Here is a 60,948-nt window from a genome sequence, read left to right on the forward strand (position 1 = left end):
TGAGCGCTTTTTAAAACAGAAACCTCAACCTTCGCGGCGCAACATGCCTTTCTTTCCTGATCTCCACAGCGAGCTGTCGAGATCATGGAAAGCTCCGTATTCAGCCCGTGTTCATACCCCTCACGCCACCATGTATTCCAACATTGTGGGGATGGGTGAGCACGGATATTTAACGATGCCCCGGGTGGAGCAGACGCTTGCGAGCTATCTCTCCCCCGCTGCGGCGTCATCATTAAAATCGCCTTCGCTTCCCACGAAACCGGTTAGGTTAACCTCATCTTTAGTGGGTAAAGCTTATAAATCTGCAGGGCAGGCTGGGGCTTCACTGCATACCCTAGCTGTCTTACAGGCGTACCAAGCAGAACTGCTTAAAGATTTAGATACCGAGGCGGGGGGTACGTCTGATGTATTTAAAGAGCTTTGTCGAGTCACTGATGTGTCACTCAGGGCGATTAAAGAAACTGCGAAAGCCGTGGGTAGATCGATGGGAGCTCTCGTAGCCACGGAACGCCATTTATGGCTTAATCTATCCGAGCTTAAAACCTCAGATAGGGCTTTTCTCTTAGACGCGCCCGTTGCGCCCTCCGGTCTCTTCGGCGATGCCGTTAATACTGTCGTCGAGAGATTTGCGGAGGCTCGTAAGCAGTCGGCGGCGTTCGAACGCTATCTCCCCCGCCGTGCTCTTGATTATAGGGCTGCTGGGCGGGAGCAGCCATCGACATCATATAGAGCATCGCAAAAGCATAGTGTTGCCACTCGTGGTCCCCCTCAAAAAAACTGGGGTTCGGGCGGTCGCGCTCAGACATCATCCAAGCAGAAAACAGACCTGAGGGCTGTTATTATGGCGAGGAAGGCGTCGGCTAAAAAGAGGTCCTGAGGGACGTAGTGTCATATTTCCGAGGGCAGCCCCCAATCGGGGAGAGCCGGCAGTCACCTCACAACACGGTGCCCGGCTCTCCTCGATGCCCTCGGGATGCCAGTGTGTTAACCCCGCCGCAGTGTGTGTTTCGGGGCACAGCGGCTTCATATTCTTGTGTGCCTCGTGCGCGGGGCACGCAACACCTCTCTCCGAGGAGGGAGGCATTAATATCACCCAGGTTGAACCCTGCCAGTTTGGTTCAGGGCACCGGGAAAAGTTTAAGCAGTACACAAAAAGCCAGTCTCGAGAGGCTGGTCCCCCTTATAGAAAATTTGGCAGCGTGGAAACTCCTGCCAAACGTGTCTCAGTGGGTTCTGCAAATAATATAAAAGGGCTACAAAATTCAGTTTTGCAACCAGCCACCCCAATTCAACGGCGTGTTATCTACCATAGTGGGTGCTGGGCAGACTCTAACAATGGAACAAGAAGTAGAAACTCTCTTGTGCAAGGAAGCCATAGAATGTGTTCCTCCTCACAACAGGGAGTCAGGGTTTTACAGCCGCTATTTCATAGTTCCAAAGAAAGACGGGGGGTTACGTCCGATTTTAGATCTACGTCATCTGAACCGGTCTGTTGCAAAACTAAAGTTCAAGATGTTAACTATAAAGCAGATCGTCACACAAATCAGATCCGAGGACTGGTTTGTGACGATAGATCTAAAAGACGCGTATTTTCACATATCTATCCTCCCGCAACACAGGAGATTCCTGAGGTTCGCCTTCGGGGGCGTGGCTTACCAATATCGGGTTCTCCCTTTCGGTCTATCTCTGTCACCCCGTACATTTACAAAGTGCATGGATGCAGCGCTGGCTCCATTATGACTCCGGGGCATCCGTGTCTTAAACTACATAGACGATTGGCTAATTTTAGCCCAATCAGAGAGTATGGCAGCGCAGCATCGAGATGCTGTGCTGACCCACATGAGAGAACTGGGGTTAAGGCTAAATGCAAAGAAAAGCATGCTCTCTCCAGTACAGAGGACAGCTTTTCTTGGCGTTATATGGGATTCAACAACAATGCAGGCACATCTGTCCCCTGCTCGTGTGGAATCCATTCTTTTGGCTGTAGGCAGAGTGAAGTTAGGCCAGTCACACACTGTAAAACAATTTCAGAGGTTGTTGGGGCTCATGGCAGCAGCGTCCAATGTGATACCCCTTGGGCTGCTTCACATGAGACCGCTACAGTGGTGGCTCAAAACCAAAGGGTTTTCCCCGAGGGGCAACCCGTTCCGTCTGATCAAGGTCACGCGCAGATGTCTTCGTGCCTTAGATCTTTGGAAGAGACCATGGTTTCTCTCCCAAGGACTGATGCTGGGGGCTCAGTACCGTCGAGTTACACTGACAACGGATGCTTCCCTCACAGGCTGGGGAGCAACTATGGGGAGCCATCTGGCTCATGGATTATGGGGGGCCAGACAGCTCAGCTGGCACATAAATTGCCTAGAGATGATGGCAGTGTTTTACGCCCTGAGATGTTTCATCCCTCACCTGCGGGGCCATCACGTGTTAGTCCGGACAGACAACACGTCGGTAGTCGCGTACATCAACCACCAGGGGGGTTTGCGTTCACGCCCTTTGTACAAATTGGCGCGGCATATCCTTCTGTGGACACAGGGGAAGTTGCTGTCCCTCAGAGCAGTATACATTCCCGGGTGTCTGAATCAGGGAGCAGACGTCCTGTCGAGACAGGGGCTGAGGCCCGGGGAGTGGAGGCTCCACCCTCAGGTGGTGGAGTCCATCTGGACGAGATTTTACCAGGCGGAAGTGGATCTGTTTGCGTCCAGAGAGACGACACACTGTCCGCTATGGTTTTCTCTCACACATCCAGCACCGCTGGGACTGGATGCCATGGTTCAGCCATGGCCGAGGCTACGGCTGTACGCTTTTCCCCCGATCGCTCTGCTCCCGGGAGTTCTGGAGAGGGTTCGTCGCAACAACGTCCGCTTGTTGTTGGTAGCCCCACTCTGGCCGAACCGAATATGGTTCTCGGACCTGGTGTCCCTCCTCGACGGCTCACCTTGGGAAATACCCGTCAGGAGGGATCTCCTCTCTCTGGCGGGTGGCTCGATTCTTCACCCCCGCCCAGAGTTATGGAAACTGTGGGTCTGGCCTCTGAGGGGGCCAGACTCATAGAATCTGGTCTCTCAGCTGAGGCTGCTGAGACCATTCTTCACTCCAGAGCTCCCTCCACGAGGAAGCTTTATCCCTTTAAATGGAGAGTCTTTACTTCCTGGTGCAGCAAACACCTGCATGACCCTGTGAACTGCCCAATTGGTACAGTCTTGGAGTTTCTGCAGGAAAAGTTCACCGCAGGGTTATCTCCTTCTACACTGAAGGTGTATGTGGCGGCCATCTCGGCTTACCATGTTCCTTTGGTCGGGCAATCCCTTGGGAGAGACCCGCTGGTGGTTCGCTTCCTTCGTGGCACTCGGAGGCTGAGGCCTGTAGTCCGACCCAGGGTCCCAGCTTGGGACCTGGCCGTTGTGCTGGAAGGTCTGTCCATGGCTCCGTTTGAGCCCATTGAGACCGTTCCAGTCAAGTTTGTGGCACTTAAGACAGTACTTCTGTTGGCAGTCACTTTTCTGAGGAGAGTGGGTGACCTTCAGGCCCTGTCGGTTTCCCCTACGTGCCTTGAATTCGCACCGGGGATGGTTAAGGCTTTCTTGTACCCAAGGCCCAGCTATGTGCCTAAGGTACCGACTAATGTGCCACGACCTGTCGTACTTCAGGCCCTCTGTCCTCCCCCATTTAGGGATAGGAATCAGGAAAAGCTTAACTTGGTGTGTCCAGTGCGAGCACTGGATGCCTATGTTCACAGATCTTCTTTGTGGAGGAGGTCTGAGCAACTGTTTGTGTGCTTTGGCTCGCCCAAGAAAGGCCTGCCGGCGACCAAGCAGACACTCAGTAAGTGGATAGTTGAGACTATCTCTCTGGCTTATGAGACCACTGGACGGCCTTCACCTATCGCCGTCAGGGCTCATTCTACCCGGGGTATGGCAGCCTCTAAGGCCTTGTGGCTAGGGGCTTCAATGCAGGATGTCTGTGATGCGGCAGGCTGGTCCTCTCCGCTCACATTCGTTCGGTTTTACGAGTTAGATGTTGGTGCTACGCCTGGAGCCCAGGTGCTCATGTCTTAAGCTGTGCGCGTTTTTACACACAGACAGGCATTTGGTAGTATGGTGTTTTGGTACATCGTTCCCATAGCGTAGCTTCGGCGACGCAGCTCGAGTTCCCTCGAAGGGGAATGTCTCGGGTTACGAATGTAACCATTGTTCCCCGAGAAGGGAACGAGACGCTGCGTCTCCCTGCCATACTCCCTGCATCCCTGTCTCGCCTTGCTTCGGCACAATTTAGCTGAAGTTGGCTTGCTGGGTGCTCTTTTTATAGCTTCCTGGTTCCCACGTCACCCGCCTATGACGTGTCACTTGACCATTGGACTGATTTGACATACGTGCTTCAGACGCAATCACGCAGAGGGCGTTCCCATAGCGTAGCTTCGGCGACGCAGCGTCTCGTTCCCTTCTCGGGGAACAATGGTTACATTCGTAACCCGAGACGTTTTAGGCGTTACCAAGTGAAGTATTTTTTCAAGTTAATCCAACTTTTACATTTTGCATTGTAGGCTTGCATTGTTTTTACCTAACGATAACACAAAACTTTCTGCTTTTTACAATAGAAAAACTTTATTCACTAAATTTTGTCTCGTTTTACCAAATAAGGATACGGGTTTGCTCAGATTTGTCAAGTTTTACTCACTTTTGGGTACAGTTTTAAATTTCAAATTTGTTATAAAGACCAAACCTGTTATTGGGCTTGTGTGCACTAAACTTTTTGAGTAAAATCAACTTGGATTTCAACTTAGATTTTTATCTCGACTAGTGGTGAGTTCCTGTAACTGATAAAATAAAGTAAAAATAACTTAAACTAATTCAACTTTATTTTATAAGTTAGAGCAACTCATCACTAGTCAAGATAAGAAATCAAAATTGAAAATGTAAGCACAATGGTACGAACCATCCTTCGCTTTAAAACGAACCCTTTGTCTGATAGAGCTTATGTAATCGTTCGTGTGATGAATTTTAACAGTGACATTGAAACAGAAAGGTGAGCGTTTGTCTGATGTGAAGCATACGGTTGCCTAGCAGGTGGCACAACTGTGTACACTGAATCTGCAGAAACATCCACGAGCACTTTTACTCTGTAAGACACATGATCCCGAGATTAACGGGTCTAAAATACATGCTACAGAGTTAAGAAAGCATTACTCAGAATCTATGCACATGTCTTCGCTGTAACATGAACTAGGCCAACAACTCAATATCACCGTTTGGTGGATGTTTATTCAATTTAGAATAAACACATGACTATTACTTTGTCACTATGATATTGCTCTGATAGTCTGGTGTGTTGAGCAATGTTGGGTCTGTGTACCGACAAGATAGTTAAGATGTTTGTGAAGAGACGCCTGGGGTTGCCTCACTTATTTTGGACTGAAGGGAAGCAGTTTTATGATGCTTATAGCAGCCAAGAGTTCTTTGGTATGTTTTTGTATGGTGTGGCATGACGTGTAAGCCTGTGTTTATTTCACTAAATCATCACGGCATCTCATCGCAGTTTGAAATCGAACATTTTCTCCACTTTTATTTGTGTATGTATCTTTAGATTGACAGAAAATATATATTTTTGATTAAAGGGATGGTAGAACATAATGTTGACTTTCTTAGTGGATCACAAACATCAGGAAATGATGGCATGAAGGATTGACTTACTTTCATTTGATGGACAACAAAACAAATATTCTCTGAAAGTGTCTCTAATCTGTCTCTAAAAACTAAAACTGTCGTACGTGATCATTTATAGAGAAATATGATCTGAATTTTAAAATATATCTATGTGCTCATACAGTTTATTTAGTTACCAATGTGCACCGATCTGACTGTGTGTGAATTACGGATGTAACCCTCGTTCCCTGAAGGAAGGGAACGGAGACGTCACGTCGTGACCGACGAATTGGGAACTCACTTAGAGGGACCAATCTGCTTCGATAACTACTAAAACGCCAATGAACTTGGCATTGAGATATTTGCATAATGCTGGCGCCGCCCCGCCAACAGGGCCGGATTATCCAATGGGCATTATGGGCATGTGCCCAGGGGCCCACGCGCAGTTTGGGCCCAAGCGATGGGAGGAAATAAAATTAAAATCTAATTGTTAATTATTTAGATTAACTATTAAAGCTCAAAAAACCCCGCGCTGAATCGAGCGGACTGTGGGTGGCAGTAGTCTTTATAGTTTAAGTGCAGAATGAGTGAGAAAAGCAGCAGTGAGTGCACAGTTGATTTATCAGACAGTCCATTACTTTTCTTCATCTATCCTGAATTTGTGAATGTCCTGTAAATGACACGAATCAGTGCTGCTCTGACAGCCTGGTGAAATAATCATTTGTATAAGAAATAATTTGTACTGCGTATGTGTCGAAAGGAGCTGTCCGCACTTGTCCGTGGTTGAGTATGCTTTGGAAGTTTCGCGGAAACGAGCGCGCGAGACAAAGACAGACGCGGAAATTTTGTCGTATTTGCCCTTCCTCCTCTGCATCTGTGCGCAACAGTTTAACACACATCACCAACAGACAGACAGGTAGTCAGGAGCTCTTCACACAGGTCGTATTCCAGCTGTTTTTATTGACTTGTGGGGCGGTCAGTAGAGATCAAATGACTTAACTACCAGTACCTCAGTTTTACAGCTAATTATCCAAAACACAATTTTTGTCTTGCTAACATGACTCATAATACGTTTTCTAGATAAGCCAGTAGTAACAGATTTTAGTTTAAAGTTCAACACTTTTTGAAACAGTTCCAGTTGCTTTATTTTTTTTATTTTGTCAATCTATCTGTAGTGTTTTTTCCCACTATTTTTGCAGCATTTTTCCTGTGAAATTTACAATATAGCAACCCTCCTTTTTTGGTTTAGTGTAAAGATGTGTTATTTTAACACCAAAATAATTAAAAAGATTTACTACCACGTGCAAAATAAACAAACACATTAGTGAAACTGTCTACCCTCTCCTTGGCGCAGTCATTTATTCTAAATATATTTGAAACTAGTAGAACATAAAACATGCACATTGTTGGCAGTATCATTTGCTGTCTTCTGTTCTTGTGATAAACACTTTGTGTGAACTGATTATTTTGTATTTTGTAGAAATCTGTAAAGTATGAAACAGTTGGGTTTGTGTGAAGGAATTAAAATAAACTGGTAAGGAAGTTGTGTCAATATATTTAATCTTTTGTTAAAAAAAAGAATTAGGCCTAAGAGAAGTGCCCTTTTTTCACTTGAGCATCTGCCACTGTGCAGGTCTCTGTGCAGGTCCCTGCTTGCAACAAAAATATCTACATGTATTGATTTTGTCCTACAGGTAGTGATCACAGGCTGTAATGTGTCAGTGTAAATCCTATAAAAGTAGAGGTGTTTCTAAGAAAAAGAAACATATATATATATATATATATATATATATATATATATATATATATATATATATATATATATATATATATATATAATATAAATACAATTTGATTGTGTGCGTGGGGGGGCCTATATACACTGCAAAAAATGACTTTCTTACTTAGCATTTTTGACTTGTTTTCAGTAGAAATATCAAAAAATTCTTAAATCAAGATGTATTTTCTTGATGAGCAAAATGACCTAAGAAAATAATACTACAAAAAATATACAATTTAACTGAATTTGTGCTTAAAACAAGAAAAAATATCTGCCAATGGGGTGAGAAAATTTTGCTTGAATTAAGTGTTTTAGAAAAAAGAAATCTTATTTCACCATTTTTTTTTTCTCACCCCATTGGCAGATAATTTTGCTTGTTTTAAGGACAATTTCACTTTAATTGTATATTATTTGTTTTAAAACTAGAATTCTTTACTTAGGTCATTTTGCTCATCAAGAAAAACCATCTTAATTTAAGAATTTTTAGATATTTCTACAGAAAACAAGACAAAAATACAAAGTAAGAAAGTCATTTTTTGCAGTGTATATATATTTAATATAGAATTTATATATATATATATATATATATATATATACAATTTGATTGTGTGCGTGGGGGGGTCTACAAGACATTGTGCCCAGGGGCCTCCAAATTCTTAAACCGGGCCTGGCCAGGTGCGTATATAAGCAGCAGGTGCAAATATGGAAATTAGCTTAATTTCGCTGAGAAAGCCGGAAAGTGTGACCGGTCGTAAACAGCAGAGAGCAGCCCTGTGGCGACGGGACATGACGTCTCCGTTCCCTTCCTTCAGGGAACGAGGGTTACATCCGTAACTGAGACGTTCCCTTTCAGTCGGTCACTACGACGTCACGTTGTGACCGACGAATTGGGAATCCCTACCAAAACGCCACTGAGGGCTGACCTCTACCAGTGTCTGCGTAAAGCCCTCCGGTTCCACTTAAGAAGAAGGAGAATTAGGTTTTAAGGCAGAAGACCGGGCACTTGAAACATCTCAGGGCATTTTTGTTCTGAAGGCCTTCCATACTGACACTGCTATGGAGCATCAGTCGGAGGCTGCAAGCCGACATGCGAGTCCAGTGTTTCCGCTATATACATTCAACCGTGGCGGCCCGCCACTCATAAAACATCCCCGCCACGCCTGCGGTTGTGGATAGAAGGGATACAGCAAACGAAATCTCGTTGGATGAGCACTGTTTTATCCTAATCCTTTAACCAAACCCAAGTCTAAACACAAAATTTCACACGATTGTAGGATGTATTTGTATCTAATTTAGCCAGAACCGCTGTTTTCATCCTAATAATCCTACCTCCAAATCTAATCCGTAACTTTTCGGCATTTGCTGTATCCCTTCTAGACAAAACCCACAGCGGGAGCTCGCAAAAAAGCTACTGCGAGACTGGCTGTCTTGAAATAAATTCCTTTCTGGATTTGCGTTGTTCACTCATTTATAAATAAATCTCCTAAAATATCATAATTTCCTCCATGGGTTTAGTTTCATGCACAAATAGATTTAAATCAACAGAGGATTATTAAGCTACGTTTCTGTTTTGAGAAATAATAATAAAATAAATAAGCCTATACGAAATATGTTGCACTTAAATAATTATTAAATTGACAAAACGAATAAAAAAGTATTTGAGTTTCTGTTCTTTTTTTGTGACGCGCTCTAAAACCAAACCAGCAGAAAGCACGTCATGTTTTTAATGATTATAAATAAGCACAAGGTTTTCTCCTTATTGTGAGTTTACAAAAATAAAAATACATAATTTGAAGTTGCGAATGTTGTTTTACTTTTATCTTTATGACTATAAATTTAGGGTGATTTAAGCTGCAAGGTCATCACGCATATGATGTTCACCGGCGCATATCTACACCAACACAGCGCAGGGCTGCGAGAAAAGACATAATTAAACTTTTGATTTAACATATCACGAGTTTTTGGACATTCATTTGGAATCACTGTACTCATATTATCAACTTATCTGGCCATTAGTTATTCAGTATAGGCTATAAGCGCAGCGCGCTGCTGACCGCTCAGCTGTCAGTCAATCTTCTGTGCTTTAGATCGACACTCACAAAGTTTCACATTAAATGATAAGATATTTGTCCAAAAACAAAAGGCTAAATACTGAATACTACTTATATGCGACTGCAAGACATTAATAGTCGAATCTGTTTGTAAGGAAACTTACATTATTCCCGTGGAAGAGAAGAACGTTGGTAATAGAAACTTGAGGCAGACGGTGAGACGGTTTTATCTGTTTTCAGACGAAACAGCAGGGTCGGGGTACCCGCGGGTGAACCGCATAATATTTTATCTAACGGGTGTAATAGGCTATTCGCCTGTCATTTGTGTTGTAGATGCAGGTCGGGACTCAATAGACAAGATTAAATGCGGGTCTAACATCCAAGACCAAAATTCGACTCGTTTTTAAATGTCCCGTGCTTATTTGTGTTTAAGATCTGTCTGAAGACCGGTAAAGGTTTATATTTCACTGCGCGATTTGCGGTGTGACCGGCTCGGGGTCACAGTCTTTATGTCAAATGGTACGGGTGTGAAATAAAATTGCTGCTGATGTCGGATAACTGGTCGGTTGTTCTGTCAATCACAGCGGTGCGGATTATCAAACAGGACTGCATGACTTTGTAACAGCTCTGTACGCTAAACACGAGGACGAACTTGCAATGCACACTACATTAAAAACTACAATGAAATATCCAAACTACTTACGCAGCTGTGTAACGTTTTTTTAAGAAAATACAGTTTAGATCAAACATAGAAAAGCAATATGCTATAAATATAAGGAAAAGTAAATGACAGCGTGAAAATTATAAAAAAATACATGTTAGTTTACTGTAGCCTATATTCTACATTAATTTTTTTTTTTACATTTATAATCATCATGGGCGCCCCCTGCCGCCACAGCTGAAAAAAATCCTAGAGGAAACACTGGAGTCTGCTCTCCGTGCTTCCCCTGATGAGGAAAGAACACGAGAGGATACAGGCTCGATACAAACACTGTAAAATCTAATGAACGTATTAGGTGTCGCCCAACCAGCAGCTCTGCAGATGTCTGTTAGCGAGGAACCACGAGCGAGAGCCCAAGATGAGGCAACACTCCGTGTGGAGTGCGCTCTCAAAATAAATGGACAAGGAATGCCCTGCAGATTATGCGCTCTCAAATTAAATGGACAAGGAATGCCCTGCAGATTATAAGCCAGGGCGATAGTATCAACTATCCAATGAGACATCCTCTGCTTAGTGACAGCTTTCCCTTTCTGCTGACCACCATAACAGACAAAGAGCTTGTCTGAGGTCCTGAGGCTTTGCGTAGAGCCGCAGTGCGCGTACTGGGCACAACAAAGCCATGGTTGGGTCTGCCGCCTCCGGGGGCAGCGCTTGCAAGCTCACCACCTGATCTCTGAAGGGAGTGGTGGGAACTTTGGGCACGTAGCCTGGCCTGGGTCTAAGTGTTACGCTCGAGACAGCAGGACCAAACTGAAGGCACGAATCGTCAACAGAGAATGCATGTAGATCCCCTACTCTCTTCACGGAGGCCAATGCTAGCAGGGTCAGAGTTTTCATTGACAAAAACTTAAGACTCACAGACTGCAAAGGCTCGAACGGGGGTCCCTGCAGGGCTTTCAGCACCATGGACAGGTCCCAGGGAGGAATAGAGGGAGGGCGCGAGGGGTTCAGCCTTCGAGCTCCTCTTAAAAACCTAATAACTAAGTCGTGCTGGCCGACCGATCTGCCGTTTATAAGCTAGTGATGAGCAGAGATAGCGGCGATATCAACTTTAATGGTGGAGGGTGACAGCCTACGCTTCAAACGGTGTTGAAGATATGAAAGCACGATATTAATGGGGCATTCTCGGGGGTCCTCGCGTTGCGAAGAGCACCAGGTGACGAAAAGGTTCCATTTAAGCGCGTAAGCCCGTCTTGTGGACGGTGCTCGTGCTGCGGCGATGGTGTTAGATACCGCTTGCGATAAATCACCTAAACCTATGCGCGCTCAACGACCATACATGGAGATCCATGTGCCCTCTCCTTGAGAAAGAAGGTCCTTCCTCAGGGGAAACCGCCAGCGAGGGGCTGTCGAGAGGAGCATTAATTCTGAAACCAATTCCTGGTCGTCCAGTAAGGCGCGACCAGTAAAAGGCTCTCCTCGTCCTGCCTGACCTAGCACAGCGTCTGTGCGATTAAGCTCACCGGAGGAAATGCGTATTTGCGCATCCCCCGCGGCCAGCTGTGTGCCAACGCATCCACGCCGAGGGTGCCCTCAGTTAGTGAATAAAACAGGCGACAGTGGGTATCGTCCGGCGACACAAACAGATCTATCTGCTCACGACCGAACTTCTTCCAAATTAACTGAACCGTCTGGGGGTGGAGTCGGCATTCGCCGGGGCGCGCAGCTCTGGAAGCGCGTCTACCACTGAGTTTAAGCGAGCCCGGGAAGTGAATGGCACGAAGGGACCTCAGATGCTTCTGACTCCAAAGGAGGAGATGACGAGCGAGATGCAACAGGTGACGAGAGCGCAAAACCGCCTTGACGGTTGATATACGCAACAGTCGCAATGTTGTCGGTGCAAACTAATACATCCTTCCCTCACAGCTCCCATAGCAGAGCGTACGAGTCCCAGATATACAGCTCGCGGCAGTTGGGGTGCTATGCACACCCCTGAGACTGCAAGCCCGTCGTACGTGGCTGCTCACCCTGTGCTGGGGGCATCGTATGTGATATAGAATGCCAGGAGACCTGTCTCAGGGGCATATCTGCCCTCAGAACGCTGTGTCTGACCACGGGGTGAAATTGAAATGACACGCAGGTGTAATGGTGCACAGTGTATGCCGGTGTGCCACGCTCTCCTCGGGACTCGATCGTAAAGCCAACGCTGAAGCGGTCTCATATGGAGCAGCCCGAGCGGTGTCACAGCCGTGGCAGCTGCCATATGTCCAGGAGCTTCTGAAATTGTTTCAGAGGGACCACGTTCTTCCCTCGAAATTAATCGAGGCAAGTCAGGATTGACTGGGTGCGCGCTTCTGTTAAACACGCCGAAAAATCGATCAAGTTTATTTCCATACTGAGAAAAAGGATCCTCGGCACGGGGCAAAGTTGCTCTTTTTCCAGTTGACCTAAAGACTTAAACGAGGGAGATGCCGAAGCAATAAATCTCTGTGTTCGCGCACGTCTGCCAAGAACGAGCTATTATAAGTCAACGTAAATATAAGCAGAATGCGAACAACGCTCTCTCTCGGAGGTTTTAATGCAGTGACTAGCACTTTTATGGAGACACGGGGAGAGAGAGACAGCTCGAATGGTTGTACTTAGTATTGATATGCCCACCCCACGAACACAGAGCGAAGAAACGGTCTGAGGAAAGGGGAGATGAACACATGAAGCACACGTCTACAGGTTTAAGGCTGCAAACTGATCTGAACATTGAAATACGTGCCTCGGCGTTATCATCCTGAAGGATGATATCGATCGTAATCCGCCGCGTATTTTGGTACTATGAGATAAAGGCTGGAAAACCCTATCATCATCTCGGTAAGAGGGACCGGCTCGATACGTCCTTCGCCAGCAGGACATCGACTTTTGCATGCAGTACATGTGCATCGGACACTTTCACTGTAGTGAAATGAATGCCCGAGAATTTGGGGGTGCGCCGGTAAATTGTATTTCGTAACCGAGGCGGATCATGCGTAAAACCCAACGAGACGGGCTGGGAACTGAAGCCAAGCACCCAGGGACCGTACGAGGAGAATTAACGGCACTACCGAAGTACCCGCGGTGGGGCAGCCGAGCGGGGCAGGTGTGACTGCTGGTGCGTGTGCCTTGCGAGCACAAACATCTACAGTGAGTGTGTGTGTGTGTGACACTGACCTGAGCCTGCTGAGGGTGACGGTCGTCTGGTCTCCTGAGCGGAGAGCGCAGACTCCGGTGAGGGTGATGGTCGTCTGGTCTCCTGCGCGGAGAGCGCAGACTCCGGAAAACACCCGCTGGCGATAGAGGAGAGGTAGGGTGAGCTGGTGTATGCCCACTCACGGGTCTCTCGATCCTCCGGAGACCTGGAGAGGGAAGAGGAATGCACTCTTATGTGTGGTTAAGTAGGTACCGGCTGGACAGCCGGTGGAACACATGTAAACCCAAGGATTTTCCACCCGACCCTCTACCGGGGGAAGGAGCGGATCTCCGTCTCCTAAAGAGTGATCCTCTACAACTCCGGGTCGCCCTTCTCGGGCCACTTAAACTCCCGATTGTCACGGGAAGCGGCTGAGCGGGCGGGGTGAGCTGCTGACAACCGGATCCCTTGCGCTGCCGAGATGGGGTCCGAGGAGGGGAACGGAAGTGGCCGCTGCAGGACGCCGACGGCGAGAGGCAGACTGAGGAGCCCGCATTGGTGGACCAGGGCAGCTCTCCTCCGCCGGGGCACAACCTAGGAGATCGCCTCAGTCTGTGCCGCGGAGCTGTAACGACTCCCCGGGCTCGCCGAAGAGTTCGGTTTTCGAGACAGGAGCATTCAGGAAGTTGTTCTTGTCTGCGTCCGTCGTGTCAGCCAAACACAGCCAAAGGTGGCGATCTTGAACCACTGTGGTGGACATCGCACGACCGAGGGTCGCGGCCTCCCTCGTGCAGATGTCTAAAGCCTTTGCTTGGTGAACCTGCAGCAACGCTATTGCATGCAGGGCTGAAGCTGCCTCTCCGCATGCCTGATGGGCAGCGCCCATTAAACCGGAGGACTGTCTACAAACATGGGAGGGAAGTGTTGGGTGGTCCTTCCAGGAGGCAGCGGTGGCCGGACGCCGCTGCATCGCAACCCCCCGCTCCACCGGAGGGACCCCCGTGTAACCCTAGCGGCTCTGGTGAGGGAGGTGAGGGGTGAAACCTGAACGACCGCAGACAGCCGCAAATTCCATGTTTGTGTCAGCTCTTCGTGCCGTCGGGAAAGAAAGGCACAGGAGGTGAGGACCGAGAGGCCCGAGCAGCTCCAAAGTACCAATCATGCAGGCGGGACGGTTCGGGCGGAGGGGGGTTAACCCCTCCAACTCTACCGCTTCCGCCGCTCGAGCAGGCACGGCCGCTATCTCCGGAACGACTCCGCCTCGGAGGGAAAAGTGGGCACCCCTCTGATGTTTCAGAAGTGACGGGACCAGAAGGAGGTCCAATGGATTCGGCAGAAATCGTAGAACACGACTCTGCAGTCTCCACCAGAGCCTCAACCGGCTGAGGATGAGAAGGCCGGTAGGTGGAGGACGCATCCTCCGCCCTACTTGGCATAGTGATGCGAAGAGCGTCCTGCGAGGCGCTTGACAGCCGCACCATGGCGGCGTCAGCACTGCAAAGGCGCGGACATCGTTCCCGTAGAAACGACAGTGGTCTCCGCAATCCAAGAGGGTTATGCCCTCACAGAGAGAACAAAAACTCTCCATGAACGCAGCCTCGGAGTGCTCGATGCCCAAGCATGAAGACAACGCTCGTGACTGGAGCCCTTATACTTCTCGCATCCAAGATCGTACGGACGAAAAGCTATCCTGAAAAGGACGCTGATCTCCGAATATACGAGAGAGTGGCTGTCTTTAAAAAGACACAGAGCTCTCACGTATCACTCTTTTAGGGAAATCACTCTTTAGGTGCTCAGCTGATGATACTCACAGGGAGAGGCAACGCACACACTAAACTAAAAAAAAAAAGATGCAGAGCAGTGGAATCCTGCGAGCGTCCGCTGTGTTAGTTCTGCTTGTCGATCAACTTCAGCAATTGTTCCCAGAAGAGCAAGTAGCTTCTCAGTAGCAGATAATGCCGGCTTTCGAAGCGAAAAAGCTAATTTCCATATTTGCACCTGCTGCTTATATACGCACCTGGCGGGGCGGCGGCAGCATTATGCAGATATCTCAATGCCAAGTTCATTGGCGTTTTAGTAGTTATCGAAGCAGATTGGTCCCTCTATGCGAGTTCCCAATTCGTCGGTCACGACGTGACATCGTAGTGACCAACTGAAAGGGAACTCTGTGTGTGTGTTTGTTTGTGTGTGTTTCATATTGCTGTCATTGGCAGTGTCTTTGATGAAACAAACAAGCATCTGACAGCACATAAATCCTTCAGCGATGTGTCTGCGGTGTGTGTGAAAGTCAAAGTGCCAAGCGATATAATGCCGCAAAGCCAAAATGACCTTCTCTAACCTACATACTGATGTGTGTGTGTCATGACAGATTGAAATGGAAGATTGAAAGGCACCGAATCTTTACTCATGAATTATTTAAAATAACCCAAAAATGTAATTCATTACAACACTTCATCAACACTTCGTGCATGTATAGATGCCAATGTATAGATACGTGAGATGAATGACCCCACTCGTAAGCAGGTCAACACATGCTTGCGGACAGTATGTAATAAAAAACACATGTCTCTGAAATCAGGTGCCGTGTGGACAGCATAAGAAACCGTAAGAGAGCCAAGGACAAAAACATCACCTGCTGTCAGTACTCAGATATTTAAACCATACATTCAATGTGTCATAGTAATACACGGTGAGGTGCTGATCCAGGACCCGCTCACAAACTTCATGACCTCATTACAAACACTTATGTTTGCATGCAAGAACAGTTCAATTATTAAAATAGTTCAAAGTTAAGCATCTTTATGTTTTGGAAGCTGACTGTTGCAGGATTTTTCAGGCTGTATTTTTCTTATATTTTTCTTGTAATTGTTTTAACAGATTATTTGCAGCTGTCATGATTATTAAGAAGAGGGATTGGCCACCATGTGATGCATTGAAATGTCATTTTTTTACTTTTTTTTTTAGGGTTGTCAAAAAATTAATCACAAGGTTTAAGGAGCTTAATTGTCATTTCAACCATCTATAGCTGATGCAATATACAGTAAAACAAAATGGCATTTCTCCAGGACTACAGAGCTTCACAGAACAGTGCATATTTAGCTTAGCCACATAAAGTGCAAACAGTGCAAGACAGAAGACAACACCAGTACAATACACTACAATAAAATAAAAATGATAAAAAAGTAGCTCCGACCAGTACAATATGGCTCTGATTGCTGAAAATGATTGCAAACATCCCTACACATATATTTAAGCAGCAGTACTGTAGGTAGTACAGTTTGCTTATGTAAACTAAAAAGCCTCTTAGCAGTTTTCTTGCAGCTGGTAAAATAACAAAAATAATTTTGATCATCAATTACACTTCCAGGAACTTAATCTCTGCATTTGCAGGTATTCTTGGATCCGTTTTAAAGCACTGATCGGACAAACAGTGACATGTTGTCAGCTGTATTTTGAATGTTGAGAATGTTGAGTCGTGTTCACACTGTGCCAAGAAACTTTCACAATGTGAAAGACAATGCGCTACTATAAACATGCTGAATGTTGTTGTTTTAAAGGGATAGCTCAGCTATCTGAGAAACATATGTCCACCATCTTTCACGCAAACACATAGTAAATGTCCTGACTGTTCCAAGCTTTATAATGGTAGAAAACAGGGCACACGACTTTCAAACCCAAAAAGTATTAAATATGTACATTTCTTTTACAAATTCACATTGATTACCTGCCGCAGGCCTTTATTAACCCCCCGGAGCCATGTGGATTACTTCTGTTAAGGATGAAACTTTTTGGGCTTGAAAGTCTTGGGCCATGTTTTCTACCGTTATAAAGCTTGGAAGAGCCAGGACAGTTATTTAAAATAACTCAACAGTGTTGTATAAAGTACTAGAAAGCAATACTTGAGTAAAAGTACAAGTATTGTACTAGAAAAAGACTTTGGTAGAAGTGAAAGTTGTCTTTTAAAATATTACTCAAGTAAAAAGTATCTGATATATACTGTACTTATGTATCAAAAGTAATTTTCTGATATTTAATGTACTTAAGTATTTGAAGTAAAAGTAAAAAGTTTTTTTTTAAAGCAAGCGGTTAGAACTTTGATTGTGAACTTTATTGTGGCTTTCTTACAAGCGTGCCGCACATGCCCTGAAAAGTGAAGCCAAAACCTCTCGATCGCCCCCCAGTGACTGGTATAGGTCATAAACCCCGCCTCCCCATGTTATTTAATGGGGCTTGAAACCAACTAAAAAATTAATTACACTTCAATTATCTTTTTTCCGAAGCTGGTTTCTGTCATTTACTGTAGTTTTTATCACGCTGATGTAAATTCAAATGTTTGTTTTTAAAATAGGTTTGTGTTTAGTTAGTTATTTAATGGTATAAAAACGGTGGTGTCACGTCATGATTGACAGCTGTGATATCGTGTGATATGCGCATTCTGCGAGAGCGAGGGCGGGTTCTTGATTTCGCGGCTTCACTTTCTGCTCACAACTGCGCATGACTGGTCCCGAAAACGCTACTGTGCAGACTCAAGACCCAAGATGTCAGCGCCATATCGGGACACTGGCGGCTTCACTTTTCACCAATGGAAGAGAGCGAACAGGCGTCGTCCATCTTTTTTTACGGTCTATGCTTTCTTATAGTAAAGCATATTCAGGGTTCCCATTATCTTCTTAATCACAATCATCAAATAAAAATCTGTTTTTTCCAGGACTTTTCAGGCACAATTCCCTTAAGTTCAAAGAGCAAACAGCATATTTTTAGAGCTGACATCAAATAAAAAATCTGTAATTTCACTTTTGTATGAACTTCAGGTAAAAATGAAAAATAAACAATAACTTATTTCTTTCAAAACATGAGCATATTTTTGAAAAAAGTGGAGTATCCCTTTAAGTTAGCTGCTCTACTACACAATGTGGACAGTGAGTCTGTCCAGTCGGATATGCACTAAAATCAGATTTGGACTGACAGTGTGAACAAGGTCTTCATCTTGATAGAGAGGCTGCAAATAGCAGGGAACGCGAGTAAAACTATTTTAGACCTGCAGAAACCCTTTAGGTTGTAAGCTAATATTTCATAATGAATATCCACAAACTAATACTGGAAAAACATGTTGTCAGATTGATGTATCCACTTGTGTTGGATTTTGACATCAGGCCAAAGTTGAGTCTTGACATCATGCCAACATCGGTCTTAACATCAGATCAATGTCTGATTTTGACGTCACGCAAGTGTTGGATTATGACATCAGGCCAACGATGGATTTTAACGTCAATACCCAATATTGAGCAGATGTCAAGGTGAACTAAGATTATTTAATATCTGCAGAAAACCTTAAGCTAATATTTCATAATACATTTTCAAAGGCTTATACTGGAAAAAAACATTTATGTTGTCAGATTGTTGTGTCCACTTTTTAAACGTTTGAGTTTTAATTCAGATCAACGTTGGATCCTGACGTCGGATCAACATTGGATCCTGATGTCGGATTAACGTTGGACACTTGAGAAGGGCATGAGAAGGGCACCTCAGCCGATGAAGGCAGAAAGGCAGTGGCTCTAGTCACCGGGCCACCCCCTTGTGCACGGCCCTGGTGGGCAGAGACTCCCTGGTGTCTGAAACAGTCTGGTGTCTGTATTGTCGCTTTCAAAGCGAAAAAATCTTCATCATCAGATGAACTGTTGGCCAATTCCTTAGAATGGTCCAAAGGTTCCAGAATAAATAACATTTAGATTAAACCGGCCATCAGCGCAATTCAATTGGTTTGGTAAGAGCAAGCGAAATAGAATGAAGTAATATCTAAAAAAGAAGAACTTTTTGACTGTAAATAGAATTGTAAGGAGTAAAAAGTATTTTTTTTTAAACACGTAATTAAGTATAAGTATTGATTTTTAATTGTACTCAAGTTAAGTAAAAATCCCCCAAAATAATACTTAAGTACAGTAATCAAGTATAATTACTCAAGTAGGGGAGACCTGACAAATATCGCATTATTTACTCACCGGTTTCCGTGTGTAGATCCAGAAAGGTGTTTTCAACCATGAAAAGTAAATTCCTAAAGCTGTCATATTTTTTCTTATAACGCGTTGTGTTTCTGGTTTCATGTGTTTTAGTATTGATCAATCTACAGGTTATTTAGTGCTGTAACACATCCTGAAGTTTGACTTCTCTGAGTTTTTCCAAAATAAAAGTAAATCGGGTTTAAATGTGGAGATCCTGTCGGGTTGAAAGTAACACTTGTTACTTTTGTCCCACTAGTAATGCTGTTATATATGTTGAAAATTTATATTATTCTAATTTGATTTAATTTTTATAGTGTTCAAACTGTTGAAAACATGTTTTATTCTCAACAATTTAAGTTTTTACTGTTGGTTGCTTTCAAAATATTTGATAAAATTGCAATTAAAAATGAAAATGTAATTTCATTATTTTTTACAAAGATAAATTACAAAATATTTTTGCAGTTACATATTAACAAGGTCATAGTCATGTATATTTAATAAAAATATGTGTAACACAAAAATCTCTCTTGTTTTGTTTTGTTACTTTCGTCTTCATCTCTGCATTCTCTGCTTATGTTTAAAGTGAAATTATACTGAAGTCGTTTTACATTTTTACAAATTTCCACCTGGTATTGATAGACCACACTTGTGAGTTATTGACCACAGCAAAAATATATCTCTGTCTAAAACATATCTTTAAAAAATAATTTTTTTCTGAAAAATAGTACTTTCGCCCCTGCTCTCCCCTACTTTACATTTCTGCATCCTGGGTTAAAATGACCCAATGTTGGGTTGTTGTTAGGCAACCATGGGGGATAATAACCCTGCAGTTGAGTTAAAACAACCCAGCATTGGGTCAATTTTTAACCCAACATGTGTTCTGCCCAATATTTACCCATAAGGGGTCAAACATAACCCAGACATTTTTAGAATGCACTGTCCTTAAAATGACTGTTTTCCCCATAAGTGGTGTTTACCATTTATTTTTTTGTTTACAAGTCACTGAAACCAACAATGTGACTCATAAAACTAAGAATAGCGTATATACGCGAGTCAAATCCAATCTGTTGCAGATGTGTGAATAACCCATGAAAACAGTTTAGTGGAACACATCCAAAAGCCATTTTTGTCAACAAAGCATAAAACTCATCACAACCACCAAAAGTTTGCAGTTTTTGTTAAAATGAGGCTGTGGTATTGAAATAACTCTGTTTAGAAGTTATAAATAACATTTTTGAGTTAGCCAAGCCTTTTACTCATTTTATTTTTGTTTGCGGAACTTAAAGCAGTGAATTCGTTGAACACACATAAAACATTTAAGTTAAATAAACTTTTTTCAGAGGTTTGCACAGTTCACTCATTGTACTTTTCAGGTTTACAGTGTGCCTTTATATTTTACAATGAGTGTCATCCACACAAACTGTTTAAATGAACACTAATAAGAATGATTTTGTTTTTGTTCCTTTAAAAGATAACTCGGTGCAATCGACAGCACTGTTGTACTTGCCAACATGCGTTTGAATTATCAGGGACTCTTACCTCATCTTCATTGGAACAGTTTGTGATCAAGTCAACATCAGAGTTTGTTGCTGCTTCTCTCATAATTATCAGTGTAAATAAGCCTTAAATAATTCATCAAGTTGCACAATATTTTCACCCTCTTGCGATCATACAAATGCCAAAACGTTAACGTGTCGGAATTAAACCTCTCTTTCAGTATCATAGATCCACTCGGCCATGTGTGCTAAACACTGATTTATAAACTTTAATAGACATGTTGAAAAATGATATGCTGCTTTAACTAGGCTATTTCTTTCACTTGGCTATTGCTGTAGTCTTCCCGCTGAGCAATACTGGTGCTTCATGGTGACGTTTTGAAAAGCCGGACTTGGATTTAGATCACAGTGGGGCCCGAGGGATAAAAATAATTCAGCAAAGGCTGGCATTTAAAGACCGGGGAAGGGAATCCTCCCTGCAAAATGCACATGCAGTACCCTGTTTATGACCGAACAGTTTAACGTCACTCTTATAAATACAATTTATGTATCTAATAAAAACTATGAAAAAACACACATTTATTGCAGAAGGAATTAGCGTAGGTTGTGACTAAATAAATAAATGAAAACTATTTAATTATTTATACTTCAGTATCTTCAGTGTATAGTTTCTTGAGGTTTTTCCCTTTTTAAACAGTTTTAAAGGAGTTCACATCTATTCCGGGTTCCTATTGGCTGCATTTTCTTCATTATTCCAACTTATGTTATGCCACTCATGCATTTCAAAAAACTTTTTAGTTTTACAATGAAAAAAAGTGTTGATAATCACATTTTGTCTAAAAAAAGTGTGCATGTACCTTCTGATTTAAAGGTGAATTTAAAACTTTTTAAAATCGATGAACTTTAAATGTCAGGTAAGTTATTAATGACTTTTTATTGAGTCGACTGTCAAAATTCCCGCAACCTACCTGAATTTATAGAAAAAAACAATAAAAAATAAATAATCAAGTATGTGACACATTTTTATGTTTGAAAAGCAAAAAATAAACATATACATGTATAACATATGTGCATATGTATTTTTTGTATTAGATTTGTCTTTTTATTGGTGGAGATCTGATGATTAACTACGTCTGACTGCCGAGTGCTGACCCCTAGTGGTTGATTTGCATTATTGCTGCACACGATAGAGTACACCTGTAAATAAAATAAAAACTAAATTTTCGTAGTTATATTTTTAATGTGTCCGTTTCTATTTCGATGACACAACATTATTTTATAAACGCAGACCTCGTTTGGGTAGCTGTATAAATAGATTAAAACAGTATCTTTGTGTTGACAGGATCAAGTGACCATAAACTGACCACACAATTTGTTTGAATTTAAGTTTGTTTGCTTTATACTCACTAATGATGTCTTTCCTTAAACATTTCCTCTGTTCTTCTGTACAGTTGTTGAACAAACACACAGTCTTGTAAAACATCTGTTTAAACTATAAATGAGAAAACCTTTGACCCCGACGTGATTTGAACACGCAACCTTCTGATCTGGAGTCAGACGCGCTACCGTTGCGCCACGAGGTCGTTTTATGTTTGTTTACAAAATTGTGTTGTCGTGTTCCGTTCATATAAATGTGTCGAAAGTATTTGTATGCGTGTCAAAGTATTTTTGTTGTTTGAGCTGTAGCGCCCTCTGCTGACGTGACCTGCTATTATGACATATATATATATAATTATTAAGAATCCTGCATACATTCCCTAAGAAAATTATCAAGAAAAATGGCACTTACGTATGGAGTGAATTATTTTATGTCTTCTTGTGATCTCTTATATTTTGTCAATTTCATAATAGGTGCATTAATGCAGAAGTCAAAGAGTTGACCCCGACGTGATTTGAACACGCAACCTTCTGATCTGGAGTCAGACGCGCTACCGTTGCGCCACGAGGCCGTTCTGTGTTTTATATTTCAAGTTTTGGAAAATTGTTTTGCGATGTTCCGGTCATATAAATGTGTTATGAGCACTTTTATGTGTGTCATAGTATTTTTGCTGTTTGAGCTGTAGCGCCCTCTGCTGACGTGACCTGCTCAAAATTATTTTATATACACTAACAATAAAAACTGATTCACAAATAATTCATATAAATTGCTGCCTGGGAAAAACTACTAAGAGCCAGACATTCTTGTTTATTTGTTTCAAATCCCATTACATTTTTTTATTAAGAATCCTGCATACATTCCCTAAGAAATTTGGAAAATGCACTTACGTATGGAGTGAATCATTTTAATATCTTCTTGGGCTAGACTATATTGTGTCTAGTTAATAATAGTTGCATTAATGCAGAAATCAAAGAGTAAAGGATTGACCCCGACGTGATTTGAACACGCAACCTTCTGATCTGGAGTCAGACGCGCTACCGTTGCGCCACGAGGTCCCGTGGTTATAGGCTTGTCACACACCAGTGTAACCGTGCTCTCTCACAGGATTAGGAGTTTGCATATAATAAGCTCATGTCATCTTAGCACCCCTAAAACTATCAACTGTCAAACTATCAGAAGAATTTCACTTTGATAATAATTTATTAATAAATAGAAATGAAAGTTTGAGCCGTTGTTTAATTTGGACAGTAATTTCTGTACTTTTTGTCAAAAAGATATTGAGCCTCAGGAACATCTTTTCTACAGCTGCACTAGCGGTTTGGGATTAATTATATCATCATCAATTTGATTACAATATTGTTACATTTGGTGTCTTTATAAAAAACAAAAAAGTTTTATTTTTTTGTGTAATGTTGATTGTAGATCAAATTTTATTTACACAAATGCAGAAAGTTTCTCCTTGTTTTGTGGCCTTTAAAAATTATTTAAAATTGTATATGTTTGAATTAAATGCATGTTTGGTTTTTGATGAGGTATTAATAAAAAAAGAGTTCAGTTTGTTTTTGCTGTTTTGCGCATGCGTGCTAGCCCAGTGAGCGAGTGGAGTACAAGAGCGCGAGGTGTTGTGCTGCTGCTGCACGTCATCCAGAGGCAGCGGCAAACTCAAAATCAGTTTCATGAAGAATCCTGTGAAAATATCCAGTGTAGAAACTCACAGAAGGTATTTTGGTTGATGTTTTGATTTGTTTGCTAGCTTGCATTAATATCTGTCGTGTTAAATTTAGTGATGGGAGTAAAAGCTTCGAATCAATTGAACCAATTGCTTCGAAAAATTATTCACGGTTTTGAAACGCTCGAAACACCTATAATGGCGCCACCTGCTGGTGAAAATTGTGTAAAAGCAACAAGATCTTAGCCCAAACATTTTACAAAATAATTGCAAAGGTTTTTCTAAAAATATGTTTTTAAGAAAAAAAATATTTAACTTGATTTATTAAGTAAAAGTGTATTATGTGGTTTTAGTTTTATTTAGGTTAAACAGATTATTAACACTCTAGCTCCACTTGAAATTTGTCATTAAATCTATCTATAACTTAAACAAAAAGTAGGCAAAATGGTAGAGCGATAGAATAGATACATGTTTTATTAACTTGAATAATAAAACTGACCCGAGTTCACTTTTGTCACAGTAACAGTATAATTGCCACTTTTGGACAGTGGCTGTGTTTTTTATTTACTTAATCCATTTCGAGCAATTCAGATGTTAATGTGTGTATATGTGTATGTATATGAAGCCAAAATATTATGTGTGGATGAGTTTATGTCAGTATGTATGTATGTAAAATGAGCCTATATAAAAGTGGAAGACTTATTTATATAAAATAAGTCGTAAAAAGGGATTAATGATCACTGGTCTGATTGTATGTTATTCTGTGTTATCATCATTCAGTTTGAATTTGATCTTTTAATGTACAAAGTAGCTGATATTGCCATTACTTCTAGTTGACTCCCGAGTCGCTTTCATTCCAAAATGGCGGATTCGTGTGGCTGCTGCTGGGCGCTGGTGTTGCAATTGGTTATTTTGTTGCACCTTTTTATGGCGTCAAACTGAACACCTGCCACTTAAGTTACTGACGATATAGGATTGGCTAAGAGGTGTCATGTGATCCTTGTTGGCTGTTTTTCTGGTACAGTAGACTAGCATAGTAGCGTAAAAACTATTTGGTAGCAAACAGTATATAGGTTTGAAGAGGGTAAGTAAATGATGACAGAATTTTCATTTTTGGAAGAACTATACCTTAAAAGTCTATCCTTACAAACGCGATGCTATTGAGAAATAGAGATGTAAAGACAGTTTCAGATAGAAACATACAATACAAAATCATAAGTGTTTTAAAAGTGGGTCTTTACTGACATCTAGTGGTCCACAGGATCATTGCTGTTAATATAAATTGAGTGAGTTTGATTTATAGAGACCACATTCATTAAAATATACTGTATAGCTTGAATGCACTGTAAGTCACTTTGCATAAAAGCATCTGCCAAAAGTAATGTACAATGCAGATTTTCCCATAAAAGAAAATGTAGCAGAGTGAAATGAAAACAGCTTTTCTTTTTTAACCCATTCTTTTCACCCATCTCTTATATAGAGAGTGCTGTGTGACGTATGTAGAGACCGGAAGTGAAGCATTGGTTGATAATGCATGAAACTGAGATGCTACAGTATATCTCTCCACCATAACTGTTTCTGCTCTTAGCCCTGCATGCACTGATCCCCCCCCAGGTATATTATGGGATGAGAACTATTAATACAATCACCATGGGCTTGGAAATATGAGAATATTAAAGTCTCATGGGATTAGGCAAATGAAGAGTATAGCCAAACCTGTCATGTACCCATCAACTGTTCATTTCTAAAAATGAAAATTCTGTCATACTGACAAATATCAATCAAATAAAGTTTTTTTTTTAGATTTAAAGTATTTTATACAAATGGATGGAAATTTTACATGTAATCAAAATACATACATCTTATTAATTAAAAAAATGTAATTACATGTAAAAAAAAAAGTAAATACAGTAAATGAGACAATTGTTGAAACTAAATAAACAGCATAAAATTGATAAATATACACTTTTTAAGTACTTGAAAAATATTTAAGACATACTGTGGATAACACATCACGGTACTGTTTGAACAGGACTTTGCTACCTGCTGAGTCGTTGTGTAACACAACATGAAATTAAAAGTGAATAATGATTGGTCATTTTACTGCATCTGAAAAAAAGGGACAGAAAATGTATCATCGAATGCACGAATGAAAAAAATGTGCAAATATTGACCGATATATACATACTTATTAATATATACATCTTATTAATTAGGCCTAAATATATATATATATATATATATATATATATATATATATATATATATATATATATATATATATATATATATATATATATTTATTTTTTTTTTTTTTTTTTTTATTTTTTTAAGTGTACTTTTCTTACTATGGAAGTCAATGGTGTTCCTGCTTAATTTCAAATATCTTCCTTTGTGTTGGTCGAAACAAAGTAATTGATACAGGATTGTAACAACATGATGATGAGTAAATAATTTAAATAATTTACATTTTTGGGTTAACCATCACTTTAGGATTATAAGGTAAACAAGTGTTTGTGTCCAACACGGGAATTGTTCATTTATTCTCTTTGGGTTGGGATTACTTGTTAGCCAGAACAATGAAATGTGGTTGTTTGTAAGCAATCATCAGTTTAGTTGGTGCAGACATTACACAATTCGCTTTTATCACAATTTTATTCACAATTTTTTTTTCATAGTCTTCACCCATCCTGGAATCAGATGTCCTGCTCGATTGTGTAAATGCCTTATTTTCTCAGGTCCTGTTTTGTCAGCGGAAGACAAACAGGAAATCTAAACCCCTCCTTTTCTACCATTAGCCCCTGTCAATCAAATCCACCTGTCAGGAAGCTTTCCTAATTTCTGACTCCTGTCCATATCTGTATTAAGATAACTAAAATCTGTAAGCACTTTTCAGAAACAAAATCACTGCAGAAGATGAAATCAAGTGTGCAGAGGCTGTCCAGCTTAATGTAGTTGTATCTTCTGCATTTGTATCTTGCAGAGAAGTGTTGATGGAAAGGAATCATGGTATTTTGTTTAGGTGCTGTAAAACTTTCTCGAATATAACACCTTAACACGTCTGTCAGACGCTCGTGTCTCTTATCTCACTCTCTCCATCTCTTTGTTGGACCTCAAGGATCCAAGCGAGGTTTCGAGTGTCCCCCTCTCAGCAGGACTCCCTCCTTCACTCCCTCCTTGCTTGGAAGGTAACATGAGTTCTCTGAAAGCTTTAAATGACGGAGGGCCTGTGAAATAAAAAGGAAAAAAAGTGACACGAGCTGTCAGTCGAAGAACGGCGTGCGAGAGGCTGCAAACATGCCTGAGCCCACAGGAGGTACCACACTTAAATTTTATATTTGTATTATTTCCTTATATATTTAGTTTGTTACTCATTTGTTGTGATTATTTCCATTATTAGAGTATTAGTGATAATTAAAACCAATGTTGCATAAATCTATACTATCATTTTTTTACCGTGTAATGATGTTGGGTGATGCTTGAAATGATTTTATGCTTCCTGTTTGGTTGTTGCATAGATTTAGATGTGTTTTGTATTATTATCTTTCTTTGTGTTACTCATTTATTCATTGGTCAAATGTCAGAATCATTAATATGATCTTAAAATGTAGTCACAAGAAACCTGCTGAGCTGTGAAACATTTATGCAGTATTTGATACAAATGTATTCAGTATTTGAAAAAATATTATACATTTAATTTAGTAAAAAGAAAGCCTGAATATATATCAATGGTTTATACAAATCTTTGCACATATTGTTCTCTAGTTGAAATGTTTTAAATCCTTCCAAGAATCTTTCCTAGTATTCTGTGATGTTATCTACACTAAGAAGTGCAGACGGAAACATCTGAGATAAATATGAGATGGATGTTAAGAGAATCAAAGTGATTGTAAATGAGTAAAGTCAGAGTGTTAGGAACAGATGTGTTAGTGCACAGAGTTTAAAAACACAGTTGCAAGCAGGGGCCACATGGCAACTATTTCAGCCCTGTCCATAAAGGGACACTGACTGAATCACCATTTGGTGACGTAGGTGGTCATAAAGTAGCTCACTGTAGGGTCTGCTTCAGTGAGGGCTCTGAAAAAGACTTCACATTGAGGTGGCGGACCCTTGTGAGCGAGCGATATGAGATTTTGGGGGGGGGGGGCAATTTGAGAAAGCATTGTGGGCGATATGATTCAAATATAACATAAATGGAATAACAGTAAATGAGACAATTGTTGAAACTAAATAAACATTTGTTATGCATAAAATTGATAAATATACACTTTTTAAGTACTTGAAAAATATTTAAGACGTACTGCGGATAACACATCACGGTACTGTTTGAACAGGACTTTGCTACCTGCTGAGTTGTTGTGTAACACAACATGAAATTAAAAGTGAATAATGATTGGTCATTTTACTGCATTGGAAAAAAAGGACAGAAAATGTATCATCCGATACACGGATGAAAATTTTTTTTGCAAATATTGACCGATATATACATACCAGCAACTGCAATAATTATCAGTCTATCGCTAATTGTGCGCACTAGGGGTGTAAAAATAAACCGTGCGATTCTGCTTGCTATGCTTCTCAATAAATGATGGTGAAATGCCGCTACATCCAAAATCTAGAGGGCGCTTTCGTGCAGAAACTCAATATGCGCGCAGATTTACACATGCAGCTCCAGGAAATGCCTATGAGCAACTTTTTCAGGTATTTTCATGATAATAAAGCACATTTATAATGATTATGTTTGACAAGTGTTGCTTTTCAAATGTATGTTATAAACAACTCAAACTCACAGGGATTTTAGATTGATAAGAATTTCCTACAAAAGAGCTGTGCGTAATATCGTGTGTCACGATAAAAAAAAAAAATGTTAGCAACTGAGCACTACAACGCTCTGTGTTTTTTTCAGCATAAAGCGCTAGGCTCATCAATGTCACTTTTTACTCAGCCATCCAATCAAAGTGGCAGAGGGGCGGGACCAACAAAACAACACTCAACCGATGCATCGTACAATGACTGATAAACAAAACAGAAGTACGCTTAGCTGAAGAAATGCCGGCAAGCGCCCAAAATTTTGTGTCCTCCGTGTACACACCATCTAAAGGAATGGGTAATCCAAATATAAACATTCTCTCATAATTTACTCAACCTCATGCCATCCCAGATTTATGACGTTGATTAAACACTGACTAATAATTTTATATACATTTTGTCATGCACATACATCAATCATTGAATAACACAAATGACTCCAGTTGGTACTTAAACTTAAAATTAAACTTAAAATTTCTTCTGAAGTGAAACGATACATTTGTGAAAGATCGATTGGTTGTGTATTCATGTGTATCTGCGGTCAATTCAAATATGACAAAACATCGAATCTCATTTGTTTTGCATATCGTTTTTGCATGTCACTACAGTACAAAGACATTTATTAACCCACTGGAGTGCCGTGGACCCCCTTATTAAACGATAACATGGCGTCATTTTAATTTAAAATGATTAGCATATAAAAGTGTTTGCTAATTGCAAAAATATAAATGTAAATTTAAGTATCTCTTTAACAAAACTGGGGATGTGCATAACAATTTACAGTCTGTGCAGTCACAGAATAATACAATGTGTGCAGTATATTGTTGTGAAATATATTTTAATCTGTCCTAGGCTGCGTCTGAAATCACATATTGTGATAGTACATACCAAATTAGTTGACGTACCTACTCATTGACTGTTAAAACAATAGGTATTATACAGTAAGAATATGGATAGTATGAATTAATTTGAACCTTTCATCTTGATACATCACATCAGTACGTTGTCATAAGTTGGTCGTTAACTAGAATGATGTTTAGCATTGGCAAAAGAAACAGCTGTTTAATATATATATGACGGTTTCATCGGACGCACGTGCGCTGACGCGATACACGTCTGGATCTGAACTTTACTTCCGGTTTTGTTTTTTTAATGGTCTGACTAGTTGCTAAACTGATCTCTTGAACAAATGCCTCGTCAAAATAACAAATGTCTTGGTTTCCTAGGTAATCTATGTATTGTTTTTTTGCTTGTTATATAAATAAACTCTGTTTAAAGAACTTTGTTGTTATTTATTCTTAGCGGAGTTTACCGGAAGTTACGTGCGGACCACGACAGCCGCTTGTTTATGTTGTTACTGCTGAAACCGTCTATATTTGGATTTGAATAGAGCCGCATTACCGCTTTTTGGCATTTTTCAATAAAGCAACGCCCATTTGTCTTCTTCTTCGTTGGATAACTCATATCCCAAGGATTACAGATAAGCAAGTGTCTATCAAATAAACATATCAGGATTTTGCCAGAAGTAGTCAGGACCTTTTTGCCTACACTGTAAAAAATGTTCTGTAATTATGCAGCTGGTTGCCAGTAACTTACTGTAGAAGATAAAGACTGAAAATGTTTCATGTTCATTTGACTTTGAACAAGCTGTTGTCAGTAAATAACATAAATGTAAAATCTACAGTAAGTTACTGGCAGCTTGTTGCCAGTAATACCCAGTAATACTGTAATTTCTACAGAATTTTTTTTACAATGTACTGTTTTTGTTATACTATGAATTTTTTGGAAATACTACTTCCCTCGCCTACTGGATTTTGCCTACTATATAGTATTGAAGTAGGTGTTTTCGGACGCAGCCCTACTCTTATAAATATAAAGACTCAGTCTGTGATACTCAAATCCCCCCTGCAGTATGCGAGTACATTAAAGTGAGGATTGACCGGTATGTTAGTGAGTCTTACGGTTAGATCCTGGTCTTAGCACAATTCCACCCATGGATACCGTTCATCTCAAAGCCCTGATAATGTCTCTGACGAATGTGTCAAATGAAACAGATCTTTAACAGGTGAATTTAAAAGAGTTCAAGTCTGCCAAATCAACTTTGATTTGAAAATTAGAGAAGTCAACAGCTTATTTACGACAAGTAGGACACACGTCTGAATCGGGTTACATAGATGGAGACAAACGTTATTTGTGTCATAAGATTATCTGTATTTAATGTACCAGACTATAATAAACACTGTATCAGGCCCGAGAAAGCTAAAGATATTCATATGAACTTTTTAGTTTTCATATTTGTTAGATGTCTGTAGGTCTTCAGCTCCCTCCAGCGCTCCTCAATTTCTCTATAAATATCCCAGGTTGAACCTCTGCCCTTTCAACTTTCATTTCTTGGTCCAGTATGTGACTTGATCCTTATATCATATTTTATTACACTTCTTTATTAAACATGGATCGAGTAACAAGGGAAACAAAAACAAATAGGTTTAAAGTGAAGAAGACAACTGTTGAGAACGCTGCAGATGGGGTCTTTAAAATTCTGCTTACCAGGCAACCGTATATCAAATGTCATATTTTCCCATGGTGGATCATTTCCTCTTGCTCTTCTACACACCGATTTACTGCCCTTTCTCATTTTAACCACACGCAGCCACCCCGCCCAACCATTTCAATGAACAACATCTGACAGCAGTAAATGCGATCAGTGTGTCAGTGATCTGCCAGTTCGATTTACTCATCAGTCGTCATATAAGGTTTTCCTCCAGCTGATGTGGTCGTCTGATATGGTAATGCCACAGGGCTCGGGGAGAGAGCTGAGCTCTAAAAATACCATCATATACCGCTAATCACAAACTTAACTAGGGTGAAAGGGCTCACTGAAGTGATGATTTACTAGCTTGACTACTGTAGCTTAGTTTATGTGTCAAAGTTTCCTCATTAAACAGTTTTGCACATTAAGAAATAAACATCATCACTGTTTAATCATGTTTAGATTATTTGAATAAATCACGAGTAAATAAAACATTTCATGTCTAAAATGACATTGATATCTCACGACAGTAACTGTAGATGCTGATGAGTATCAGTATAAAAACCAGCGCATGGATAAAGATAAAATAAAGATGACTGCACTGTAAAAGATACGCAGCATTTTGTCAAATCAACAGCATATATATTTATCAGGGTTCCCACGGGTCCTTTAAATCCTTTAAAGTTTGTGAATCTGGGGGGAAAATTTCAAGGCCCTGGGAAGTTTTTGAAAATATACATACATAAATACAGGGCATTGAAAATGCTTGAATCTTTTTTATACAAGAAGTTTTCTGGAAAAAAATCCATATAATTCCCTGTGTAGTGTAGGATAATATCATAAAAATTCTAGACTTTTTAAGCACACGTGCTAAACTATTCACTTTAAATGCTTATATATCTTCTGTATGCGAATGTTGATTTATACCAAAATGCTTTTTTCTATAGTTGTGTTTGACACATTAAAATGTCTCGGGTTACACATTTAACTGTTGTTTCCTGAGAAGGGAACGAGACGCTGCGTCTCCCTTGCTATACTTCCTACGTCCCTGTAATGTCGTCTTTGGCAATATATCAGATAGCGATATACTTCCTGTCTCTCGCGTCATCCTGTCTTTGTTTTTAAGCCTCACCATTGGTTGAATTTGATATACACATTCAGACGCACTTACCACTGGAGGCCCTTAAAGTGTCACCGCAGTGACACAGCGCGAGTTCCCTCGAAAGGGAACTTTAACAATGTATCTTAAAAGGTAACACGATGTAACCTTGCTCTCACTTGAAATGTGTCCCCACATTAAGTCCTTGAATTTGAGGGTATTGGACCTGGAAAGTCCTTGAAAGGTCCTTGAATTTGAAGTTAACTAAGGTGTGGGATCCCTGATTTATGTTATTTTAACTTATAAAATCAAGTAGACATTGTTTAACTTATTTTTTTAAGTTTTCTTTTCATGAGTAAAAACTTAAAATAGTAGGTTGTTTTTATTTACAGTGTGATTTTAAAATAATTTTTAATAAATGTCGCACTTAAGAGTCTGAGAGAACTAGTGAGAAGTCTTGTATTTTGCTTACGAAATAAAAAGTTTGTACAATTGACACGCTTAACTCTTAACCAGCGCGAGCATTTTTCATGATTTTCACAAAAGTTTAATGCCTTCTAGAAAATGTTCTTAAAATATATAAACATACAATACATCAAATGAAAGACAGACCCTCTGCTTTCAAAAGACCCATTCTACTTTCATTAGTTCTCTTGTAATCACCTCTCAAATATTGGTAAGTTTCTTCAAAAACACCAAATTTTGAGCAAAACCCTGAAATAATGCAATTTTTGTGAAGATTCAGAGTGATCCTCAAAACATACACGGACATACAAATGTTTGTCCTAGGGTGATACTTCTGGGTTTTATAAGTTGCGGAAGACCTGGTGGATAATAATGGTATTGCTGAAAGCCGGAAATACTCGTAATTGGCAGGAAAGCGTTTTCTATTAAAGGAATAGTCTACTCATTTTCAATATTAAACTATGTTATTACCTTAACTAAGAAGAGTTGATACATCCCTCTATCATCTGTGTGCGTGCACGTAAGCGCTGGGGCGCGCTGCGACACTTCGATAGGATTTAGCTTAGCCCCATTCATTCAATGGTACCACTCAGAGATAAAGTTAGAAGTGACCAAACACATCAACGTTTTTCCTATTTAAGACGAGTAGTTATACGAGCAAGTTTGGTGGTACAAAATAAAACGTAGCGCTTTTCTAAGCGGATTTAAAAGAGGAACTATATTTTAATGGCGGAACAGCACTTTTGTGAGTACTTCAACTCGCCTGAAAAATTCGCTCCCCTTCTCCCTCTAATAATGGGAGAGAGAGTGTGTTACTGCGCCGAGTCGAAGTACTCCCAAAAGTGCTGTTCCGCCATACAATATAGTTACCTTTTTAAATCCGCTCAGAAAAGCGCTACGTTTTATTTTGTACCACCAAACTTGCTCGTATAACTACTCGTCTTAAATAGGAAACGCTAAATGCTATCGAAGTGTCGCAGCGCGCCCCAGCGCTTACGTGCACGCACACAGATGATAGAGGGATGTATCAACTCTTCTTAGTTAAGGTAATAACATAGTTTAATATTGAAAATGAGTAGACTATTCCTTTAATTGACGAGTTAACTCGTCAATGGCGGGGAAAGAGTTGAAAATGCCAGGTTGTTTTCAACCCATGACAGTGTGTCAAAAAAGGACAAATCCAACCCGCTTGGATGTAATTTAACCTGTGCTAGGTTGTAACAACCTGAAATGCTGGTTTGTTTTAACCCATAGAGTGCCGCAGGGATGACATATTTTTGTAGGCCAACCCGGAAGTTAGCGGGACATTGGTTCTCTCGCCAAAACGCCCACTCATTTTTCCCATAGACTTGTGGATTATCGCTCTATGTATAACAAAAGTTTATGACACTTACACATTTGGTCCAACAAGATAATCTTAAGATGAACACAACTTTTATGAATTTTGAAGTCTAAATGCGTAAACTAGAAATGAAAAGATAATCTTAGGCTAGAAGTGAACTTCACTACGATCTCTCGACCTCAACGTCATCACCACCAAGCTTCCGACAACTCTTTTAAACTCTTTTTATTAAACACCTTTAAAAACATGTTCCCTGATAAGGAAATACTCAGTGGATGAATCTTTGTTGGAAATTGTGCCCATGTTTCGTTGTTTTTGAGATCTTCATGCGTGATGATGTTATAGTCCCCGACAATATCTGTAGTCCCATGTAGCAATTTGCTAACAACTGCCTTTTTAAAGAGCTTTTAAAAGTCACATGTTTGGTTAGCCCAAGATCTTATTTAAGAAGTGTAACCAAAACTCCATTCAAAAAACCCCTTGGAATGATGGAACCGGGTGTGCTAAAATGCTAAGTCGCTTCCGGGTTTTGCCTACAAAAATATGTCATCCCTGCAACACTCTATTGTTGAGTCAAATATAAAAATATTCCGGGTTGGTTTAACCCAACGTCTGGGCTCGACCCTTTTTGACCCAGCATTGGTTTAAAAATAACCCAACATTTTTTACAGTGCATACAGTACAGAGATCTCAGGAGATCTGTCATTAGCTTCCTTAAGTATGTATGTGTGGAATTGTGCTAATACAGGGAGCTTAGTGTCTTAATGTGTAAAGTCCATAGTGTAGTACGCTGTGTCATCTCAACCACTGTCTCTCCCTGACACAAACACACGTTCAGGGAATGTTGTTATTGTTTTTCTATACTAATAACCTTGGTATACTTACTTAAACATAACATTTGTATATGATAAGAGCAAAATGTGTTACAGGAAAGGTTTTTCAGCATTTACGTTTTTACGCTCGCATGAGGTGCATTTAGCAAAACTGCAATAGAAATTTATTTTCATGTCACCTGATGCAAGTAAGTCACATAATTATTATTAGAGGCCAAGTATAAGGGGCTTTTCTTGCCAATAATGTTTACTCCTACATCTCCTTCCATTTAAAATAATGCCTAGTGTTGTGGGTATAATATTAGTAAACCTACCAACATCAGTCGACGTGATGTTTGAGCGACTTATCACAAGAGGATAAGTCTATCTTACAGTCTTAAATAAATGATTAATGGAAACACGGTCATTTCGCAATAGTCTTTTGTTGACATTTAGAAAATAACGCTGACGTTTTGTGCAAAATTGTAATGGAAACGCAGCTAGTGGTGCACCGGCCCAGCCTTCTTGTTTTTTGGATTATGAGTGATGGCACAGAAAATTGTAAATAAGCCAGAGGGATAATTATATCGGGAAGTCACCCAACTAAGGAAAACATCCAGTTTGTATACAATCAGTCATGAGTTAATAACATTAAAGCCACATCCGATGTATACATTCTCAATTACCCTAAAATAAACTGTTGCATGTCTGTGGTTAGAGTCTTTATAATCGGAGGTCGGTCGTTTCTTGCATTTGTTTGTCTGGCTGTACTGGGGTCTGATAATAAATTTTTTGTCATTTGATATATTGAACTGCTGCTACATCAATGAATTCTTGGCTTGACATAAGAGATGTCATGAGCTGCCGTGGCCTTTTGGCCAGCATCATGGTAACAGTATTGCCTTCCTGAGATTTAGGTGGGGCAGATGTTTGGCATGCTGCTCTCTCACACCACATGATCACTCAGATTTTACCATCAAAATCAAACAGTTCCTTGATCTTATCTTTAACAAAGGTTAGAAATAAGGCTGTGAAAATATTAATCGCGATTAATCGCATACAAAATAAAAGTTTGTAATATATAATATTTATATTATATCAATATTATGTAAGGAATAATTGACAACGGGCCATTGAATTATGAGAAAATGATGCACACCCAAGGTGCAATGCGGCACGACGCGAAGCAGGTGTGCATTATTTTCAAATAATTCAAAGGACCGGAGTCAATTATTCCTCTTATACCACGGTTACCACAAACATTGCTCTGGTGCCTATTTTTAAGACATTTGACAAGTTAGGTGTGCAGTTATCAGAAATTAATGCATACCCACAGAACATTTCTCAGCCAATCAGAATACAGCATTCAACAGACCCGTGGTATAAATATAAATAAAACTAATTTATATATAAATGCATTTTTTTCTTAAATGTATTCATGTATGTTTTTATTTGTGTATATAAACATAATATTTCACACAGTACACACACATAAATTATGCAAACACAAACTTTTATTTTGTATACGATTAATCACGATTAATCTGTGCTGATGTTTTATGGACTCCTCAATTTCCAAAAACAAGAAATTTTAAATCAACTAGTTTTATACCATCAATAAGTAAAGTAAAATATAAGAAAATCCAACTGAAATACAAAAATTGATATGTGCACGTATATGCTCAAATTAATAGAAAACTGTTTTATGCAACATTTACTACCTTTAATAATCTAAAGTCATTCAGGTAATAATTGTGAAATATTAACTCGTATCTTATTAGTGAACATTATTCCTACTTGTGTATACTGTGCATAAGTTTAAATAGTAATACTCCCTCAAATGGGTAACACTTAAAAATTTTTAATTTTGGAGCATAAATCTTGCATTTTTTTTGTAACGCTTTACAAAAGGTTGTTTTAGTAAACATTAGTAACATTAACTAACGTGAACAATCAATCAGCAATATAGTTTATCAGCATTTATTAACCTTTGTTAATGTTATTAAATGTCAGTAGAGTTATTTATGGTAGTTCATTGTAAAGTAATGTTAACAGTGACAGCTTTTATTAGTAAATGCTGAAATAAACATGAACTAAGATTAATAAAAAGTACTGTTCGTGTTAGTTTATGATAGCTAATGCAACAAATATAACCTTATTGTAAAGTGTTAAATGTAAGGTCATGTAAAAATGAGATTTATGACTAATGTCCAGATGAGAGTTAAAGACTCTTAGGTCTTTTTATTCCAGCTATATTTTTCTCAGGACAGGGTGTTGTATTTATAGGAGTGTAGACTTTCCATGTGGCCGACTGTCTGAAGACTCCTACAACATATCAGCTTACAGTCAGAGGAATATATTTATCTGCTACTGATTTGACATCAGGAGAGATGATGATAGTCAGCAGATATGTTCAGAAATCTTATATGCTGCTCGAAAGCAGTTTTATTTCCCCCATATTCACTAAAAACTATTGTGATTTGGGAAAAATCAATATGTGAAGAATGACAAATGAGCAATTCCAGTGTTATGGATGTGACATTTGCAGTCATAACTTGAAACTTGATTTTGTATGTGAATTTTTTAGGAAAAAACTATGTTATGGCCGTGACAATTCTGAAATTTACACTTGCAAAAAATGTTTTAAAAACGTTAACAGAGACTTTGCATTTAAACCACCAAATATTTACATTAGATATTTAAAATGGTTAAAAACTTTGTGTGAACACTTTACTTTTCATAATAAGGTTGACATTTGCATGGAATTGCTCAAAAGTTTAAAACAGGATCAAACCATACTATAGTTATTAGTTAAGTAAAATATCATTCATTTCTTGTTCTTCTTTTTTGAAGCTATGTTTTTTTAATGATGACTTGCTTTTGTAATAAATATGTCTTGCCTTTGTTTGTGTTATAAATTAACCTTGTTTCCATCATTGTTTTTCACAGAACTGCCTCCGGCGGGTAAGTGACCATCATCTTGCTTTGCTTCAAAATTCACAAGATATTTCACTATTAAAACATGTACAGTTATGTAAACTGTGTCTGCAGGTTTATTTAGTCTGTTATTGTTTTTTTTATATATTTGCAGAAGCCGGAGAGAATGGTAATAAATCTGAATGGTTATTAAATAAAAACTCCATTGTAACTCCCTTATATTTCTATAATCTCTTTATTTAAACTACATACTAACTATACTGAGCCCTTGTGCATGTGACAGATGTGCATGGCATGATATGTATAAAAAATAATGCTATTTCTCTTTCAAAATGTGGGGCAATTGCTTTTTACATTATATGATATAGTATATGTCAATATAATTTGCTTGCCTTAACATAACAACAAGATTGACGGCAAAAACGGCCTGGGCCAGGTTTCCCAAAAGCATCGTAAGGCTAAGTAGATCGTATAAACGATCGTACGAATCATCTCAGAATTACGGGCCGTTTCCCAAAAGCTTTGTAGCTTAAGTAACACTTGAAAATCATTGTAGATCTACGAGTGCTCTGGAGTAATCATTCATTCATAAGTGCATCGTAAGACAACAAAGTTACAAGGTCACCTACAGGACAACCAGCAAATTGCACTCCTGCAGTAACGATAATGTAATGTTTTAAATGGATATTTATTTATTGGGGTTTTCTTTATTTAAATTAATATAATATATTTAAATTCAAATGAGAAATCAAATTTAAATGACTAAACATTTAATAATTACAATTAATAAAGAAGGAAAACGTATTTGGTAAAATTTTGGTAAAATTTAGTACTAGCAAATTGATAGATGGTTCCTACCAATTGCTGCTATAATTCATCTATCCTACAGTAAAAAAAAAATGTTTTGAAGGGTATGGCATCTGATTAAAGAAACCAAATAAATATTTACGGTACAATGCAATAATCCATAATAATAAATAAACATAGCTAATAAACAACAAATAATAATAATAATCTAAACTATAATATCAAATACAGAAGACATTTTCCAGTGGGACGATTCCTAATTAAATATGGAAAAGAATATTTCATTATGAACAATTTTAAAACATTTAAAAAGTCATTGGACAATAATAAAAAATATTCTTAAAAAAATTAGTGCACATCGGCTGAAGATCATTATTGCCTAAACTAGCTTCTGCTACCAATTCGAGTCATTCTATTGGTGACATTTCAGCACTTGACAAACGGATAGCGACTCGTAAGTAGCACTTAAAACCCAGCTGCAAGCGATCGTTTCACGTGCATCTTTGGGAAAGCACGTAAATGAACAACGAATGTTCGTTAAGTAGCTCGTAGAAAGCGCTCTTAAGTGCTAAGTTCAATCGTTATCGGGAAACCCAGCCCAGATCTTTTGGAATTTGTTCGTATTTTAGAAGTTGGCTAATTCGTACGAATTCCTACAAAGTGAATCATACAAATAGGTACAATTATTATTATTGTTTGTGTTTAAAAAAACTATAATGAAACCCTGCTTCTAACCCTAACGTCACGTGGTCAAAAGCAAATCTTACGAAAGTGGTCGTACGAATGAATACGAATAAGCCACATGGTAAAATATGTTCAAATTGCCATGAGTTGGCAAAAACTCTTTACCTGTGCATGAAGCTCATACCGGTGTTTAATGAAGTACTGTAAATATAGGTTGGTTTTATTTTGTAAGTCTGTTCTATGCACTCTATATGTACTTTTTGAGAGTTACAGCTTGTGTACCTTTTCTCTGAAAGTGTAGAAGGATGAAACACGGTGTTGAAAAATAAATAAATTTTATAATTTTGAATGGTTTGGGCAAAAAAGTGTAATATTATGATTACAGCTCACAATATATCTTCTTTCTTATGCAGTGCCGCAAGAGTTAACAGGACTGTTTGTGGAAAAGCCAGAAAGTTTAACAGCCGTCGCAGGTAAACACACATTTGTTTGACTTTGAGTACTAGGAGATATAAACTTTCATTATTTCCAAATGATATTTCTCTTAACACTCTTAAGGATCTAGACTGGTAAAGTTATAGGCAGTAATAAATAGTTATCGGCATCAAACTCAGGAGTAGTAATGGAATTAATGTTGTTTTGTTATTTACAGGTAAAGATGCCTTGTTTGTGGTTAAGGTGGATTCCACTACTTTAACCCGTAAACCCACCATGAAGTGGTTGAAGGGCAAGTGGATGGACCTCGGCAGTAAAGCAGGAAAACATTTCCAGTTTAAAGAGACTTATGACAGAAACACTAAGGTAAGAGGTGCTGGATTGTATGACGAGTCGAGCTTTAATCATTTTAAGTCAAAACTGGAATATCAAATGTATAACTATTACAATTCAGAAAAAAACACTCAAAAATAATTTAAATAACAAATACAACAGCACATGCATGGCTTTTCTACAGAAATGAATTCTTTACACAGTTGTGGGTATAATCATTTTTGTTTATTTTAAGTGCAGATCTGCTAAATGTTGTCCTTTAATGATACTATGATTTGGTGATGGTAAGGGCACTGACTTGACTGCCCCTTTATTTATTTTTACCCTTTCTGTCTTTTCTTCCCTCTTTCTTACTCGCTCACCCTGTCACCTTAAGATCTACACATATGAGATGAAGATTGTCAAGGTCGTCCCTGGAGATGCAGGTGGATACAGGTGTGAAGTATCTGCTAAAGACAAATGTGACAGCTGCACCTTTGAGATCGATGTGGAGGGTCAGTGAGTCACACACACACGCAAATACACACACACACTCACATACACACCTCTGAAGCTATTGGTGTGGACCTTATAGAAATTATAGATCTAAATCTATAGATCTATCACCCAATTTATGTGGGTGTCAAATAGTGAGGACTAATTCAGATGTCTTATACACACACAAAAGAGTTCAAACGCAACAGAATTAACACCACATCTCATTGTCTATATAACCGTTCTGCATGTTTTTTTTTCTGTAGTCGCAGAACAAGAGGGGCCAGCAGATATTCTGTCTGCTTTCAAAAGAACGTAAGTGTATGAAACTGAAGACCAGCTTCCTTTGATGGAATAGATGTTTCTTAAAGTGATACTCCAGCTAAATATTGCTTTTGGCATGCAATCAAAGGGGCGGGGCATACACGCGTAAATGAACACATACTACAGTAAATGAACACATACTAGATTATTAATGAATTAAATGCTTTGACCTCTAAAAGGAATAGCTGTGTGATGAAGTGAAACTAAAGGGTTAATAAACACAAACTAAAGCAGATGTTGGAGGATGTCTGGCGAACTGGTCATTTCGACCGTATTTTTTATTTTTATTTTTTTTGCACGACCTAGTTAAGGCGGTAGGGTTTCCCAGCGTAGGCGGGCCGCCCGAACTGCAAAGTGCTGCAGGAAAGCCTGCAGTGTGATATTGTAAGAAAAATATACATATTTTAAACTCTAATAATGAGCTTCTGATAACGACTCCATCCTGGAGATTCACACGACAGTTCAAGATGGCGTTGTTACCAGAAGTTAGTTATTATAGTTTATAAAGTTTTAAATCTAGATAATGTTCTTACAATATCGCATAGAATTTAGATTTAAGAGTGTCCCTTTAACACTTTGAAATCTTATGGAAATGTAAATTGTCCACTTTCTTTATATTAAATGAGGATAACAGGGTTGTACAATCTGTGAGAAATATGAAGTGCTTAGATGCAAAACCCTCTAAGTGCGTCTGACATGTTTTATTTTGTGCCACCATACTTACTTGTGTAACTCTTCATGTAACAGTTTTTAAATAAGGAAAACATGAAAGTGTTTGGTGGCTTCTAAATTCATTCCTGTTTGGATCCTAAGGAATGAATGGGGCTAGGCTAAATGCTAACATTTACGAGTCACGACACGCTGTACAAAGATTAAGTGCACGCATTGAAAAAAGATAGGTATGTATTAATTAATCTAAGTTGAGGTAAAAACATAGTAAAATATTGAAAAACTGTGGTGTTTTCCTTTAATATCATTATCTCATTTTTTACGGAATTGGCGTTTAGAGGCTTTTGCATCAGAGCTCCTCATATATTATAATAGAGACGTATAACGTATTTTTGTAGGCTAACCCGGAAGTTGGCGGGACGCTGGTTTCCTCACAAAACGGCTCATTCATTTTTTCCCATAGACTTCTGGATTATCACGAAAATAAACTCTAAAAGTTAATGACACTTACATGGTTTGTCTTCACAGATGAACACAAGTTTAATATTAAAATATTAATATTAATATTAAAGCTTTTTATATTTTCAGTAAACACATTTACACTTTAAAATTCATGAAATTTGTTTCATCTGTTATGATAAATTTTGTGTCATAAACTTTGGTGGTAAACATGGAGCTTATTTTTTGTGAAAAGTACATAAAGACATCATCCCTGCAGCACTCTGTATGTATGAAGCAAATATATTTGTTTATTATGTTGTATTCTCTATGTAGAGATGCTGGAGAAGATGAAGGAAACCTGGATTTCAGTGCTCTTCTTAAAGCCGCTAAAAAGTAAGCAGTCCATTAAAACCTCACCTATAGGGAAGATTGTGATTTTGTTTAGAGCACATTTCATCTGTTCTGCTTTAGGACCAAGAAGCCCGAACCAGAGGAGGAGATCGATGTTTGGGAACTTCTGAAGAGCGCCCACCCCAGCGAGTACGAGAAGATTGCATTTAAATACGGCATAACTGACCTGCGTGGAATGCTGAAACGACTTAAAAAGATGAGAGTCGAGCCCAAGGTCAGCGATGGTACGAAAAACGAGAGACACAAAAGCAAAAATACGTAACAGAGTCTTCTGTTTGTGTATGTATTCATGTGTGGATGTTTCTACAGAATTCTTGAAACGACTTGAGTCTACGTACTCGGTTAATAAAGGAAAGAAAATAGTCCTGACTGTGGAGTTGACCGATCCTAATGCAGAGGCCAAATGGCTTAAAAACGGCCAGGAGATCAAACCTTCTGCCAAGTGAGAGAATACACAAATACACACGCAGTCGTGAAATAAAATGATGCTCATTTAAACTAAGCGTTTCATCACGATTCATCAAGGTCAAGTGAAAGTTATTGCAACATTTTCAAAACCCATATGACATTTTTAGTGGAAACCATTTTAATGTTGATGCATTGCTAAATTAGTTTAAACTCCAGCACCAGTGACTACCGTAGCATCGGCGGAACATCACAATCTCGTTTATTTCAAAGGAAGTTCGGTGACTTCCGGCAACACGAAGGACAGTGATAATTTGGCGACAGAAAGTTGGCATGTCCAGCTACTTGACAAACTTAAGAAGAGTTCAACTTTATGCAAATGACAGTGACTTTGGGAAGCAACTACCAATGACATTGAAGCAATGGAGTTTACTTAATCCCTCTTTCGTCATTTACTGAGAGGACAGACAATCATTTGTTTATAGTTATTGAAATATTCATTAAAAAAATGATAATTTGTCATCTAAGATGTTTATGTCTTTCTTTGTTCAGTCAAGAAGAAATATATTTTTTTGAGGAAAACAATCCAGGATTTTTCTCCATATAGTGGACTTAAATGGACCTTAACAGTTTCAATTCACTTTCAAAGGACTCTAGATGATCCCAACCAAGGCATAAAGGTCTTATTTAGCGAAACCGTCCTCATTTTTACAAACAAGTACTTTTAATCCACAACTTCTCGTTCTGCACTAGCAGTGTGATGCACAAGCCCGATCTTTCGTATTAAGTCATCCCATTGAAATGTACATTTTTGGGGCAAAAATGACGATGGTTACCTTAGATAAGACCCTTATGCCTCAGTTGGGATCGTTTAGAGCCTTTAAAGCTGCATTGGAACTGCAAACATCTGAGGTCCACTAAAGTGTACTATATGGAGAAAAATCCTGGAATGTTCCTGAAACTTTTTTCCTCAAAAAGGAACGACTTAATTGAAAGAAACAAGCGACACCAAAGATATTTAATATTACCAAGTGGTAGTGATAAAAATGTGGATATCGCAACGGTCAATATGGCCGCTCTAGTCTCGCCTTCCAATAGAGAGAGCCAATCGTCAACCGTTAAAGAATGACATCATCTGGGGGAGGGACTTTGGAACACCTCCAGATATTGCTAGAGCAAGACCTGTCATATACTGCGCAAATATGGTGGCGCTGTGTCGGAACTTCCTTAAAACGACTTTGGCGACAAACATAGGGTGACCATACGTGCCATTCTTCCCGGACGCATCCCATCCAGGATTTCGGTGCGTCTTCCAGAAGTCGTATTTGTTGACCGCATACGCCATTCAGTTAAAAACATAAGATATACAATCGTAGTTTCATTCTTACCTTAAAATGTAATGGTTGCTTTTCTGTAATAATAATAATAATCCTCTATGACGTATGGGGTCGACAAATACGACTTCCGGAAGACGAACCCAAAATGCTGGACGGGATGCGTCCGGGAAGAATGGCACGTATGGTCACCCTAGACACACAGTGACAAAGTTGCTAGTGGTGTGCACTCAACATATACTGTAACACACCTAACATTTTTGTTGCATTTCTATGTTGCAGTTGGAAAACAAATAACTGAAACCTGTTGCTTTTTGGTTAACTTTCAGTGATTTTAATGGCTCTTTGTTTTTTAACAGATACATTATGGAAGCGAATGGAAACCTTCGAACACTCACCATTAATAAGTGTAGCCTGGCAGATGATGCCGCTTATGAATGTGTGGTCAGAGAAGATAAATGCTTCACTGAGGTCTTTGTTAAAGGTGCGTATCAAACCATGATCATTTCATCATTAAACTCATCTGACTTTGAGGTATCCAGTGACACTGTTATAGGCGGAAGTTTATTGTTTCTATTTTGAAAAACGATGTGTGACACAGTCTGTGAAATTCCAGCTAAAGTCATTTTTTGTGATTTATTGGTTTCCATATAAAATCATCCTACATATTGTAAAGAACATTCTGTGAAAATACGTAAGGTCATGAGTAAGGTCATGTCAAAGATTGAAATCAATGTGAAAACAAACTCCAAATCTCATCATTAGATTATGAAACTTCATCTTGGATTTCACAGACATCAAGAAAATATGCCTTGACATTTATTAAAATGTTTGAGATGCTATGAGATGTAAAAAATAAACGATTCCTATTTCTAGAAGAAGGTGTAAAAGTGTAATGTTGTCTTACAGAACCTCCGATTACCATCACTAAACTGCTGGATGATTATCATGTTGTGGTTGGAGAGAGAGTTGAGTTTGAGATTGAAGTGTCTGAAGATGGAGCGCACGTCATCTGGTAAACACATATAAGATATAAATGTTTTACCTTACTAATGACAACCAAAAATACTTTAGCCTAATGATAACTTACCACGTATCTGCCATCTACCGGATGTGCAGTACTGTGCAAAAGTCTTAGGCCACCATGCCTATGTTTAACACAATGTTTAAAATAATTATAAACTGGATAAAAGTGCCTGACGGCCGGATTTGGCCCTAGTTTGCCCATCTCTGTTCTAAATCGACGGTTTCATTGGATGCATGCGCTTACATCCGAAGTAAACTTTTGGTCTGTATTTATTTATCGGTCTGGCTAGTGGCTAAACTGATCTCTGAAACAAATACATTGTCGAAAATAAAATGTTTTGGTCTACGAAAGTTAAATTGCCATTTTGATGAAGTGTACGTTTATTATGTGCTATGTAATTCAAGGATGTTTGAAAATTTGGAGCTGACACGTGACGATAAAAACACAAAGTACCGCTTTAAAAAGGACGGGAAACGTCATTGGCTGATTATCCAAGAAGCTCAACTTGAGGACAATGGGATGTTCTACGTTTTCACTAATGGAGGCCATTCAAAGGGTGAACTTATCGTTGAAGGTAACACCTTTATCTCACCTTATTATCATCCATTTATTTCCAGTTTTTCATTAATAAGTGCTTTAGCAGGTCATGCAAAAACTCATCTTTATTACTTTTTAACACTCAGAGAAGGAACTGGAGGTGTTGCAAAGTTTTGCAGATCTCACAGTTAAATCGGCGGAGCAGGCGTTGTTCAAGTGTGAGGTGTCAGATGAGAAGGTCACTGGAAAATGGTTCAAAGACGGCGTGGAAGTTCAACCGAGTGACCGCATCAAGATTACTCATGTTGGCAGGTTGGCTTCTCTTAAATACAAGCTAAAGTAGTGTCATTCTCCATGTTTGATATTCCACATTAACTCCAAAATGATTCCAGGATGCATCGTTTGGTCATTGACAACGTAAAGCCACAAGATGCTGGCGATTACACTTTCATCCCAGACGGATATGCGCTTTCTATATCCGCTAAACTCAACTTCCTGGGTGAGACTAAACCCTAAAATCATTTCACTGTACAAACCACAGATATTTGTTTTGGCATGTTCATAATCAAACTGTTGTTTTTCATGCAGAAATCAAGATTGACTACGTACCTAGACAAGGTAAGTTTCACACAGATTTTGTCTTAAGTACGGAGCTTTGTGTGTTGAGTAAACCTCATCGACACGGCTCATGAATATTAATTAGGTGACGTGAGACCGGTTTGCTCTCTAACTCTGTTTTTTCGTGATCTTTTTAAGAACCTCCCAAGATCCATCTGGATGTAGGTGGTAGCAAGGTTGCTCAGAACACCATCATTGTCGTTGCTGGAAACAAGCTGCGTCTGGATGTGGAAATCACAGGAGAGCCAGCACCAACCGTCTCCTGGAAGAAGCAAGACAAGGTACTTATACACCTGTGTGACGTGGACCTTAAAAATGTAATGTTACTTTATGAAACAATTAACTAATTCTCCGCCTACCAAGCCCCTAAGGTGACATTGGAGTAAAAAAAATCTATAGTTTAGTTTCATGTGGTCACGTGAAACTTTTTTTTAAAGTTTAGTTTCGCGTGCTCGCATGAAACTATCGCGTGCTCGCGTGAAACTATCGCGCGCGCATGTGAAACTTTCGCTTTTCACGTGAGCACGCGAAACTAAACTTTAAAAAAAATTCTGCACATGAAGGTTTCGTGTGAGCACATGAAAGTTTCACGTGAGCACATGAAACTAAACTTTATTAAATTTTTGCTCTATGTCCTTAGGGGTTCCGTACCCGCCAGGCTTGTTTTTTTTTTTTTTTTTTGAAATGTTGCCCGCGAGCACTTTCACAAAATGCCCTCCAGGAAAATGTTCTTCTAAAAATATATAAATATACAAATATATAAACAAACAAACAAAATGGGGAAAAAACTATATATTTTTTCTCTGCTTTTAAACTCTTAAATATGGGTATTTTTCTTTAAAAATACAAATTTTTAAGCAAAAAGCTGAAATCATTGCATTTTTGTATAGAAATTTTGTTAGAGATCAGATTCAGAACGATTATAAAAAACATACACATAGTTTAAAATTAGTAAATAACATTTTGGCTTATTTTTTTCATAAATTGTGTAAGTGTGCCATTTAGTGGATAATCACGGTATTACAGATTAACATAAAAATTCATCTGGAACACATTTTTGTTTTCTTTTAATTGACGAGATAACTCATCAATGTTGGGGAAAGAGTTAAGAAACGGTAATTGTTTATAAAGAAGTCAGAGATATGGACATGTGCCGCTTATAAACAAGTGTTCTGGGTTTTTAGAGAATAAAAAATAAAAATATGTAAAAATAAGAGACACAAGATAAAATCACAATAAAAACAAAGATACATGAGAATTTAAATTAACAATTAAAGGAAAAAAATTTGATTTTAATAAAAACTGTTTTAAAAAGAATAAAACAGGACTAAAAGTTTAAACTATATAGAATAAGAATATATTTGATGGTCGGGAGCGGGAGCGCTTCATCCATCTTTGTTTTTTAGCAGAGAGAAAGGCCTTTTTTTTTTTATGTTTTACTGGTCGCATGTCTCCATGATACAAATTCGCAGGTCAAAGTTCACCAGACTTAAATTTTGGTGCACAGCAAAATCTTTCCATGAGCTTGTGTTTCCAGTCTGATGCATTTGCATGCCTATGAAAGGAGGTCAATGGAGCAAAACGTTTAGTGTGACCGCCCCTTTACCTTGACCTGATGTCCAGACTTCGGCGCCACATCGACTCACAAACGTCAAGCTTCTTAAACCTCTTGTATATTTTGCTTCACAGCCATTAACAGAAGTAGAGGGCCGTGTGCGTGTGGAGAACAAGAAAGACTCGAGCAGCTTCATCATTGAGGGAGCTGAACGAGATGATGAGGGAAACTACTCCATCACAGTCACCAACCCTGCAGGAGAAGACAAGGCCAACCTTTACATTAAAATCATAGGTGTGTCACCTTTATCTCTGTTAAAAATCCTCAATACCCTGAATGCTTTTGTGCCCCTGTGACCGTCCACTAAGCTAAACTACCTGGATACTGCAATCTTTGTTTCGGCAACCTTTAAGATCGTCTCACCTAAATGTGGTTACAGATGATATATCTTCATGATGTTTCTCCTGTGTTGCAGATGTTCCTGATCCACCCGAGCATGTGAAGTGTACCGGAGTTGGAGAAGATTGTGCCACTATTATATGGGAGCCTCCAAAGTATGATGGAGGAGCACCTTTAAAAGGTAAGAGAGTACAAAATCCCACCAGACACACACCTGTAAATATATCTGAATTAAAATCGAAACAATCTGGTTTTGTTTCTCAGGATATCTGATGGAGAGGAAGAAGAAGGGCTCATCTAGATGGACGAAGCTTAATTTTGAAGTTTTTGAAGAGACGACATATGAAGCCAAGCGTATGATTGAGGGCGTCCTGTATGAGATGAGAGTTTTTGCCGTCAATGGAGTCGGCATTTCGGCTCCCAGTGTTCATTCCAAACCGTTTATGCCAATCGGTGAGGAGGGGTAAACCTGTTCTCCTGTTACATATTTGTGTTGTCTCCTGCTTTCTCTTCTGAGTTCGCCTCCTGTCTTCTTTTCTAGCGCCCACCAGCGAACCCACCAAACTGACGGTGGATGATGTGACAGACACGACGTGCACACTGAAGTGGTTGGCTCCTGAGAGGATTGGAGCTGGAGGCCTGGATGGATACATGATAGAGTTCTGTAAGGAGGGTGGTGAGTCCTCTTCAAAACTCTTATACACAAACACATAGTGGTTTTTACACCAATTCCTATTTCACCACTTGATTGAAGTTTCTGTACGACAGTCAAAGTAATCAGTGAATTTAAGTTATAAGAAAATGTTTAAAGCATCAAAGTATTCGTGATGAAAAAGAGTAATGTGTGTTTATTCCGTAAATAACAATATTCAAGTAATCATTTATATTACTTAAAATGATTAAATTAATTCTTTTATTGACACCACGTTTTATTATTTTGCAAAAATACTGAACGTTGGCTTTTTTAAACATTAATTTCAATATTTCAGATTGACTCAAGATTAACTTATTTGCCGCCAGCCATTTTTTAAAAAGACGCCAGCATCTTTTATGATTTTCACAAAAGTTTCACAAAATGCCTTCCAGGAAAATTTTCTTGTAAATATATATATACATACAAATATATCCAATGAAAGAACAGACCCTCTGCTTTCAAACATGCTGAAATAATTGCATTTTTGTGAAGGAATTTTGTTAGAGATCAGATTCAGAATGATTATCAAAACATACACAAAGTTTAAAATTAGTAAATAACATTTTGGCTTCATTTTTTTTGTAAATTGGGTAAGTGCGCCATCAAACGTTAAAGATATCAAGGTTATATTGCCTTTACATTTATGTAGGTTGATTTAAATTGGAAACTTTAACTAATTACTGGTTTTACAGACTGGGTCACATACTGTATATCTTAAAAATTATATTTAAATGCTTTCAATACTGATTATTTATGCAATTGTTCTAAAATTTGTTCAATTCGAGTATCGGATAAACTTTCAACCCAACAACCGTAACATTACTGCAATATATTGGTGCAAATACACAGCAGTATTTACATACATTAAAACATTAATGTATGAACAAATGAAACACAATATGAACCAGTTTACAGAAATGAATTAAACTGCAACGTTTTTGCCATCGAAGCTTTCAAAAAACAAATATCATAAAAACTTTATTAAGGGCCAACCCGGAAGTTAATGGGACACTGGTTTCTTCACAAAAGGGATTTAGACTTTTGGATTGTCATTCTGCGTTTAACAAAAGTTTATGACATATACACATTTTGTCCAACAAGATAATCTTCACAGATGAACACAACTTTTATGAACTTTGGAGTCTAAATGCATTTACTAGATATTTAAAGCCAACCATATGCTGCGTTCACACCAAACGCGAAACATTGTGTTTCTCGCTCTAGATTATTCGTGGGATTCAATGTCATGCAAATTTTTTGCTTTAGTTGAATGTTTTTATATGTTTGAGACAAATAGTGTGTGTTTTCACGGCAATCACGCCAGCCAATTCGTGTCATTCGCATCTATTTGCGTCTTTGCAACACTACTCCACGATCTCTCGATTTTAACATCATCACCACCAAGCTTCTGACAGCTCTTTCAAACTTTATTAAACACATTTAAAAACATGTTCCCTGAAAAGGAAATCCTCTGTGGTTGAATCTTTGTTGGGAATTGTGCCCATGTTGCATTGTTTTTGAGATCTTCATGCATGTCCCCAAAACTGTCTGTAGTCCAATAAGGCAACTTTTTAAGACATTTAAAATCTTTAAAAAGTCACGAGTGAGGATATTTCTGGTTTGTTTTATGTCGTGGAATAAAACGTGAAAATATTTTAGGCTTAACCTAAGTTAACCTAAGATTTTATTTAAGTATAATTTAAAAAAACCAGATGGAACCAGAAGTGCAAATAAGTTAACTCGCTTCGGGTTTTGCCTACGAAATACATCAGCCCTATCGCTCTCTAAGGGAAAGACACGAGAGGAAGCTTATATTAATGATTTAAATCACATGCTGAAACTGTTTTTCTTCTGTCAGAAACGGAGTGGCACCCTGCAAACACCGACCCAGTCGAGCGTCAGAGTTTTATGGTGAGAAACTTGCCCACCGGTGAGAAGGTGAATTTCCGTGTGGTGGCTGTAAACATCGCAGGCCGCAGTTCACCTGCGCTGCTCAGTCAGCCGGTCACCGTCAGAGAGATTATGGGTAAAAAGAAATTCAAGAAAGTGCATCTCTATCAGATCTCTGTTCCCGATCAGTAACGTTTTCCTTTCCGTTCAGAACATCCCAAAATTCGTCTTCCTCGTGAGCTCAGAACCAAGTACATCAGAAAAGTTGGTGAGAAACTCAACCTTCTCATCCCCTTCCAGGTGAGTGTGGTTTTTTTCAGTCTGGTTGCTGATTGGTTGATAACTGTGGTACCGTATTACTCAAATAACCCATATGTGTGTTAAAGAATGTTGTTTAAAACCCTTTGTGTGCATGTGCAGGGAAAACCTCGACCTCTTGTGCAGTGGTTTAAGGATGGACAGCCCGTGGATGAAAAGAAAGTGGGTGTCAGGAATACAAACGTCGACACCATCCTTTTCATCCGCTCTGCTGAGAGAGAACATTCAGGAAAATACACGCTTGTCGTAAAAATCGAGAATATGGAGGACACGGCCAACATCGATATACGCGTCGTAGGTGAGAACATAGATTACCTTTAACATTATGGGGTCTATGGGATTGACTGTCTCTAGTGGCCAGTAGATGAATTGCAGTTTCCGTGTTGGAAAATTAATTTGATGAACTAAATTTAATATATTAATATATATTTTTTAGTTGCTATGATGATCACCATTCTGTGTGCAAAACATCCTGAACTTCATGACTCCTGAACTCTCTTTACAGATAAACCTGGAGCTCCAACCAAGGTGAATGTGACCGAAGTCTGGGGTTTCAATGCGGCTTTGGAATGGACAGCACCCAGAGATGACGGCAACACTGAGATCACTGGATATACAATTCAGAAAGCTGACAAAAAAACTATGGTGAGAGATAAGATTTCCACTTAGCCAAACTAACCTTCATTAAGGGATTTGTTGACATAAATAAAATTCTGTCATTCAGTTTTAGTTTTAATCTGAATCGACTGTAATTCTTGCACTTTGAAGGAGTGGTTTACCGTCTATGAACACAATCGACGCACTCACTGTACCGTCTCTGACCTCATCATTGGAAACGAGTACATGTTTCGTGTCTACAGCGAGAATCTTGTTGGTCTCAGTGAAGATCCCTGCTTGAGCAAGAACACAGCCGTCATTTCTAAAACCGGTCAGTGCCATAAACTGCAGAAATGTTTATCTTTAAATCATACATGATCCCGTGTTTCTTTGTATCTTTATGGTTATTGTAGATTGGACATTTTACATTTCTATTAAATGTCAGGACTACAATATATAAGGATTTTTTTAAATATTGCAATGGTTTGCAAAAACTATATTTCAATTCTTCAAATCGTTACAGTATGTAAAGTCAGAGTTTAAGGTTGACGGATGTAGTGAAGACACTGAGAGGGATGATTTCTTTTCCAAGAAAAAAATAAGAAACTTAATTTGATAATATGTGGTACAATTAAGGCTCTCACAATGATTAAATAATCGTCTCATCGCGATTGTTCGATTGATTTCAGATCACCGCAATGATTGCACATGTCTCTAAAAAACACAAGGGGGAGCTGCAGCGCCTGTATAAATGAGACATTATCTAATGGCGCTCCTTGAATGACAGTGTAACGCGATGCATTGCAAATTCGATACAATGGATAAACAATGTTTAAAGAAATGCTGCAAAACTTTAATAAGAAGTATGAGCTGCCATGTTAAACATACATTTCTAAAACAGCAATTCCAAATTTAGGAAATTGAAGGATGCTATTTTTAAGGATCTGTAAGGTTTTTTTTTTTTTGCAGCCATTATAGACATGTGGTCCAGTGCTAATATGACCCTAGTATGATGTTATTTCATAAAAAAAAAATACTTTTAGTTGGAGCCAATAGTGTAGTGGACAGTGCTCCGACATATGGTGCAAACGCACATCCGGCGACCCGAGTTCGAATCCTGGCTTGAGGTCCTTAGGGGATCCCATACCCCTATCTTCACCCTGTACTTTTCTGTCACCTCTCCATTACTCACTATCAATAAAGGCAAAAAAATACTTTTAAATACATGTATTTACTTTCAGGTAAACCTTGAAAAAGATTTAATTTTATAATTACAACGTGTGGAATTATTTCATGAACAAAAAATATATGAGAATTAAATGTCAAAGCAATAAAACAGTCAATTAATCATTGCAATTTATCAGACAATTAACCGTCAGCCAAATTTCATAATCGTGACAGCCTTAGGTACAATAACCCCTTATTTAGCAAGCTGTTTTATATTGCATTTTTCTTAAATACCGTGCAACCCTGTTTAAGACACAATATGTAAGATTTTTGACATTAGAAATATTACGTCATCCATGAACAGGATTTATTAATTAATTTTAAATGAAAAAAATTTAGTTTTAGCCCTAGATTTAGCATTAATTTCTCAACGTTTCTCACCATCAGATATGGCACATAAAGCTCCTCCTTACAAAGAAATGGATATGAACTGTGCTCCGAAATTCACGGCTCCTCTGGTTGACAGATCTGTGACTATGGGTTACAGTACAGCCATCAGCTGCGCAGTCAGAGGTTACCCGAAGGTAAGAGACCCAAGATATCAACGACTGAATGCACTTATTATGTATTGCATGGGTGAGGTTTTCTCATTTCTAAATGTATCATCATGGAACCCCATTTACATTTGTTTCTCGATTTATCAGTTTGTCTGTAATATAAAACTTCAACAACTAATTTGACTGAAATGCCACAAATGTGAAATGAATGAATAAGCAGTAAACTTCACTGTTCAAAGTAATTGCATAATATAACATCACCTATTTGTCTGTCCATCCAGCCCAAGATTATCTGGATGAAGAATAAGATGATCATAGGCGATGATCCAAAGTTCCTGATGCAGAATAATCAGGGAGTTGTGACTCTAAACATCCGCAAGCCCAGCACCTTTGACAGTGGAAAATACACCTGCAAGGCCGTCAATGAACTGGGAGAAGATGCGGTGGAATGTAAACTGGAAATCAGAGGTAATGTGAATAAGCGGAGTACTGCATTAAAACACTAGATGGCGAACCGCATACAGGAACGCCTCCGTGTTTCTTTAATAAAACTGCTGCATCATGTTTTCTAGCAAACCTCATGATCAAGAAACTCTTTATAATGTTATGTTTTTAGACATCATATGACCCACAGATATTATAAATAAGCAGGAGGGCATTGCAATCCAACATCTTCAGGGGAATGAGCTTTGAAGTGCATTAGTTATGTGTGATACTGACTACACACTGAGTTTTACAAACATGTATCCGTTTACTTCATTAAGAAATAATGACATTAAGAAGGTCACGCCTAATCTCTTTTGAGTAATGCAGATATCATCACCTTCTTTATTTCTCATTGAGAATCAATGGGGCTTTAAAAATAGAAAATACAACTCTTATTATTGTTGATATTATGCACATGTCTGCATATATTTAATGTAGACCAAGAAAGCATTAATCCAAAACATGTTTTGCATATAGCTTCAATATGGGAATGTGTGCCAGGTCAAATGTTAGTCATTATTTCTCACTGAACATTGTAGCACAAGTTATTTATGCCTTTGTGCTTAGTATATTTTAAAACACTACACATGCAAATGATATGCAAATGTAGTATGACAAGCAATTTATTTATTTATAAATAGATGTAGTCCATGTTTTATTGCTCTCTTTGAACAACGGTGTATTCTGACTATGGTGTAAAAATGCAGCACAAAGTTTTGCTGCAACTTCAAACAAACAACTCGGTTTTGCAAATCAATCCAACATACTATTTTAAGTTTTGAAAAAGTTAGAAAAAACTTGAAATGCTGCAATTTTTCAACTTAATTTAAGGGAAAGTAACATAAAAATATACTGTATGTTGATTTGACAAAAATGGTGGATTTTTTTACAGTGTAGGGTTGTTTGTTTTCAATCAGATTTACAAGAAGTATTGTAAAGTTCATAAGTTGCGGGTTAGGGTTAGGTTAGTAGGGTTAGTAGATTTCAAGGTGCCATAGAATAAAAACAAAATGTATCTAGGCATAGATGAATAATAAGAGTTTTGTACATGGTAATGACATATCATGAGCCTCAAAAACGATTGTTTCCTCCTCCTTATGTAAACCTCATGCATGCAAAAGATCGATGGAAAACAAACCAATCTCAACATTACACCAACCCTAACCCTATTATTCAAAAATAGACTATTTCATTTTAAATCGGTCTCTGGATCATTTTTGCACTTAATAAAGTTTCATACCTTCTATTAAGATATCAAAGAACAATTAAAAAAGAATTTCAGTGCATTCTTTGGCACCTTTAAAATGATAAATATAATGTCATAATTTGCAGAAACTTAAAAAAGTATATACTTAAATTGGTAACACCAAAATCTTTTTTTAACTTTTATGTTTAAGTGAAAAATTTAAGTAGAAAAAAAACTTTTTTTTAGGTGTTATCAATGTAAGTATTTTTTTTTTAATTTTCACTTTTTACAGTGTGGGATTCCAGAATTTCCCGGGTGAAATAATTGCACTAAAATACACTTAATACACAAAAAAAAATCATCTTTGGTACCTTTTAAGATAAACTTAAAGTGTGCAGCATTTATTCAAGTATTACTGATATTTAGCATAATATTTTAAAGTGCACTGAATTAGGACCTATACTTGTAATTATTTTTGCACATTTGTTATGTTTTAGTTAGCGCAAAAATAATGTACTACAAAAGTATATTTTTAGTATATTCAAGTATACCTCATTTGTACGAGGGGTGGCCTAATTTACCAGAATTTCTAATAAATGGTAATTTAAGGTAGTTATACTGTATCATGGCACTGCAATAATACCATATTACTCCAACGCAATCTCAAGGCATGTCGTGGTTTAGTCACAAAATAATTCATTAATTTATTCATGTTCATCGATGTGATTTTCCTCTTTTTTTCATTGAGCACGAATGTCTTTTTCGTGTCACCCAGCACAAATTTCTATAAATAGTTTTTCATGTCTGTAGCACAACTTTCTTTTTCATGTTATTTTATGTATTTGTTTCTCAAGTTTTTTTTTTACCATTGTCGCTTGTGGTTGGGGTTAGAACAACTTTTTGTTACATTTCAGACATCCTAACTCAAACCCAGTGGCGTCTTTTGACAAGACGCATGATGCCCATGAACAACATGATGCAATGAACACATATTTTGCCATGATGAGCAACACACATGACACTCTTTACACATATTTTTAATTTGCGCCGCCTCAGAAGAGAAGTCACCGGCCTCCAACCCCAAGAGAAAATAGTTTCAAAATTAGAAGAAAAACATGTAGAAACCAATACATAAAATGACATTTCTTAACCCAAATCTAACCCCAAGTGACAATGATTTAAAAATATCATAAAATGACACAAAAAAGAAAAACTATTTATAGAAATTCGTGCTCATTGACACGAAAAAAAGTGGAAAATCGTTTCCATGAACATGAATAAATAAATCAAATATTTCATGACTATACCAAGAAATGCCTTGAGGTAGGGTTGTATTATTTATTACAGTATTACCATGATACTCTGAGTTTCTTCATCTGACAAGATGCATGAAAAAATACAAGCTAATCTGTTAGTGTAACTACATTGGTCACAATATTGAAAAGGCAGAGAATATCAGATCTATTTTGATCATTTCTTTCTTTTCTCTCTCTCTCTCTGTTAACCTCAGCTACACCCCATGAGAAGAAGGAATAATATAAATGGAAAGCGCTTCAACAACAGTGATGAAATGAAGGGGAAATGACATCTATTGAAAATAATAAACTTGTGTTTTAAAATCAGTGGTGTTTGCCAGACTCCCTGTATGAATGAAATAACATCTATTAATTTGAATGCTGGCTCATGTGTGCTTAACGTTTACTCCGGTTCTGTAGCGTTTGAAGGATTTGAATAAACACTTGCTTGACTGCATTTAGCCCAATGAGAAGTATTTTGATCAAAACTATAGCAACCGCTGACGTCGTGCAACGTACATGTATGCATGCATGAGACGCTTGTTTTTAGTATCAGATGATAAACATAAAACCTTTTCATTTAGAAGGAACACATTGTTAGAAATGTTTGATTCGTTTTGGGTAAAGTGTGATCGATTACCCAGAGCTAAAGACACCAACTCTCATGGTCATCATGTGTATAATATAAACTCTTATATTCTGGCATCTGAAGCTGTTTTGAATCATTTGGTTTTTCTATTTGTATACAAATGATGTGTTAGTCCAATTGTGTAGTAATGCAAAATGACCGATCATTTTACATATTTAACTCTGCATGTGTTGCATTATCAAAACACACTGCATTTTCTTACCAAAAGCACAGAAAAGCCATCTTGCAAATATCGCTTGCAGTCAAATATCAAAACCACTTGGAATAATAAACAAAACAATGTCTTTTCAGTTTGACTCGGACAATTTACTGTATTAATTTGCATAAATCGTTGTATGCAGTTGTGTTTAGCCACTGCTGAGGCGATGCTGTAAGACCCATCACCATAGTTTCTAGAGGTTTCCATGGTAACTGAGTGACTATATATCTGCTGAGATGGAGGGGGGAACGGCAGAGGAGAGGGGAGAGCAGAAAGGTGAGGTTTGCAAAGCAAAGGGGAGGGGAGCGCCAATGAGAGGAGCGGAGAGGAGAGTCAGACTGCAAGGAAAGGAGAAAAAACATTGGCATGTCTTCAGAGACAATAAATACATGCATGTTAGAGAGAGAGAGAAAGAGGGGGTGGCTATTTTCAGCCTGTGGTTGTCATGGAAACAGAGGCCTCTACTGATGCAGACGTCCAATGTTCACAGATGTTCAGCACTTGAATCTGATTAAAAACAACTAGCAATAGCCTGAATAACCATCCAATAAAAACTATTACATAGTGGTGTAAACATGGCAACATCAGCACCTCTCCAAACCGAATAAAAATCATTTTTACAACAAGAAATACAATTAGCCCATGTGCATGAAAGATAACACGTCAGCATTATGCACTCGACGTAAGCGGCATCCCAGTGCACGCCTTCAGATATCAGTGTTGGCCAGATCATAGTCATCCGGTCATAAACCAACTCAAAGATTCAATGCTATTTTGATGGCATCCTCAAAACCATCTAAAGGTGTCGCTTGACAGGCACTGAGAGACAATATAAAACCACAGAAACGTATAGAGTCCTTCATCTGACTGATTTTAAAACATACATACTGATGTGATAATCATCGCTCAATCACTCGATCACCAGCAACCCCCACCCGTTTTGAAGGACAGAGGGTTTCCCACATTTCACAGTTGCTATGGTAACGCTGCAGCGGGAGCAGGCGGTCTATGCAGGAAGTATGTGGAGTAAACTGTAGGTGATGCTACAGGAAAACTGGGATTAACCCCTAGAAACAAACCTTTCAGGGTTTGTTTTGTTAAAGCACTTCCAGTTTTCTGGGGTGACCAATCATGAATGCGATTATTAGGAGTCTTCAAGGAATCAGAAGTAGTACAATACGCAATTTATAATCCTGTGAACACACTGTCTGTGAAAATCCAGATAAAGTCATTTGTGTTTTACTATTTTACATAAATTCATCCTGCGTAATGTAAAAAATATATATTTTTTTAATCTTGATATATATTGATATATAATCTGTATTATTGCCTGAGTAAGGTCATGTCACACTTCAGGATCTTTATCACTTTTATCATAATCTCATCATCATTAGATTATGAGACTTTAGTCTGGATTTTAAAGACAGGATCACTGATATACATGGTTGTTGATATACATTTAAATAAAAACAAACATTTATACTCATATAAATAAGGATATGACAATATTTGGTGAGATACAACTTTTGAAAATCTGAAATCTGAGGGTGCAAAAAAATCTAAATATTGAGAAAGTCCTAAGCAACACATATTAATAATGATAAAAAAATGATTACCTTATGAAATTTATTTAACTTCATTGAACTTGATCTTAACTTAATATCCTAATGATTTTTGGCATAAAAAAATTATTTTGACCAATACAATATATTATTGGCTATTGCTACAAATATACCCTTGCTGCTTATGATTGGTTTTGTGGTCCAGGGTTAAATTTATGGACATTTTTATTATTAGCCTTTATGTAACCATTGATGGTTATAGACATCGGTTTCATCGGACCCACGCGTGTTGTCGTGGTTACGCGTCTGGGTGGAACTTAACTTCCGGTCTCTGTTTGTTTAACAGTCTGGCTGGTCTCTAAACTGAGCTCTGGAACAAATACCTCACAAAAATAACAAATATTTTGGTTTCCGGTGGAGAGGAGATGGCGATCATTGATTACCGCTATTTGATGGGAGGTTTGGCAGCCGATCTGTAGTTAATATTTATGTACCTTAAAGTACACATTTTAACACAGTAACTCAAATAGATCAGTGTAGTTTTTGTAAATATAAATAAACTACTCTAAAAGGATTATGGATATTTTGCAAAGTTTACCGGAATTAACGCTTGTCTCACGAAAGCCATTTGTATATATTGTTACTGCTGTAACCATCTAAAGTAAACAAACCATAGGTGTCATTTACACTGGGGACGCTGGGGACATGTCCCCACCACTTTTTGAAATAGCTGATTTTGTCCCCACCACTTTTTGAAAGCATTTGGTTAAAATTTTCTGAAAAATCAAACAATACCTGTGCGACTTATACTGCAAAAATGACTTTCTTACTTAGTATTTTTGTCTTGTTTTCAGTAAAAATATCTAAAATCTAAAAATATTCTTAAATCAAGATGCTTTTTCTTGATGAGCAAAATGACCTAAGAAATTAAGTATAGTTTTTAGACAAAAAATATATACAATTTAAGTGAATTTGTGCTTAAAACAAGCAAAAATATCTGCCAATGAGGTGAGAAAAAAATCTAAAAATAAGATTTCTTTTTTCTTAAACACTTAATTTAAGCAAAATTTTCTCACCCCATTGGCAGATATGTTTGCTTGTTTTAAGCACAAATTCACTTAAATTGTATATATTTTGTCTAGAAACTAGACTTATTTTCTTAAGTCATTTTGCTCATGAAGAAAATACGTCTTGATTTAAGAATTTTTAGATATTTCTACTGAAAACAAGACAAAATACTAAGTAAGAAAGTCAGATTTTCAAGAAATAATTTCTTAGTAAAATATCTAAAAATTCTTAAATTAAGATGCTTTTTCTTGATGTGCAAAAATCTAGTTTTTAGACCAAAAATATCAAATTTAAGTGATTTTGTGCATTAAACAAGCAAAAAATCTGCCAATTTCCGAATTTAGTGCTTAAGAAAAATTCTCAAATGTTTGTGCTAACCCCTTTGGCTGATTTTTTTGCTTGTTTTATGCACAAAATCACTTAAATTTGGTATTTTTCGTCTAAAAACTAGACTTATTTTCTTGTTTTTCAAGAAAAAGCATCTTAATTTAAGAATTTTTAGATATTTTTACTGAAAACAAGGCAAAAATACAAAGAAATGTTTTTCTTTATGCTGAGTATTTTTGTGTTGTTGACCGGCCTACACTATGCCCATTTTTGATGCGCCATTATTCAATATTTTTCCCGTCATGCTGTAATGTTTTTCATCTGATTTTTTGTCCCCACCACTTTTCAACACAAACTGACGCCCCTGAAACAAACACATAACATACGGCAACAAATATATTTTTTGATATATATTTTAAAATATGCAATCATGTCCAAAAAATGTATTTGCTGAAATCTATATTGTAATATGTTACATAAAACAATTTCACTGATATATATTTTGGACATTTTTGTATATTTAAATACATTTTTTAAATAAATAAATTTTAAAGCATTAAAAATATATATTTAGTGCTACAAATATATTTCAGTCGAAGGAAATATACACTGTAAAAAAAATCTGCAGAAATTACAGTATTACTGGGTATTACTGGCAACTAGCTGCCAGTAACTT

At 38.3% G+C, this 60,948-nt stretch overlaps 1 protein-coding gene and 3 non-coding genes across 4 annotated transcripts; 1 reads left to right on the forward strand and 3 right to left on the reverse strand.

The window, feature by feature from the left end:
* Positions 1 to 22,294: 22,294 nt before the first annotated feature.
* On the reverse strand, positions 22,295 to 22,366 carry trnaw-cca (transfer RNA tryptophan (anticodon CCA)). Its single transcript has one exon. It is a non-coding gene; the product is annotated as a tRNA-Trp (tRNA).
* A 294-nt stretch (positions 22,367 to 22,660) lies between these two features.
* trnaw-cca (transfer RNA tryptophan (anticodon CCA)) lies at positions 22,661 to 22,732 on the reverse strand. Its single transcript has one exon. It is a non-coding gene; the product is annotated as a tRNA-Trp (tRNA).
* A 412-nt stretch (positions 22,733 to 23,144) lies between these two features.
* On the reverse strand, positions 23,145 to 23,216 carry trnaw-cca (transfer RNA tryptophan (anticodon CCA)). The gene has a single exon. It is a non-coding gene; the product is annotated as a tRNA-Trp (tRNA).
* A 3,819-nt stretch (positions 23,217 to 27,035) lies between these two features.
* Positions 27,036 to 56,794, forward strand: mybpc2b (myosin binding protein Cb). The gene is made up of 29 exons (XM_065258826.1): positions 27,036 to 27,146; positions 37,837 to 37,851; positions 37,979 to 37,993; positions 39,729 to 39,788; positions 39,968 to 40,116; positions 40,460 to 40,577; positions 40,824 to 40,872; positions 42,325 to 42,384; positions 42,463 to 42,626; positions 42,712 to 42,844; positions 44,501 to 44,625; positions 45,051 to 45,156; positions 45,573 to 45,742; positions 45,852 to 46,017; positions 46,098 to 46,204; positions 46,294 to 46,323; positions 46,462 to 46,604; positions 48,013 to 48,172; positions 48,354 to 48,458; positions 48,542 to 48,730; positions 48,819 to 48,953; positions 50,830 to 50,997; positions 51,073 to 51,161; positions 51,282 to 51,477; positions 51,685 to 51,824; positions 51,948 to 52,107; positions 53,391 to 53,527; positions 53,782 to 53,968; positions 56,683 to 56,794. Exons 1-29 carry the CDS (start codon positions 27,128 to 27,130, stop codon positions 56,706 to 56,708), a joined length of 3,321 nt encoding a protein of 1,106 aa, XP_065114898.1. The 5' UTR covers positions 27,036 to 27,127; the 3' UTR covers positions 56,709 to 56,794.
* The last annotated feature ends 4,154 nt before the right edge of the window (positions 56,795 to 60,948 follow it).

The sequence above is a fragment of the Paramisgurnus dabryanus genome, chromosome 22 (assembly GCF_030506205.2).
Source record: "Paramisgurnus dabryanus chromosome 22, PD_genome_1.1, whole genome shotgun sequence".
In the NCBI taxonomy this organism is placed as follows: Eukaryota; Metazoa; Chordata; class Actinopteri; order Cypriniformes; family Cobitidae; genus Paramisgurnus; species Paramisgurnus dabryanus.

What these genes read in the sequence shown, in the direction of transcription:
- mybpc2b (XM_065258826.1), top strand. An exon ending in CTTATGACAGAAACACTAAG is followed by an intron (nt 40,117 to 40,459) that starts GTAAGAGGTGCT and finishes TGTCACCTTAAG; the next exon opens with ATCTACACATATGAGATGAA. An exon ending in CAAACCGTTTATGCCAATCG is followed by an intron (nt 48,731 to 48,818) that starts GTGAGGAGGGGT and finishes CTTCTTTTCTAG; the next exon opens with CGCCCACCAGCGAACCCACC.